Raw genomic sequence first — 72,089 nt, 5'->3', positions numbered from 1 at the left:
GTGTGTGTTTAGGATGATAGAGTTCAGGCATACTGCTCTATCACTTTCTGCCTAACTCATCTGAGACGAGGTATCTCATTTAACTTTAAGCTTGACAGTTTCTGGCTAGGGTGACAGGACAAGAAGCTCTAGCCATTCCTCTGTGTCTCTTCCAGTCAGTCCTGGGATTACTGATATTAGGAAAGCCTTGGCTTCCACATGTGTGCTTGGTTCCCTTGGGTCCTTGAACTTGAGTAGCAAGCTCTCTTATCCTATAGGCCATCTTTCTAACACACTAAATAGAATTTCATTACGTATGCTGGTCAGCTCTTATTTTCAATTTAATTATTTAACATTGTTTTCCATCAAGTTTAAGTAAAATGTGCTTCCCGAATACCTGCTTTTCAGACTTACTGCTGTCAAAAAAAACTTCTTTCCTCTCTGTGCTTATTTTAGCTTTCTTTCTTCTGAACAAGACAGATCTGGGAAAACTGTGCTGCAGTTTGAAATATTCCTTTATTATAGATCACCCCCAGGATCTTGTTGGGCGTATACATTGTTTTCTGAAAATGACCCAAGCCAGTATGGCTCAAGAGAGGAATATTGGCTCACTATGGTGCCAGATACACAATATCATTCACTCTGTGTTTGATTCCAATGAGGCAGATTGGCAGCTCCTGCTCTCAGTGGACAAATGACTGGCTTTACACATTATGTCACACTTTAAGGCGATGCTCCAATTGCTGGGAAACTTATGATGTAAAGAATGAGTAGAGCCTGAAGCTTTAGTTTCAGCAAAATATTTCAGTAAGAAGCCAAAGATTTATGTTCTCTTCTGAGAGATAGAATGAGGTATGAGGATTTTAAAATATAAGACAAAGAGCATAAAAAATTAGGTCCCATACTGGTAATTGCAAGATATGTGAGCTTCACTAGAAAATATGATCATATTTAAGAGAACTGAAAATGAAATTCTGGCTGTGTTGCTAGGGTTCTTAGGGAGGTGAGGGCAGAGGTTGTTTTAGTTGTTCCACAGGGGAAATTTTTTAAGTAGAAATCGTGAAGGCACCAAGAGACTCTTGAAAATGTAATCGTGGCAATACAGGAAACCTTCTCTGTTGCGAAAGCCATTAAGTTAATGGGAGTCCTTGTGGCAATCAACAATGGTGCCTAGTGGATCAGTGCTGTGGTGCTCCTCAGTTGCTGTGATAAGAGGCCCTGATGACTCAGGAAAAGGTTTATTTTGGCTCACAAGTCCCTAGTAGTCTAACGTGGACACAAGAGTTTGAGGCAGCTGTTCATGTTGTGCTTGTGATTAGGAAGTAGAGTGGGCGGAGGTAGATGCTTCATGTTTCTCCTTTCCAGGAAGCTCAGGCTTGGTCTTCTCACCCCAGCTAACCTAAAAGGAGCTCATCCCCCAGAGGTGTGCCAGGAGTCTTTCCTAGATCATACCAGATCCTGCGAAGTTGACAATCAACACGGTCACAATTTGAATTATCAACACCAGCTGAGCTGTGAAGCAATGTGCCTAAAAATTATGGGCTATTGTTTTGTCATAAAGAAATGAATCTTGTTATTTGCAGCCCCATGGCCAGAACTGGCAGGCATGATAAGAGGAATGATTTGGACACAAAGATAAATGTCCTATCTTCTAACTCAAATATGGATGCCTACAGGTTCAATGCCATGCGAGCAGAGTTTGGAATGGTGATGTCATGTGGATAATGTGGCAGAGAAGGGGGGAGGAGGAAGGATGAAGGGAGATTAGTTGATAGATGTCACAATTAAGCTTCCTGGAAGATTTAAATTTTAAGTCTCTACCACACAGTAAGATCACTATATTTGTGTATTTGAGACTAGAAGGGTAGGAATAGATTGAGCAAAATGAAGTAATAAAACCTTAGGGAGTCAAATATACTAGCTACCACAAATAATATGAACCATTGCATATAGTTGATCACAAGTATGTGCATTTGTTTGGTTTCAATGAAGATAAAACAAAACTACAAGACGAAGCTGCATAGACTTTACTGAGTTCTTCACAAGCATGATATCATTAAACCATTCGCCAATGTCACAGCCAGAATATCGATGTAGAAAGTCAGGATGCATAAAATTCCCTTCTGTGCAAGGATTTCGCGCAATGCCTATGGACAGCCTTGTTCACTCTGCCTTTTCCTATCCATAAACACTTGGTTGTTTTCAACTTTTTCTTTCGGCGATGTTAAACAGATGGAACGTTGAATTAAAAACACGCTGGTTATGTTTTATAGGGGGGCAGTGTAGCATGTTATAGAACGTTATGTCAACTGCAAGTGAACTCGCTGGGGCGGGAAGGTGGCTCAGCGTGGGGTTCACACCTAAGAATCTGAGTCAGGATCCCAAGAATCCACAGAAAGTCACAAAGAGTGGCACACACGTGTAATGCCAGCATACCTGTTACAAGCAGGGAGGTGGAGACTAGGGTTTGGGGCTGAGGGATCTCTGGAAGCTGCCAGAAGAGCTGGACTGATTAACATACTGCCCTATAAGAGATCTTGTTTTACAAACAAAGTCAAGACCAACACCTGAATTTCTCCTCTGATCTACACACACACACACACACACACACACACACACACACACACACAACACACACACTTTAACATGGGCATCCCTATACACATACAGACAGGAGAAAACAAAACAAAACAAATAACAAATGAGCTTGTTTAAACTGATAAATCCGAGTTCATTCCTTAGGTTTCCATAGCAATAGCACAATGGCATGACCGCTTCCTTTCCATCAATTCAGATTGCTTGCAAGAGTCTCGCCTCTGTGGAATTGTGGGTGCGTGTGTCTTTAAATCAGACAACCCTTAATGTAACTGAGTAGCAAAGGTTTGTGGGCATAGAGTAAGACAAAATAAATAAAGCAGAAGAGAAACAACCCTGGTCAGGATTGACTTATGGCCCAGAAGATCCCTTTGGCTATTTCTGCCGTTGACACATGATGGATGGTAACACACTGGTAGAGTTCTGGTCCGGACAAGTAGCTGCTTGTGACAAAGAGCCCGCACCCATCGTATGTATATTAATTGATTCATTAAAACGAGCTACATAGTTTTTTTCTTCTTGCCGTGTTTAGACTTGTTACTAACAGAAATAAAAACACCTTGTTTTTAACTCTGGGTAGAATTGCCTTAAGCAAATGCAAGGAGTCTCGGGAAACTTCGCCCCAACTTTTTCATATTTTCAAATAAGCCACCTTGAGCATTTCTTCACCCTTTTCCTTGTACATAACGTAATGAACGAAAAGGGATTACTGGATTTAGTTGGTTTTCTTGGAACTTTTTCTATGTAAATGACATCATTATTCTAAGAATTAAATGATCAAAATACAATTATCTTGTAAATCTCCCAATGATAAATATTCTGCTTATTTGATATATTATATGCATACCATGGGTTAAACCAACTCAGTAATACACGAGGAGTGAAGGAGAGGCTTTTACCACGAAAAACTATTTATATTGGCAGACAAAACAAACGTATGAGACAATGGCAGACAGGAGAATAGATCAATAAATTATGTAGTGTGCTAAGGGAAGAGTTAAGGCAATTATGAGCCTATCCCTGAATAAAATATTGTGCCAGTGTTAGAGGTTCAACATGAGTAGACAAAGAAATATATATGAGAGAATTGAAGTGTTAGAATCTCTCTCCCCAACTAAACCAGCCTGTTTGTATTGGACCGAGTGAGCTTCAAGGTGGTCCAGTGTAAATGAAGACTACCTTCTTCCTATACTCTGAATGTTGGTGAATCCCCAAAATTCTAATCTAAAGTCTGATATCTTGTATAACAGGTAGTTTTGTTAAAGAAGAGAAAAAATGACTTGGCTTAGCATAAATATAGCTGTCTTAATGTGTACCCCATAATAATTAATTGAACCTTGACATAGATAGGATCTGAAGCATTTACATACCATTATCATTGGATGAATAAAACATTTCCAAAATTTCATACGTGACATATGATCCATGGAAAGGAAATTTCTTTGAGTTGTTTGGAATGGTTATTGTTTTTAAAATGGAAATCCTGATCACAAAAATCAAGAAAATGGGAGAAAAGTAGCAGAGAAAGAAAGAACGATAAAGAAGAAAGGATAAGTAATAGCTGGGGAGAAAGGACTGGACCCAGGTAGCTGACACTTGAGTCATGAGAAAGGATGAAAAGCTAACCAAGATTCTAGGTTTAACTCTCTCATAGATTTTCCTTTTTTTAATGGTATGGTGGATAAATACATAAAATGTTTATTTGTTAGTGAAGGCATAAAACCCAGGGTGAAGCTGGAAACTATGCAGGAAATCCTTCCAACCACATAGAAATTCATTGAGATGTGTAGACTTTGAGTTTGATCAATTTTGCTGCGTGATTATTTTTAATTTGGAAGGCCCTTATAATAAAGTTTTAAATAATTTAAAAAGGAACAAGGCTCTGAAGTCAGACATGGCAGCATAGGACTTCTTGGGAGGCAGAGGTAAGTGGATCTCTAAATTTGAGGCCAGCCTGGTCTACAAAGCAAGTTCCAGGACAGTCAGGGCTGTGTGACGAAACCTTGTTGAAAAGTAAGCACAAGACACTCAATGTGATTTTTCTGGCCTCCACTGGGAAAAAGAATAACTCTAGGAAATTGGACCAACTTTCTTTCTCTTAGTTATGGTGAATCTGAGTACATATATTGAAACCAAGAAGATTTCAGTGTACGAGAATTCGTTTTGGCACTTATGAACTGGGTAGTGGTATATTTGTTGAAATTCGCTCAAAGAAACTAAATTGTAGCAATTATATTCATGCTACACATCATCTGACACACATAGTAAAATACATTAACAAGGCTATTTTAACAATTATCTTCATTTTGAAGTATTTACTATAAGATTAAGGTGAATTAGTTGGTCTTGATAATTGGCTTGGATGGACACAACTCCAAATAAAGAACAAGGTTGTACTGGGCTAAGGAAGAACACCTTGGCTTCAGGATCATGGCAGAGAAGCTAACTCTAAAAAGGACGTTAGGCAGTCAACTCCAAAATTGCCTTTGGATGAGCCTCACATTGGCCAAGCATCTATGAAATTCTTTCGAACATCAAAGCATGTAAAATGTTGTTTTCGGATAAGTCTAATTATTGAAATGATGGTGAGCCAAGGGCTGATCCCTGGGGCGGTGTTCATATCTGAAATATTAAGATTTGGATAAGATAATCGGTTTTACCCTCATGCTTATGGTTATTAAGAGTTTAGACTAAACATATTTCCCAGATTGTAAGGATGTGGCAGCAAAGGGTTCACCAAGAATGGGCACGCTTTCTTTATCAGTGTCGGTTTTTCACGTTAGTTAGTGTAGCATGCCATGGAAGGATGCACCGGCCACTGGGGATGAGGTGAAGACTTGAATATCTTGGCGTCAAACTTCCTACAATTCATAGGCAAAACATTAATGTTTATTTCCTTGGCAGTGCCACATAGATGCTTTCCAACTGTGCTTATTATGCATTCTCATAAAAAGTAACTAAAACTTAAATTCAGAATTCTTTACAAGATGACTTACTGAAAGTAGAAAGGGGCCTGATTCAGGAAGAGGAAGAAGACCAGTGAAGGAGTGTGGAGTAGAAGAGTGGTAACCTGAGTATAAATATGAGGAAAGCATTCAGTCTAAGCACATGAAAATGTTCCACCAATAAACAGTAACAAAAAGGAAGTTTTTAATATGGAAAGGTTTTGAAGTTTGCAACTGTTAAGAAATGTCTCCAAATTTATAAACATCACAGTGGCCACATCGGGGTTATTTCTCCTGTGTTTTTCCCACTACATCTTGTTTGTAGTACAATTCTGAGGGATATATAAAGTCAACCAGGCAATGCTCAAAATGGGAAGTTTATCTGTATTACCATGAAGAGTTACATTGAGGATCATTGCACAATGGCACCAGGCTTTCTAATTAGTATATGCTAGTGTAGACACCAAACTTCACTCCTCATCCATTCATTAGCAACATAGCGTTGTGTCAGTGAACCGCGGACAGAACTGCATTTTAGTATTTTCTTGTTTTCCTTTGTAGCGTATTACTAAACAATTTATCACATAGGAAGTAATTACAAGCATGTTGTGTCTCGGACATATTACTTTATGGAAGACCGTGTTGCTTAAAATATGGCTGCCCTTCATAAACACTTGAGAGTTTATCTCTTTCCTTTGCTAATGTGATTTCCAGTCAACTTTCAAGGATGTCAAACCCCTTGAGCTATGCCGAGTCTACTGTGTCTGACTGGTAGCGGGCCTCCTAAGAGCGTACTGTTTACCTCCTGCTGAATATCAAATCAATCATCATGGAGTGTGGAGGGACAGCTACTCATAAACATTTCTAGGCATATTGCTAGCATTTATTTTGGATACATACATAAAAATTAAATTTAGTTGTTGCCAGTATTTGGATAAATATACTGATTTATTATTGTAGGCTATTATACAGATTATTCTTAAGTATGAATATTTTCCAGAACTGTATGATTTCAAAGATAAAAGAAATTTAAACTTTTACTCTTTTTACAATTTACCATGGGCTCGAGTGAATCCGTCCTGACTGCACCACCGAACGTGACTGAAATAGTTGCTAATCAGAGCCCTTTGGTCAGTGGGCAAAAAATAAAATCACTATACCTTTTGTGTGTGTGGATGGCCTCGCTGCCACAGCATCCTGCAGATTTTGATGTCTACTTTCAGTCGAGAAGGGCTTTCGCCTCTGCTAGTGGACTCTGCTAATGGCCTGGTAATTGTGCCCTGGCTGCAGGAGGAATGATGTTTACATGAAGGCCTGGTTCTTACTCCCCACTTGAACATGGAGATGAATAGGCACCCCCAGAAACTACCAAGAAGAACCGAGCGATTTTTCCTGTTCAGATTTCACTCCCAATCTGCAGTTGGTCCTCCCATGAATTGTGAGGGAGGAATGCTGCATCCTCAGAAATGAATTTGATTCTTTAACTAGTACCTGCAGACTTTTATCTCAACCTTCCCTGTAAGCTTTGTCCAGCGAGATTACCTGTTGGTGAGGCTTGACAAAACACCGTTACTGAGACTGAACCTAGGGCACAGAAAGGATTTCCTGTGTAGTTTCCAGCAGTGTGAGTAGGGCGGAGCAATGCCGTAGCAAAAATTATATTTCTGTCACCGGCTAATTCAGAAAAACAATTGCTTTTGCGTGATGAAATATTTCTATTTCCTCAGAGCAAATTGAGAAACTGCGTTGAAGCCAATATTGTTCATGTTAACCCTATGGGCTTAGAAGGTGGCTGAAGTAGGAAATTATTCTGTTTAAGAAAGGCAGGTCAGAGAATCACGACTTCTAGACAGAAGTTGGTTCTTTTAGCGTTTCTCCACAGGCCTATGTCTCAAATGCGTACTAAGGAGAGTTCACACATGAGCTGCTGTAAGTCACCGTCTGTGGAAGTCAGTGAAGTTGTGAGAACCAATGTTTTGGATTGCAAAGCCCATACAGTGTAATAAAATTGAAATCTAGAGTAAAATACCTCAATTTTTCAGTTTTTTCCAATGAGAGACAAATTTACAACTACCTTAATTCTTCATAAATGTAAACAAATGAACTCTTTAACAAGTAAGCTACCGTTCTGTAATTTTTGGGAAGATGCTTTTATTACTTGCAGAATTTGGCATCATATATAGAACTAGGTATTTCTTCTCAGCTGACTCTAGTTTTATACCTAGAAAACCTAAATGCTTAAGTTATTGGAGATTGTTTATTTTAATTCTTGTTTTATTTAAAAAGAGAGTTTCTGTGATAACAGTCTTCCCAAGGTGACCCAAGTACTTGATAACACAGGGTATACAGAAGCAAATTGTTCTCCCACTTTCTGTTTATAAGGTCATCATTTCTCTGTTTATTTTGTGCAATGCACGTGTATATGTACATATGTGCATATGTACACATGTATATTTTGACATATTTATGTAGTCATATGACTGCCCGGTATTTACCTTTATTTCCCTCCATCTTATCTTTTGAGACAAGATCTCTCACTGAAACTGAAGATCATATTTAAGCTACATTGCTTAACCTTCCAGAAATTTATCTGTTTCTACTTTCTCAAGGTTGACGTCAAGGTCTCTTGCACGGTAAGTAAGGACTCTACCAATAAGCCACATCTCTAACCCTCATTTAAACAACTCTAAAATATTGTTATATTTTTTTTAAAAACTTTCATGAGTACCAAAAAGTACGTTCTCTGCCTTTCACTCACTGTGCTTTATTAGACACATTCATCATTTAACTATTATGAAGAAACTCTTATTCACAAATTCCTGTCCCTCACTTTTGGTGCATGTGATGGGAAATTTATACTGTGTAAGACTTTCTTGGTCTTCTAGCCCTTTCTAATAAACTTGAGATCTTGTGTTACAGAATGGTACACTGATGGCAAAACTTAGAGCTTGGTCTAGAGTTTATTTTGTTTTTCTTCTCTAACTGCTTTTTTTTTTTTTTTTTTTTGGTTTTTTTTTTTGGGGCTGGGGCCCGAACCCAGGGCCTTGCGCTTCCTAGGCAAGCGCTGTACCACTGAGCTAAATCCCCAACCCCCTTCTCTAACTGCTCTTAAGACACAAAACAACATTTTAATCAATTTCTTAATGTTGGGTCAATAAACTCATTATTGGAGAATTTATCATGTTATGACTGAACTTTGGGACACAGCTGTGCCATTGTTCTGATCAATGTGATTATGCAAAGAGCTTAGGGGACACACTCACAGGTGAGGACATTTTGGGAAACCATGTAACATGCAAATGCTAATAAGCTTGACCTGCATCTTTGCAGATAGTCCGAAAAAAGGAAATGAAAACACTGAACTTTGGATAGCTACTCTTTTGCCAAACATCCAACTTATGCACAGAAAGATATTTCAATTTTTGAATGATTTGGGAATAGATTCAGGAAAGCAAATAAGCGGAGTTCCAAATTGATACAGAAATGAATGCAGACAATTTGCTATGTCATAACAATGGCTCCTAACATTTTAAAACAGTGAGGCCAAAGCTACTAGCCTGGCATCCAGATAAGCACTGTTAAGCTGAAGTGAACACTGTATGGAATTCAGTTGACAGGGTTCACTGTTTGATTCACAGGTGTATTGACTATGATGCACTTCAAAAAGAATGAATAACTCTGATGACATTGCTTCCTCAGTTTGGTTATTATAGAAAGGAAGTTTTTTTAACTTATAAATTCTCATCTACACAGTCATATTTTTTCATGCCGTTTAAAATCTTAATTTGCCTCTATTTTCTCGTAGCCTTGCCAGTGTTTACAAAATATGGGAGAGATCTGTGAAACACATCCTGTCTCGAATAACTCAGTTGCAGGATGATTCTGTACAGTAAAAGGAAAACGAACATTTAGCGGCTTTAACTCCAATTGCCAATACTGATATTTGAATCATGTGTTCATAAAAGTATAAAAAAAAAGATAAAATCTTCAAGAGTCAAGACTCGCTTTTTTTTAAGACATGAAAATGCTACCCACTAAATTGCTTAAGTCTTCTAATTACAGACATCCCCCATGATTTAATGCAAGGTAATTGAAAAGAAGACCAAGCATGAAATATACAGCTCTCAGCGGCACATCTCTGCCGTGTGCAGTACCCGTCACCCATGCATTAGAAGGGGCCATATTTCCTCATGCACTGTGGGAAAATGTCCATTCCTTTCTTTTGTAAGCTGGATGTCACCAATTAAAGAGCTTCCAATCCAGATCACATTCCCTCCAGAAACAAAGCTGGATTGGGGGACCTTGATTGCTTCGACTCTCCAAAGAGCTGCACGTGTAGAAAAACAGGGGAATGGAGATTCCCATCAAGAGGAAGTCTAGGAAAAACAAGGCTCATGGGTACAATATCTACATCGTTTATATTTTTTTCCATCTTCATAAAGTCTTGAAATTATTGTCCTGGCATTCTGTTTCTGGGTTGACTGAGGTAAAATGTACAGGTGCTTCACTAGGTTAGGATTGTACTCTCTCCTCTTTTACCCCTCCATTTGGGTTATCTGAGTCGCCAATTTGAAATGCATCATTACCACCAAATCACCATTTAGCAGTATACAATCCCACGATTGTGTGAAGAGACCAACACAATGAAGGACTTTGGGGAAACAGGAGCCCTCATTCAGGGCCCATACCCTGCACTGAAATGATGCAGGGTTCTGTAGCTTTTGTAACAAAGTATCCTCTCAACAATTACTTTCAAGTAATGATATGCTAAACTGGACAGGAAACCAGGACTTGGAATGAATAGAGCTATTGGTCCAAGTGATAGAGAGCCCAGGACACTTTTAACATTACCTCAAAAGAGCCAATGTTCTGATTATATAATTATAACCCCACTAAGTTAAAGGACATGAGTGTCCTTTCTGATTTTGCTTTATTGTTAATGCATCCTTAGGTAATGATGTATCTTGTTGCTTATGTATGGGAGGTTAAATATCTAGGATTTCTTTTTTCCTTTCTTATGTTCTTCCCTTTGGTTACTGTCTCTCACTAGGCAATGGGAAACAGACACAAAACTTTTACATAATCATTTTCTATGCAGGCTTATAGAAACCAGCATAGGTATGTCTTACGAGCAGACCCAAGGATCCGGGCAGTGGAAGTACTAAGTAATATTGTTCTAGACGCTCAAGAATTGATATCCAAGACTTTTTTTTTTTAAGCTACTAACGAGTTTAACCAGAGTTAGCCTTTCAGGATGATTTTTTAAATTGTGAGTCAAATTAGACCATTTCTTCTTTATTTTGGGACATGCTCCCTTTCCTGAACATGTACTGGCGTGCCTTGAAATAAAATGAAAATGCTTTATAGTGTAACCCAGAGATCCATCAAAGCATTTTTCTTAATAAACTTGCCATGGTCTAATACAACAGGGTAAAATAAAAGTCAGTCCTGAAAGGGCACTCTATTTTGAATCACTAGGCAGTGTGCAAATATAAAACAATCTATTGATCTCTTCACGTCTTTAAATACTCAGTCCCTCAGCTAGGATGGGGACGCGCTTAAGGACAGACACACAAGTCGATTGAAATCCGCACTGAAATCCGCACATCTGTTGAAGAGTAAAGATTGTGTGAAATCTATAAAGAGAGAAAATAATAAACAAATTTATGAGCAACAGGTCGGCTACATATGCCAGCGAAAAGGGTTTAATAATATTACTTCTTAAACTTTTATAAAACTACCACATGTCTATCAATAAAAGGAACAATAAAATTTTATTGATCCATTTATGGAGTGTCATGAAGTTATTATGAGGAGATGAATTACTTCTGTGTCTAAAAGAATTCTCATATGTCCAATTAAAAAGAATTTATTATACTCTATAAGTAGAGATCAATTAAAGAAATATTAAGTGTATATGTTTGTATATGCTGACACAATTTTATGAAAAAAAATTTAAAAGGCAAAGTTTGATCTCTCCTCAGGCAATACAGTTTTAGAACTTTCAAAAGTACCCTTTAAAGTTATTTAAAATTATTTACTCATCATTGTGTGCGTGTGCTTGCCTGCATGCTGTATACAGTGTGTATGTGGACCACAGTGTGAATGTGCCTGCCCCATGGAGTTGAGGCTATAGGCAGTTGTGAGCCACCATGTGGCTAACCTGTGTCTTTTGCGCTTTTAACTACAAGTCAGTTCTTTAGCCCTGCTCCCAATCCAGTTTTAAAGAATTGCTTAAAACCCCGATTTAAACTTTTTTCTAAGACAGCTACGCGATTATTTGAAAACCTTTTCCTGGGTGACAGTGCCCTCTTCTCAGGGGTTTAGCCAAGTTGGCAGGTTAAAAGAACCCCTCAACATGGTTTCTTCATCTCTCAGTTGAATAATTCTAACCATGCTAATTGATAAAATAATTAATAATGTTGACTAGGACTTCTGCCCAATACACTGAAGTAAATTCATTTCCTGATACTCATATTTGTATTCTGAACACCTAACATTATACCTAAAATATGCTCTTTTAAAAGAACAAGTAAGCATCAAATCCTGATGTTGCTTAATTAAATTTTTCTCCCTAGATTAGAAACAGAATTGCTATATATAAAGTAATTAGAGGGGCTGAAGCCATGGTTTACCAAGGCAGGGTTATTATAATTTGGATATGACATACCTGTTCAAACGGTACAGTCTTTGAAGGCTTGACTCCCTGCCAGCAGTGATATTTCAAGAGGTGATGGGAACTAGCTGTAGTGGGGGCTAGCTGAGGAAGTAGGTCATGGAGTGGGGTAGGGGTGGGGGTGCAAGTTCTTGGGGGTTATTCCCATTCTTTCTTCCTCCATCCCTTCCCTCTCCCTTCTCTCTCTGTCTCTCTTTGTCCTTGTTTCTTTGTGTAAGTCTAGAAGAACAGAATTTATAGAATGGATACACACACACACACACACACACACACACACACACACACACACACAGAGCATTTATTAGGACGGTTTACCAGATGTGGTCCAGCTCCTCTAACAATAGCTGCCTGCTAATAGAAGGTTCAAGAATTCAGTAGCTGTTCAATCCATGAGGCTGGATGTCTTGGCTGCTCTGAAACCTGAAGAGTTAGCCTCGAATGCTCTTGGGGGAATGGATTTCCCAACAGAACAAGAGCAAGTAGACAGACAGTGCAAGCTTCCTTCTTCTATGTCCTTTATATAGACGGTGTGGGCAAGACTAAAGGTGGATCTTTCATCTCGAAAGATCTGAATTAAAAATGGGTCTTACCACTTCAAATGATTTTAATCGTTACTATCCTCCTCCTCATAATCATCATCGCCATCATCACCATCATCACCATCATCACCATCATCCCTTCACAGGTTTACCCAGCCACTCCGGCTTTAGTTAATTCCTGTGGTGGTCAAGTTGACAAGTAAGTCTCTTTCATTCCTGCCCAACCTCAAGGAGCCAAGATGTTTCACCTTGTCTTCTCTCCCAATGTGAACCTCTTACATCTGAAACAGAGGAAATTTCTCCTTCTTTTGTGTGTTTTTGTCAAAATGATACAATGTAGCTGGTGCAGGAGATTGTGTTTGAAGTGCCACTTCCAGGAGGTAATAAAAACTAAGAAAGAGATCTGAGAGTAAATGGAAAGAAGGTAGCTTTGAGTTGAAAGTTACTCTAGGAGAGCAGGGCTAGAAGGAAGCTAAAAACAACTGTTGCCGAAGTATGCAGATTGTGCATGGTCATCGCTGATGCAGACAGAACACAATGTGCTTGTATCAATAAAATGGAATCTTATTACATGCTTATAATGAAAGTAAATTGAAAGTAACATAAGAACACCGAAAACTTATATATTTCAAAGCTAAACAATAGAATACAATACAAGTAGTAAGTTGAAAGTAATTCTCAATGAATCTGTAAAACATTTTTAGCTAAATTACTTAAAATACCCAGGACACATTTATTGGGTAAAATAAAATGAATTTTAAAAATAATTAGCATTTAAGAATTATAGTAAATATGTTAAGTTAGAAATAAGCTAATGAAGTAGAAAACAAGGATATTAGAATACAATATTTGATGATTAAATGTGTACTAGAAATCTCAAAACTCCAAACTGAATATTATAATGGAATATTACGGGTCTCACTTCTAATTCTAACAGAATTCAAAATCATTTAATATACTGAGTAAACTTCTTCATTTTGTAGTAGGTATACACAGAATAGAAATAGAAAAGAAAGAAAAGAAAAAAATGAATATCAAGAATTGCTAAAATATTATTAATAAGTGAAGCGATGTGGTATTGAAGTGGGGATAGGCAAACCAACATAAATACCTAGTAACAAACCCAAATGTATCTAGAAAACCTATGCCCAACACAAAAAGGATCCCGAATGGATTCCTCATTTATATCTATGTCCTTGTGTGTATGGCATGCCATTTCAGATGAAAAACAGCGTAGACTATTACCTGTGCTGTCCTCACAGAATTTGAAAAGATTGCACTGATCTACAGGTTTTTGGACAAAGAGGGAGTTTTTTCTGGAATTTATTCTGGATTTATTGTTTTTTGCCAGATTAGTTCTTATTCTTCCAGAGCACCATGGGAACAGGTTGACAAATCACCTCTATTTACATATGCCTTTCTTTACTTAAATCAATGTTCCTCCACAATCAAGTTAGAACTCACAATCAAGTTAGAAAAACTCAGCAAATCAGTCAAATGCAGGACTGAGAAGATGGGCCAGATGAGTTCCTATCCTAGAACCTCTGTTAAAAATAGAGCCAGGTGAGGAAACCCATGTTGAAGATTCTAGTGCCCACCCTGTCTGCAACAATAGGTAAACACACACACACACACACACACACACACACTAACAAATAGAAAAAAGAACAAATAGAACAGGACTGTTGTTCTTGAAGTTGTCCTCTGGCTTGCTACACAGATGTTCATATATAAGGGCATGCATGTGTGTAAACACACACATACTCACACACTCACATTCTCTCACACACATACTCACAAACACACACTCACACACACATACTCACAAACACACACTCACACTCACACACACATACTCACAAATAACACATCCACACACACACTCAAACTCACACTCTCACATACTCACACTCTCACACACACACACACACACACACACACACACACACACACACACACACACACACACACACAGACACTCATACTCTTACATACACATCCAGTATCAAGGAATGACGTCTTTCCCCTCACATCTTTCCTTTAGCTGGAGCACCTGGGATATTCTAGAAGTGATGGCCTTTAGAAAAGCAACGGAATAACTAATCCTTCTCCCTCCTTGTTGACATGTTTAAGCGTTAGTTTGCACATGTGATAAATTGCCACAAGTTCATCGTGGCTATTACCTAATGTAGAATTTAGACATCAATTTGGACTTTTAGATATCAAAACACAAGAGAAATCTCTTCTAAAACTACTTAAATAAGACATCACTAGAGGTATAGTTCAACCTATGGGCCTAACGCAGTGAATTTTCTCATGGGCTGCCATGTGTTTAAAAGAGCTTATACATTGAAGACACCCATCAAAAGCTCCTTACATGTGTTGCAGGGTGACTAGGTTGCTTCTTAGTGCAGATATGAAAAGAAGGAAGATTCTTCCTAATAAGTGAGTCTCTATACTGCTAAGCCTGGAAACTGATGGATTAGATCATTAGGTAAAATGCCTCTATAAGTAAGATTTGCCAAGTTTCTAATGTTACTAATCTTTAGCGCACCGTAAAACTTGCAGTGGATTTACACGGAGCAATTATTTTGAGTACAGGGAAGAAAACCTCATTACTCAGAGTTATTACTAATAATCACCATCATTAACATTGCTGGCAAGAGGGCAGTAATATGGCAAGTTGTACTAGGTTAGTAGCAGAGACAGAAAACAGAAAAAGCCTCCCCTGAGGGCCTGTAGTCAGTGAACAATTCTCATAGATGGTCTGCAGTAATGAGCTATCTCTTAAAAGTTCCCGCATTGCTACTCTTCACAGGGGAGAATTCCCCGTGAATTTAACTGTTGCTCCTTTAACAACCTCTGAAGTTCAGCTAAGTGTGGATGCAGCCACTGCCTTTATGGTTAAGGTTGCTTAACTTCAATGCAAGTTCATCCTCAGATCAGCATGGAGAAATTTTACGGTTTAGTTAATGGAAGCACGTTGCTGAAAGAGAAACGTAACACATGAGCTAGCTTTGCTTACAAACACACTAAGCCCGTCGCAGTCCAGACAACTGCGCACCAGGTAAATCTTAATGTGAATAGATGCACGAACACAAAGTTCTCTCTGGGAACAACCTGTCTGAAGGAAGGCCATACTAACATTACACCTACACGAACAAAGATTATCCTGTGATTTGATAACATTATCTAATGCAATAGAAACGGACTTTTGTTGTTCACTCTCAATAGATGATATAGCCCATTTAAACGGCAATAAAGCATTTTTTTTCCTGTGGAACCAGCTTTGTCGCTGATTAAGATTTGATAGAGTCATTTATCACGGTGTTGGGATTTCTAGTTTTCTTGAATAAACTGCATGTTTAACCTCAAAGGATTTTACACGCGGTCAGAGAGTGATGGCTCCCATGTAAGGAGACTACAGTTTTGACATGGGAGCGTGTACATGATTATTTGAAAGAAAAGTAATGTACTCAATGCAGAGATTCTGAACCGAGATTAAAACCACCAAAGGCGAGCAGGTTCTCTGCACACGATAAACATCTTTGTAAGCATCCTAAGAGAACAAATGCCTACGTCAGAAAGATGGTTTCGATAACATACAAATATGAGCTAAAACCAAGTTGTGGGTTAATTTCAAAGAATTGTGCTGTAAGCTGATAGAACTGTGTCGAATCTCTTACTTCTTGGGTAATACATTTAGAAATACTGGTGGCAAACAGTTGCTTACTAAAGCTGTGAGTAAGCGAGGCTTTCGGCATTGTATGTTTCCATGCATCTGTATGGATGCGTGTTCATTTTTATTCATGGATACTTGGATTCTCTCCTATTGAGACTGACATTTCTAGACAGCTAATCAGATATTTATAGCAATACTAAAATGTGTGTTATATAAAAATCCATATTTTTAGAAAGTCTTTCAAAAAAACAAGTCTAATAATATGACATATGAGATGAGAAATATTCATTACGTTTTCCTTTACAGATATAATATCCAAAGATCAACACCCACTGTCTCTCTCTTCCCCTTTGGATTTTCATTGTTGATGATGAGCATTGATTAATTATATTATCACTAGTAGTGATATTAGTGATATCGTCCCCAGTGTTTATAATACTGGTGGTACTGTAGTGTTGTTTATGCGTCTTATATTATTTACGTTGTTTTAGAATATCCATTTATATTTCTGTGTTAAAATAGATTAGCAGGTCTTCGTATCTTTTAGAGAGGTTAATGGTTGCCTTCCTGTTTTATTTACAGTTTTTACAAAGCAAAGCATTGGTGAATTTCCATTAAACACTGTTTAAGACACTCTTCTCATAAGTGTATTTAAAGATTAAACTGAGACCATGCATGTAAGTACTGAGCAGATAAGAAACACAATCATTCCCTGCCACCACTGGTTTCTAGAAAGAACTTTCTTCAGTAAGATCACATCCCAGAAGGTGGGTAGGAAAGATTCGCAAGGGCGTTATGCTGAACTAGGCTACAGGTAGGCTTTAGAAAGAATTCCAGCTTGCCCCTGGGAACTAATCACTTGAACTTTCTGTCTGATCATTAACTGCTTAGTGAACTTCATCACAATAAGGACCTGGGCAGTTTTGATCAACCTTAGCTCTCTGTTCTTCCTTTTCTTATTAATGTGATGACTTCAAGATTTTACAAGACAGAGAATCCATTCATGATTTCTCATGCCTTGTAAAAAAAGTGACATCCAGCTATGTGCTTTATCCAGTGATGTTTCGGTTCTCAGAAATGCTTTGAAATACGTAGCTTCTAGTTCTTCTGAGAATTAGATGATATATTTATAGCTGGTGTGTGTGTGTGTGTGTGTGTGTGTATGTGTTTGTGTGTGTGCATGTGTGTTTGTGTGTATGTGTTTGTGTGTGTCTGTATGTGTGTTTGTATGTGTGTATATGTGTGTGTGCATGTGTGTTTGTATGTGTGTTTGTATATGTGTGGGTGTTTGTGTGTGTGTGTGTTTGTGTGTGAAAGAGACAGGGAGAAAAAGAGAGAGAGAGAGAGAGAGAGAGAGAGAGAGAGAGAGACATGGACAGAGAGAGACAGAGACAGAGACAGAGACACAGAGACAGACAGATACAAAGAGACAGAGAGAGACAGAGAGACAGGGGTGGGGGTGGGGTTAGAAAGAACTTAATTCCTGAGTTAGGGCAATTAACATAGGGCACACTATAAACTCTAACATGGGAAATTTGGCAATATTGATTTGTAATAACTAAATGCATACCTTGTGTTAAGCTAGATTGAATTTTCCTGGATCCTAGTGTGAATATAGTGTACCCATAGGCTAAGAAACATTAGGAGTAAAAAGTTTGAAAATGGGAGAATTATATTTTTTTTTCAAGTAGATGGGAGGTACTGGCTCTCTGATTGGCAGGTTGTCTTGGACCATTAGGTAGAACACGGATATTATTTTGAAGCAGAGACAGGAGTCCTGAGATAGAAATGGGTGAAATGTCATGCATCGTTAAGTCAATTTTCTACAACTATTATTTTTTATGGAAACAATGTCATAGAGTTTGAAATGTAACTACTTACACAATTTTAGTAATTGACATTTCTTCAGTTGCTATGCATCCCCAGATTCAATACTATTTTTCAGGGTCAATGAGCAGTTCGGGCTTGACTGGGATTAGTTACACGAGTACAAAAAGAACTTGAACTCTTTCTTCCTTTCTCCCTGTTGTGCTGGGGTTTACACTCAAATGACAGTGTTTAGGAAGCTTGTGGTAGGCCACCAGGCTACTGCCCTGGACTGCAAAATTGAGAATCTGTACGGGATAAGAATCTCAGACGTATTCAGGCATGTTTGGACATCATAAACAAAATGTCTAAAAGGTACAGAGAGTATTATTTTTTTTCTTGAGGCTGTGTTATTCAAAGTAGGTTTCTAGGATGTATGAATATGTTTTTATGTCAAAGTACACAGACAACATGCTAATTAATAAGTTGTAAGTTGTAATAATCGCAAGAGAGTGAAATATTTTCTGTAAGGACATATGATGTAACAAAACTAAAATTATCCAGGTATATAAATTTGTCTTTCCTTCCATAACCTTAAAACATTATACCTACTCATTAAAGAATAGACTTATTACTTCATCCTTTTCTGTTGACTTTCATTAGAGTCTAAAGTTTTAAGGACCTTCATGTGAATGGTTATCTTTAAGATACGGCCTTGTTTTAATGCTCTATATTACATGTATAGATTATATATACAATATTTAAAGGTACTAGGTACATGTATAAACATGCATTTATGAATAAGTAAAAGACCTTTTTATAGGAATTAAGACATTTAAAATCAAGAATGGAAAACTGCCGTGCTTTTCTTCCAACCACACAAAGTTAAAGACATTCCCAGCTTTGTGTGGCTTGTCTTAATTTTTGCAGAGGTCATAATTATCCTTTGGGGCATTCCTTGGGAGTTTGAAAAGATTCTATGAAGAACAAGGTGGAGCAATAAGATTGGGTGGTTTGGGCAGCAGAGATGAGTCAGACATTAAAGGCTAGGCTCAAACCCAAAACCTGTAAGATTGGGTTGTTCTGTCTTTGTTTGTTCTGTTTCAGATGGACTGAAGTTAAAGATGACCAACACTTAGAATGCATAGTGGTTTTTAAAAATTCTTGCACTGTTGTTGAAATGGCACATGGTTTAGTTTCCCATTAGAAGGTTTTTTATGATTGCTTATCTTGTACAAAGAGTTGTTAAAATAACATTGTCCAGTGATTAAATTCTTCAATAGCCTAAGGATTAGGGTGTAATAGCTTTTTAAAGTAAGGATGAATGTTTCATTATTGTTTATGTGCTCAGTCTATGCAAGTTTATAGTATCCTATCTACTGTGCTAATGTTCCTGACTGTGTGCTTTCAATGGACTTCGAGACAATTTCTTATGTGTCTATTAATATCATAAGCTACCAGCTTTCATAACCTTCTATTTTATCACACAAACGTTTTGATCCTGGAAGCCAAGTTTCCAAGTCTTCAGAAAACTAAAGACACTGATAAAAGCTTTCAGTTATTATGGAACTTAAATGAAAAGAGTTGCCTTTGCACTATTTCCAGTAGTTTAAAAATTAGTCATGGGCAAAGCAGTATTTAACAATACAAATGTACTCTTATGTTGCTAAAGATGAAAGGAGAGAAAAACAGGAGAAAATAAGGAAGAGGGAGACAAATGATGTTTTGTCTTCTATGCCATTCTTTTTGTCTTTTGTTAGCAGGTTTTCCTTTGTGGAAAAGTACTTCCAATTTAAGGGTGTGTGTGTGTGTGTGTGTGTGTGTGTGTGTGTGTGTGTGTGTGTGCGTGTGTCATGTGGAGGGCCAGAGAGTAAGCTAGGATGTCATTCATTTATCAGGATCCATCCACCCTTTTGTGGTTTCGCAGGTTAACAGCAAACCCTGCCAGTCTATCTGTCTCTGACTCTGGTCTGCTGAGATTACTAGCATGTACCACCATGGTCAATTTTGTAATGTGATTTTTTTTCCAGGCTGTGGATGAGGACTTGCGTAATCAAAAGAATTTAGAGTATAATTACTATGACTACTGCTTTTTTATAAAGTAAGCTAAACAGAAAGCTTTATACATGTGAACCTATACATGCTTGAAAACACACACACACACACACACACACACAAATACACACCCTCATACTCGTGTGCCGAGGTGTCATTTCACTTAACATAGTCTTTGGTAACCAAAAACCCAATATCATTTCCTTGGACAAAACAGAGAAAATCTCAAAACTTTCTATGCAGTCATAACAAGCAGAAGCTGGTGTGCACGAGCACCTTGGATAGCTCCTCAGCCAGTCAGGACCATTGATCATCTGGTCTTGTATCTGAAGTTGCAAGGTATTCTCCAAACGCACCTATGTCCGTGTAAGACAACCATTTCTCTAGGTGCATATAATGTTGATAGTCATCTTAGAAGAACCAAAGAGATATTGAGGGTCACAGAGTAGCACATCAAGCTATCTTTCGAGTGTCTTCTCTCCTGTTTTGTAGTGACTTTGTAGTGATCACAGTGTGTGTCTAGATAATGACCTGTCTCTTGATTGTCCTTATTATGCTTTTTTTCACATATAATTTATTGAGAATTTTGAAGAGTTGAAGGAGACTCAAAATGTGTGGAAGAGTGTTCGGTTTCAGTTCGTTCAATGATGAGTTTCACAAGGTTGGAATGAGTATCTGGATTCCCTGAATTCTCATCCCTATTTATGCTCTAAATACATCTGCTAATGCACAGGCACATAGTAATGGCTAAAAATACCCAGAGGTGCTAAGTATATAGTTATTCTTAGATTATTAGACAGGATTTGAAAATATTTTTTCTAGATTTTCTTATTTTTTTTTCCCTTTCATTGCATCTCCCCCTAGAACATCAATGTTTCATATCAGAAAAAAATGAGCTTATTTCATATTAACATTTGGGGAAGTGTCTCTGTAAAGTTCTGAGTAAAGAGTAAGGTTGTGTGTCTGCAATTTAAGCTCCTTTTATCCACATTTTTTGGTTTTAGAGTTCTATTGTATTTTCTTCTGACATTTTTCCTCTTTTTCTCCTGGTTAAGGAAGCACATATTTTCTTTTACTCTAATCAGTATTTCCAAATGGCCTCATGTTTCTGGTTCAGACCCATTATCCTTATACCTGTCCCATTCTTTATTAGTCGTTCTTTCCAACTATCCTGCTGGATATGGGGATGATTAGTGTTTTCTCTGAATAACAAATGCTGCTGTTTATTGGACATCGCCCCCTCACTGAAGTTTAGCATCTGATACACATGAGATGATTTGAGTCTTTCAGAGTTTGATATATTTTTTTAAAGTTAGGTTTAGCAATGAAAAATGTACCCCCTCCAACTTCAAACCACTTAACTTTCCTTTATCCAAATGTCATGAATTGAATATGCTTGGCCCAGGAAGTGGTACTATTTGGAGGTGTGGTTTTGTTGGAATAGGTGTGTCACTGTGGGCATGGGCTCAAGACCCTCACCCTAGCTGCCTGGAAGTCAGTATTCTGCTAGCATCCTTCAAATGAAAATGTAGAACTTTCAGTTCCTCCAGCACCATGCCTATCTGGATGCTGCCATGTTCCCACCTTGATGATAGCCTAGACTGAGCCTCTGAGCCTGTAAGCCAGCCCCAATTAAATGTTGTCACTTACAAGACTTGCATTGGTCATGGCATCTGTTCACAGCAGTAAACCCTTAACTAAAGCACCAACTTTGCAAGCTTGGAGTAATTCCTGAAAACTCCCCAGCACCATACAGAAGACAGGTGTCAAGAATACTTATCCTAATTAATTGCAATTAGCCCCAAACAAAGGTCGCACTAGCAAGCTCAAGAAGGGATCTTGACTGTACCAGACTTTCAATAAAGAAAAGTAGTGGCCTTTGGTAATGTTTTCATTCCTCAGGCTACTCACATGGAGGAATGCAATTGGGCTGCTTTGGAAACAATTCACTGTGCTGCATGGGTTGCTCTTGAATTCATTGTACAGCCCAGGTTGGTATTAAACTTTTCATTTTTCTACCTAAACTTTATTAGTGATGGAGGCACAGACATGTGCCACTCTCTTTGACAGTAACCATAGAAATCATTTTCAGCCAAAAATTCACCTTGGAAAATGCACTAAAATCCTTGAAATTTGGTGTTATATGTTTTTAATTTCCTTAAAGTTATGTGCTGGCTTGATATAAATGACATATTTTAGCTTTGAAGTACTTATGTGATTATGCAAAAGAATCATTTTTATTTGTCTTTAAGGATGTTTATTGTCAGCATCCCAGTAAAAATTTTCTGTTTTTAGACATTTCCACAAAAGGCACTTTGTGAATTCTTGGGACTCACATAGTATGTACTTTATGCTCAGGGCAAGATTGGTGGCACGATGGTCCTATGTTGGTCTCTGTTTTGTTCTGTGGAACAGATAGAAAATTCTCTTCTCTTTGATTCAGTGTAGCAATATAATAGTAGAAATAAAGCAGAATGGTTGCTTTATCATAGGCTTAATTGGAAATAGGAAGTGGATGCAGATTATTGGCTATCATGGTAAAAAGCAATTGAAAAGAAATTATAATCACATTAACATATTTCTATAGCAATGGACCTTGATTATTCTTAAATTGTTTGTTATTCTTAATGAGACTTTAACTATACATCTGTGATATAAGTAACAATTGTAATCTCCCACAGTTTGTTTCCATTATCTTCTTAACCACTACAGCTTCTGCTAATTAAACTTTCATTGCATTTTTATTTCCAAGGTATAAAAATAATTTCATATTATTATACTATATATTTAATTATAAAAGGAAGTCCAACGATGAGGGCGGTAAAACACCTTTCCAACCTACCTTTTTAATCTCTGTGCATAGCTGTAGAGGCTAATTTGAATACAAAGCCATAGAAATACTAATTGCTTTATTTTTTCCTAAAACGATTGGTTTTTCCACTATATTCTTTTCAATTGGGGAGAAAGAAAAAAAGACATATTAGGTGCCAAATTAGTACTTTTATTCTGGAATTAAAAGATCATCAATGCATCTGGTCACCAGAAATGAGATCCAGCTGGGTTTTAACAGCAATGAGGTGGTACAACTTAAGAAGAAGTAAATAGATGTAAGTAACTGGCTTCTCCTTTTTGGGGGTGGGGTCTTATTGATACTATCTTACTCGATTCAGATTATCAGACAATTCTGCTGTGACATATGAACTTCTGAGCATATAAATATTAAGCAGAAAATCTATTTATTTACAGGTCTGAATAAAATGATTTGACGTATCCATCTCAACCACCTCTATAATTATGGAGTGCCTTGCGTTCCGATGGCTCGAGGATCTGCAGTGTCATCAGTGGCTCAACTCTCTATATAGTAAGAGCTCCAGACAGGGGCTGTTTTGTTCGCTTTGCCCTCACCTGAACGAAGAAAACTGCAAAATCCATTTCTTTCATGAGTTACATGTGTTTTATTGTACACTTTTTATAATTAGCATATATTCAAATAAAACGATTTGCACAGAAGCATAGTTCAGTCAAAAGATATGCCTAAAATCCTCACATATATAACATCAAACAAATGGAAGATGTCAGTAACGTTATGCCCCAAAGTAAAGGATGCAATTAGAATAACAGACGTTAATGAAAATCAAAATTCGCATTGTAAGAAATAATTAGCAAAGAAAGAATATTTTAGTAACCAAACCATCTGCAACTTGAAAGAATGTAACATAACACTAATATATACAACGTAAAAACAGGTCAATAAAAATTGGGAAACTACAGCACAGTGGATATAAAATTAACTTACCTTTTTAGGTAATTCTCCTCTCCGAGACTTACTGCCTCCATCTGCTAACCCAAGCCTAGTCCTGGAATCTTTTAGCCTCTGTAATATCTAATCAAGGCCTAGAATGTTTTCAGACTCTGGAACTTACTTCTGAATAAGTTCACCCTTTTTAGCTCTTGGTGAACTCTGGCTGGCTGGTTCAACTCAGCTGTTCTAGCTCAAACCCCTTTCCAAGCTGACTTGTTTAATCTGGCTTCTCTCTTGGCTTCCACTTTTCACTCTTCCTAGCCTCAAAGCAACTCTGGCAATCTGTTTTAATCTTCTTGCTCCTTCTCATTCTCTAGCTTGTTCTTGTGTCTTCACCTGTGTATAGCTTGTTTTCTCTCTGCAACCTATCTCTCTATAACTTTCATGGTAAAACTGCCTCCCCTCTCTCTGCACTGTTCTTAAGTAACTTCCCTTTCCTCTCTCTCCTTGTGAGAGTTTGGCATAACCTATTCTGTCAAATATTTCTCTGAGTCCTCACTTTAACATTCAATTAAACGTCACTTTCAAACATGGGTTCTTCATTGTACAAAGTAGCTTTATGTTCATTGTTTGGGATAACAAGTGTGTACAAAGAGTTTGCCTGTATTCCACCCAGAGGGAGTAAAGGACTGTGCTATGGGCTAAGCCGCATCACAACTAGAAACAGGTTTCTTCAGTATACAATCTGGGGGTTCACAGTGTTATTAGATATTCTGCAGTTGTAGAATGATTCTATCGATCTATCTATCTATCTATCTATCTATCTATCTATCTATCTATCTATCATCTATCTTCCATCTCAAAAGCTAGTAGATAGAAAAACTAAAACTGATTGAAGAAAATAAAAATTATTTTGAGAGTTACTGACCACAAAAATTAACTATAGTACACAAAAAGGAATTTTTAAGCTACAAATAACTTATTAGAACAACAATTTTTGAACAAAAGACAATCTTCTTTTACATTAGCTATTGTTTGGTTGATGATGAGAACCGAAAGGAGTTTAGAAAACTTTATGTTGGCGTGACATTGAAAATAATCCTAGCTGACACTGTGAAATGAAGTCATATTATACTTAAAGAGTGATTCATAACTTTAATTACACTCATGGTAAAATTCATGAGGAGAATATCATGAGTATGTTAGATTCTGAAGACTGTGGTAGAGAAAAAAAAAAGCCAAACAATAGAATCAAAATTAGAGTGGAAATAAAATAAGTAAAACCGTTAAAAAAAAACATCATGGAAACTAAAAAGAATACAAAGAACTACCTTGGGAAAATGTGATGAGTAAAGTGCAAAGAGCAAAGGAAGAAGCTACAAAAGATTCAATATTTATTAAGCACAAAACCAAAGAGAATTCTATGATGAAAACAGTGCTATAGGCTATAGAGTAGCTGATAGAGAATTAACCTTAATCTGGGAGATAAAGAGCTAAGTTTCTCAGCTCTAACTAGCTATTGAAATTGCTATTGCAGAACTGGGTCAGTGGGTAAGAAGGCTTGCAGCTCTTGCTCACTGGACGAGTTCTTTCTCAGCACCTACATCAGGGAGCTCATACCTGCAACTATTGCTCTGGGGTACCTGACCCACTGGTACTTGCTGCGGGTACTTGCTCTTATGCCACCTCAGAATGTTAGCATTATCTTAAGCTCCTTTATCTATAGAATCTGTCAACTTATATGCTTGATGCTGAATTTCTATAGCTTCCTTATGAACTCATCTTCCATAGCATTCATTTTTCCATTAATGACTATAGTGGTATTAACAGAATCTAACAGATTAAATAATATGATTGGGAGACACACGCACTGCCCAGGCACTCATTCTTGTATTGGAAGTTATTATTGAACCTTCTATCTTTTGTGCTAGGGTCATCCATGACTGAAGGTATAATAATTTCTCCCTCTTCTCCTCTTTTTCTTAATTCTAATGGAAACAAACCAAGAAAAATAGGGAGTTGATGAGTTAAAAATGGAGATCAATTCTGTTCATCCTCTCATGACAAACTTTTGTCTTCATTACTCCATATTCAGCCCCGAAGAACCCTAGTAAACCTCTTATTTACATATGTGACACTTTATCCCCAAGTCTGTTATTTCTGGAGATTTCCTTTATTGCTTCACAACTACATGATTTCTTTTCATGCGTTTACAACTGCACATTAATTCAGTCATGTTAGTGGGTGTTCATGGAACAGTACTGTCCACACTCATGCATTCTACATGTGCTTCTTTTGACCCTCTTTTTGCTTTGATTTTAATAATCAGTGACTCTTTCAACTACATTATGTTGTCTGAGGAAGAACTCAAATGGGAACCTTCTTCTCTTAGTTTCATGGGTACTATTTCCAGTTGGCCTCAAAACATTGAAAGACAATCACTAAGACTGAAGGTTATGGTTCTATGTCTCCGTGAGGATGAACTAGGAGGAAATCCTGTTTAGCAGAATAAACATAGAAGAACAAATGCTGCATAGTCTCTCATATCTGAAATCTAAACACACACACACACACACACACACACACACACACACACACACACACACACCAGTATTTGAAGTGATGTCTGTTAATTCAGTTGAGTTACTCATTACAACATATATGTAACAGAATCGTCTCACTATTATGTACCATGAGTAAATATAATCTCAATTATAACTTTACAAAGTTGGATAAGTAGGAAAAAAAATCTTTTAATTTCAGACTATAAAACTATTATGGCAGCCCTTTGATTTACCATTCTAGCAATATGTGGAACTTGGGTAATTTTGCTAGTTTACTTATGCATATTCCCAGTGGTCAGTTTGTGGCTACTTTAGATTCTGAATTCTCGATGTGAGCTGAGATGCCCGTCAATTTGGCTGAGTTATCTAATACATTAAATCCAGAATGAGATTGTTGGGTTGTTTAAATTGACTTTACACTGTCCAGATGATCACCCAAGCCTCAGAATTATTGACAGTTTAGATCCGAGTTTATGATAATAATACACTTTATTGCCTATTTCTGAGAGAGATTAAAGTTTTGACTTATCTACATAGATATGCATCAAATGTTATCTTGTTTACTCATCTCTCGGGTCAACTCTATGCAATCTGCATTGATCATGAGCTTTAAGGAAATAAAAAAGATTAGGAAAAGAACCCATTCCATTATTATCTCCTAAATTGTACAGAAATATTTATGAACAAAAATTTTCTCATGCATCTCTTACGAAGATTACATGAATCTCAATTCAACCCTTCTGGACTGTGAAATATTTGAAAACCCCAATATTTGCAATATATGTCCAGTTTAAAAAAAAAAACAACTCAACCTTACATAAAATATGTTGTCCCCATTCAATAATCAAGGTTTCAACTTAGGAGGTCCCTTTTATTATCCAAAACCTTTAAAAACTGGGAGAAAAACACTACTCCAATATAGAACAATACACACTTTACTCATCCTCCTCTTAGGAATACACAGCAGCCTTCACAACTGCTAAACAGCCAATCACACACACACACACACACACACACACACACACACACACACACACACACACAAAAGAACTACCCTCTTTTTCCATCTTCAAATAAACCCTCTCCCACCCAGGGCTCAGGCTTCTGAGTAACCAATTAGTCTCATTAACCACGTCAGTCACTTTCTGCCAAAAATTAATATTGCAGGCTGCTACGTCTCTCTGAGCACACTGCTAAAGGATAGGTTCTAAATGTTCCGACATTTGGATTTCAGAAAGACATTTGCCCAGACAAAAATCTGTTTTGATCTTCAATCACAGAGCACAGCAGCCAGCTCCCACCTACAGTTCTCATCTCCTGTCGGATGCCAGCCCTCTCCGGTCCTAGGAGGTTCTAGAAGAAACCTGCCTCTCCCTGCATGTTTGCAGGCCTACAGAATCTCAGGTCAGGAGACCCGATTCACCCTTTCAGCTCACCTCCAACCACAAACAAAAAGCTCTGGCAGACCAGAGCAAACACACCTCTTTCTGTGCCTTCCTCTCTAGTTTGTGACTTCTAAAAGTTGTCCTCTGCAAGCGTTCATAATACGTTGTGAATGTAAGATGTCCTAAAACAGTTCTTCTTAGACTATCACTGGTAGTCATGTTTAGCTGAACTCAGGTTGAACAACAAAAAGAATAGATTCCTTGTCATTTCTTTCATTACTAAGTACTCTTAAGAAATGGATGCTTGCAGGGGTCCTCGTTTGTTTACCAGAATCCCTCTTCATTTTACTTACAGAAACATATATGTGACCTTGGGCTAATTGCTCATGGAACATACAAAAGACAGCACATTTTAAAATCTATTGCCCTACTGGAAATGAACCTCTGACTTTTGGCCACATAGCTCTAGCAGAGAATTTGTTTAAATCTCATGGTATTTGGTAGAATCATATTTGTTCCCATGTCTAACACATTTTCTGTTTTATTGGCCTGTTTGTTATCCACTCTTTTTCTCTCCAGAGAGACTAGCACCAAACTGGTTTGGTCTGGGAATATTATCATATACTAATAATGTGTTTAAGTTTTTCTCACATGATTTAAGAAGGTAATTATAACATATCATCGAGGGTAATAAAAATGTACAATGCACATTAAGTCAAGTTTTATTCAAGCCTTTAGCAGCCTTGAATTTCTTCCAGGTCTTTTTAGGGGAAATTTTTACCCCCAGGGGCTACGTAACTTGGCATGGAACAGCCATTAAGTGACGAGGGCTTGATTCCCAGTACAGAGCAAGGAGATCTTACTCTTCAAAATTCTCTTTGATTTTGCTTCAACAAATGAAGAAGGAAAAAAAAAACAGACTTTGTGTTTTTGTCATTAATTTATGATTGAATGAGTCACAGAATATCTATGTTTCTTAGATCTTTGATATTAAATTATTTTGTCTTTATGGAATGCTGTGCTGCTGTCGAATTTGGGTTGTGGTGCTACAAAATCGTCAGTGTATATAGGTACAGCAGGAATGAGAAAAGAAAAGAACTTGTGAACGAAGCAACTTTATGTGCCTCCTGCTGGGTCTTGTAGTGCTTTCTGGTCCATGAAGATGCCACTGTAATGCCACTATGTGGAGGTTGAAGATGACCTAGTGAGCAGAGGTGAGAGAATCTAGGGAGCTGCTGGCTTTCTACTCATTGATGTGAAGACCATCATCCCATCGACCTCATTTATGGCCTTTAAATACATAAATTGATATTCTCCTGACCAGTTTTAGCTATCAATTTTCTTACAACCTAGTATAACCTGGGAGGAGAACACTAATAAAAAAAATTATCTAGATCAAGTTGCCTTGTGGGCATGTCCGTGGGAGAGCATCCTGGTTGCTAACTGAATTGGGAAGACTTGGACTGGATGTAGGCAGCATCATTTCATGAGCTTGGGGTGAACAACAGGAGAGTGAAAACCTTAACCGAATATGAGCAATGGACAAGGAAAGATCCATTAATCTCCTGATGCTTTTGCCTGCTTTGGGATGATGGAACCAGCCATGTTCGTCCCTGCTTTTACTTACCCAAAAGAATGGACTGTGCCTGGAGTTTTAATCAAATAAATCCTTTGCTCACTCATGATGCTTTTGTCAAGATTTGGCCCAGCTACAGAAATGTAACTAGAAACCTTATGTTCTAGAATCATAGTGTCAACAGGATGTTTGTATGTAATTGTATGAAGGCAGTGTGAGTGTATCTCTTGGAGACCATGACATTGAGATGAACTCTGGAGGAGACCTTGAGAACTTGATCAAGTTGGTCTTCTTCTTGATTCCTGGTAAAGCCCTAAGGATCTCTCTACCTGAGCATGCATTGCTTCTGTGCTGACTTCCCTGACTGAATTATTTAATGATACTCATTGATACCAAGATTGGGAGTTAGCATGGCTGGTATAACAGAACCTTTTAATATATATGATCATGTTTATATTTTTGAAAATAAAAGGATAATACTATCCATCTGATGAATATCATTTGGAAGTTTACCAAATATTTTTAGATATACTATAATATTCAAAACATAATGAACAAGAAATAATGATGGGAGGGAAGAATGGAGAGAAAGAGAGAGACTGTTTTCTAACTTTCAGCATTCTTTCCTATTAAGCATTTTCTAAAATAAAAATACCTAAATAGCCAGTTGAAGATTCAAGAAAGCTGATCCAATAGTAATATTTTAAAATTTATCCATATTGAGAAGCAAAAATGGTGTTAAATTTTTACATATTGAAAATATTTCCTCTGTACTAATTAAAACTATTCCAAAGCATTTCCCTCCTTGACTCAGATATCTTGTTTTAAGTCCACAGGTAAACATACCTGCTATAGGCTCAAAGGTATTATACATATGCCTTTAACCATAAAGGAATATGCTTATGTTCCCTTTATTTCAAGTACATTAAGACTAAAGTCTGTCAGTACAAAAATGGCAAATGTAAGGCACAGAGGCATGAAAGTGCCTTGGTTGGGGTGATTGGCATCAGGAGGTCTGTAAGGTAGCTGTTGATACAGAGAGGCAGAAGGTGACAGTATCTGACACATTAAGATCTAAATGGCCTTGTTCCTCAAGTTTGCTCAGATATGATTGCTGTCCTTACTCCATGTTCTGGTTCAAGGATGTGCTCTGTGATCACCACCGAGCTTGGCACCAGCAATTTGGTTAGGGAAACCAGAGCATCCAAGGTTAAATGCCTGAGGCTCACTGAACCTTTCAGTCACACTAGTATTGCCTTAGAGAAAATCGGGATGTCAACTTGATTGATTCAGATCTAGGGACACCTAGATAAAGCACATGTGCACACTTCTGCGTAGGTCTATGAGGATGTTTCTAGAGAGGAACAGCTTAGGAGAAAACAATCTATAGCACATATGGGTGACATTAAGCTGCAACTGGGAACCCATGTGGAGTCAAGAGAGAGAAAAGAGTAAACCAGCCAGCACAGGTGTCCTGTTTCCTGGATGATGTTGTGCGAGCCACCTACCTTTACCACAGCTCTTTCCACTGCTCTACCATGGCCATGCACTGAAATCTGCAGAGGAGGAAGCTAAACTAGAGGCTCCCTTGCAGGTTTTATTTGTACTTTGGGATGGTGATAAAAATCTGATTACATAGCTGGGGATGCAGGAAGGAACCGCCCGACAATCCAAGCAAGATGCTCTAAGTTGTATCATTTGTCTGAGTGGGGAAGATAGGATGAAGTGGAGAATTGAATATGACCCCCAGAGTTCAGGAGATGAAATAGTGGGGCAAGAGCTGTACACGTATGAGGACCTCAGTTCACCTCTCAGCATCTTTGTGAAACTCTCGGGGAGGCAATGTGTGCCAGTATTCCCAGCAGAGGAAGGTGGTGGGAGCAGGTAGTAAAGAGGACTGCTGAGACTTGTTAGATGCTAGCTAAGCCAAAAAAGAGTGAGCTCCACATTAGTAAAAGAATCAAAGAATGACTCCTCGAAGGAGTAAGGTAGACAGTGTTGGAGGGGGACACCCCAAATCCCTCCTCCACCATTTAATCACAGAGATGAATATACATATCTGCACATATATGCACACACACACACACACACACACACACACACACAGAGAGAGAGAGAGAGAGAGAGAGAGAGAGAGAGTCTAGCTCAATACCACTTACAAATATTACCAATTTGATGTAGGTGGTGAGGGAAGAGTGGACCAGAAGGATTTCTTGAGTTCTAGATGACAATGTAGAACACTATGACTATGAGGAGATTTTGGTAACATTCTTGTGTCTGGTGGAAATGTTTCATTTTCATAGACAGATGAAGTTACTAGACAGCTGCATAAGAGTCTTGAAAGCAGCTAGAGACCTGGAATGGAAAAATCCAGGTGGAAATCATCAGGGTATCTATTTGTAGTAGAAACCAGGAGTGTAAGGACCACCCTGTGAGAAGACAGAAGGAAGAACCTCCTTATTCAATTCAGAAGAGTCACTTCAAAGAAAGGTGGAGGGGTGGTGCTTTATCAGGGTCCCATTGTCTTTGACTTGATTAAAATGCAGATCTGAGGAGTCAAGCACAATTCAGCAATTCAGTCTAGAGAATGGGCATCTCTGTTTTCAGTAAACCCATCTAGTACACACTGTTTGGAGTTACAAAACAAATCTTTCTCTTTTCATATATGTTGGCTGGGTTCTGCACTCTAGCAGGAGTGCCATCTGAGAAATTCTGGAGACTCAAAGGTCCTTGCCTAGGATCTGGGTCAGTGGCACATTCAAAACAGCTACCAGCTACCAGGTGATGCTAAAATCTACCACCCTCAATCGGTGCCCCACCTCATACCCTTTCTCCTTTGCCATCTGGGGATTGAGTTTATTTTGCTAAAGCACGGCCTTGAATGAAGTGCAGTTTGTAGCAGGGCCAACAAAAAGAAACAAGATGCAGGAACGCGTAACAGTCTTGTAGGAAGAACATTCTTTGTTTCCTGTGTGACCAGGGAAGTCACCTAATATCTCTGAGCCTTAATCGAACTGTATAAAACAGAAGGTAGCCCTTATCTTATTATTTGTCATGAGGAATACGCCAAATCACGAGTGTAAGATTCGAGCGTCTGCAAAGCATGTAACAGTAAGATTAGGTACTATTAAGAGTTGTATCGAGAAATTCAGGAGGAGCAGGGGCTCACAGAGCTCCGTGAAGTTTGTCACACATAACTTAAGGTTTGAAAAATCTATGTAGATCCTCCGTTTCCCTTAGGAGTATCTGGGCAATTATCTTTCTCCTTATTCTAGTTTTTTTTTTTTTTTTTTAAGAATCATTTTCAAGGAATGCAAAAGCCTAAAACCCTTTGTAGCTTTCAACCTCTAAAAATCAATTATCCCTGACATATTTTTGCAATGAAAATGTGCAAGTGCATTTCCACTCTCTTATCCACGACGGGTCATCCCGGTACAGTAGGGTTCACATCACACCGATGGCGGTTCATCAAGCAGGCTCACAGTGCTAAGCCTGAGCAATGCTATCCTGAAACCAGGAACCTTTGTCATATGGCCTTAACATTTTTCTCCTCTTAATATATGCATGGAGGGCTACATGCTAATGTGGAATTCAAATGGAAGGGTTTGTCTGTAATCATTTGTGCGAAGAAAAGCCTTAAAATTCAGACCTGCTGGTCCCAAATATTGTTCATTTCCACAACGCGTAAAGAGACAAGACCTTGGGACAGAGGTGGGATCATGATGTAGTTTTCCTCATTCATTACATAGCATATCTCTGCTCTGGCCTTTAGATTTCCTCATGCACCTTAGCAAATCATGCAAGTACAGGCTTGAACCAGCGCCTAGAGAGAAATAATGCTTCATTCTGTTACCTGACTCACCATCTCTCCAATAGCTGCCCCCCCACTCACCCACACACTTCTCATCCCCCCCTTCCCTAAAGAGTATATCTTTGGAAATTGAGAATATTCAGTGAACAGAACTCATAAATCAAATCATTATCATTAATAATCAAAGTGAGACATTGTAAGAAATAGCAAATTAATCACCAGTGGCAGGTGGAGCCAATTCTAAGCTCATGCTTTCTGAATACTAAAGGGGAAAGCAGTCTTTTCCCCAATGAATTTATATTTTATTTTTGAATGTATTTTCTTAGTGTGCATAGTAGCTTTTTAGTTGATTGGGAACCATATACAAGTTTTCATACAAGACTTATAGAGACAAGTAAAAATGATTTTGTTCCATGGATAAGAAGACGTGTCGTGGTTTTATTTTGGCATCAACACCGTACATGTTAGATTGAAGGCACTTTTTTTCCTTTCTAAAAGAGAGAAAGCATGGATGGTGCAGCAAATTTGGATATAGACTCATTTTCTACATCTTGTGTCCTATTTGACGGAATGTACTCTTAGTTTAGATGCAGGGAAAAATTCTGATTATGGTATGTTTATTGTTTTTTTTTAATAGTTTTTGTTGGAAGGAAAATAAGTCATAAGCTTTAATGTGCTTTATGTCTCCGGGTAAGAAATCTGCTATATCGCAATTGGCTTTCTCAGCCCTCCTGTGGAAGAAGAAAAACATTCTTAATAGAGAAAGTATATGACAGGGAGAGTTGTATCCAAAAACAGTGTTGACTGACATGATAAGGAAAATCTGGGTGAAGTTGAAAACAGACCTCTGTTCCAGATATAGCATTAAAAACAATCTCAGAATGTTTGCTTGGGTTTGTTTATGAATGGCCATGCAGATTTTAAAGGACAAGAGAAAATTAATGCTAATACTGGACTATACACTTATCTCTCTACTTAAAATCAAGATGTATACAAATACATCAAATATTTTAGCAATCCTACATCAATTGGACAAGTAACATATATGTTGACTGGGAGAGTTTGAAAACCCTAAAGCAAGACACATTTTCAAAATGACAAATGGGGTGGCTCAGATGCTAAAGTACTTGAGAAGCAAGTCTGGGGACCGGAGTTCAGATCCGCAGCACCCACATGAAAGCTAAACATAGAGCTGAACCTCTATAATAACCCCAGTGCTGGGTGGGAAAAGAGACATCTGACATTGATCTCTGACCTCCACCCACATGAACATATGCATTCCTCCTCCTCATCATCATCTTCCTCTTTCCTTCTCCCTCTCCCTCTCCCTTCCTCCCTCCCTTTCCCCATCTCCCACCAACACCTACATTAACAATTGAGAGATGAAATGTTTCAGCAGACCCTCTGTAATCTCAAGAACCTGGGCCTCTATGATGGAGAACTTATTTCCAAAATGGGCACGAGGGAGTGAGGCTGTCACTGTTTCCTGAAGATCATTGTCTCTTCCATGGCTACTATCATTTACCTTAGTGTCAATTCAAAGTCTTCAAAGGTTCTCCAGGGGGTTAACTAGGAACTGATACTCAGGTTCCTGGGCTGGAGCTCTGTGACTACAGACTTCTTAATATGTTCTCAACAGACTTTTGAGTTATCCAGAAATGTCAATGTCTTTATTATTTTCATGAGAACAGTCTTGACAAAATTAAGCATCATCGAAGAGTTCCTACTCTATAAGTTTCATTGAGAACAAACTCTGAAGGAGAGTGGCCTGAAAATATTGTCAGCTAGTCACTGCCCAAGTTTCGGACATGTTTTCTTTTTTTCTTTTTGCTGTTTGTCATATGATTTTTTATTCTTCATTTCTTTTCCTATTAATCTTTCTTTCACTGGGAAAGTCAGTCATAGGACACGAGGATGTGGAGCCCTGATCCAGTGGGCTCTTTATATGGGTATCACTTCTGCCCCTAATCCCAGCTGTTCTCATACTTTTGAAGGTCTACTGAGTCAGCAAACAGGTATCTCCAGATGAGGTAAACAGTTTTCTATTTTAATGGTCTGTCATGTTAGTTAGTTCTGCATCCATCACTGGTATGTTTGGGGAAGAAATGTACAACTTTAATCATTTAATATTGAGCTGAAGGAAAAAATGTACAGAAAAACATGGCATAAAGTTATCTTTTATGATTTTTTCCCAATATTCAGGGCACCCCAATAGAAGGGATTTGGAATACTCCACTGGCTTGGCATGAAGACAATGCTTGACAGTAGCCTTTTTGTAAATATACTATGTAGTCATATCTTGTGGTTTCCAGAATCCAAAGAATTTATGGCAGCTGGTTCAAGGACTCAAAGATCATAGTATCTAAGTATTTCATAGGTATGTCTATTGACTCTTGGGTATTATATTTATTGTATTTCTTTTTACTGTTTCTGACATGTGAATACGATTACACGGAACACTGCACACTATAGGCAAACAAGAAATTAAAAGGCTTGATCTCCTACATCCCTTCCCTTCTCTCTATTTTTGGAGGTACTTTTTCTTTCGCTTGCTCTCATGTACTTCCTCAAACCCTGCTTTCTGTGACTCACACAGGACTGGAGAATCAAGTGATTTCACTGTGCAGATGTGAAAAAAAAAAAGAGCCTGAGAAATAATGCACACGAGGTTATCCAATAACACAAGGAATGTAAAGCGATTTCATATCTCCTCAAATCAGGAACATTAATTAATCATACGATGTGAATGCAACGTTTTATTTACCAGCGCAAGAGGCTGCCAAGATCTTTCTGACTTTAATAATTGCACATGCTGTTGAGGGAGGAAAAATTAATTTAGTTATTAAACTGGAGGGTGATTTTTTTTTCTTTTTTTTCTATCATGGTGGAGCTGGAGAGTAGCCAGGCCATAATGCTCATGTTATGAGAGTTGGGCTGTGGATTACTTGTGCTAAAAGCTTTTCCCACCTTTATGGAAGGGAAAATAGAGAAGAAAAGGGTTGGGAATGGTATACCACATTTGTTTCTCACAAGCATGTAATTTTTTTTAATATAATAAATTTAAAGGTTCTTTTTCCTCCTTGCTCATAAGTGGATTGCAGTGCGGTGGCAGACAAAGAGGATGCCCAAGAATGCAGATGTGTGGACCTGAAGATGTGCCTGACAGTGTGTCAGCTGCAGCGATCAGACAATAACAGAGATGTAGTTGTCTGTATGCCATGTCCAGCAAAGGGAGCTGGGGGTGGGGGGTGACCTGCTGTTCCCTTACCATGTTTCCTCATCATTGTGCTTCTTTATTCCCTGATAGAAATGCTGTTTGATCCCTTCCAAGTCTCTGCTTTAAGCTTTACAAAGGACATTTTTAAGGAGCTCTAGAGACCTTTCCATGAGTCTTTCATTCCTTGTCCCGACTGAAAGAGATTTTGCTTTACCTTTTTATTTTAAACTGTGTCTCTTCTAATGTTTATTTATTATTGTTGGCTGGAGGGATGTACACAGGCCATGGGGTTTGTGAGAGCAAGAAGACCTCCTCCAGGCATAGGTCCTCTCCTCCCACTGAGGAGAATGGAACTTGTCAACAAGCACCTTCGCTGTCTGAGGCATCGCTGAGGTCCTTAGCTGGACAATATCTCTATTTTATTGCCCCCTCATATCTTCCTCCTACCTCCTTCTTTCCTGGGGTCTTACCCTTGATGTCCTTTGATTATAAGGTAGGCATCTATTGTTTTCAATTCACCTTCCCAAGAGTTGATCATAGTTGCTGCAAGCCAAGGAGTGGGGAGTCCTATGTGGAGAAAGCTGGGCATATTGGAGTTTGGGGGAGTTGAAGACAAGTGTTTAGATGTGGCTTCGATCAATGGGAGATGAGTAACACAGAGTCATTACCTCTATTCAGTCACCAAAGCATTGGGTGGAGGTGTGTCTATCAGACCTGCAACTTACAATAGAGGGTGTATGTATCATTCATCAAGTCAATTTATCATTCCCAGTCCACACTGATTTCATCTCTGAAGTATATCACTTCCAAATAGCTTTTGACTATTGTCCTGGTTGATAATGTGTGCTCGTTTTTCCAGGTGTTTCGTGTTATGTGCAATATTTTTATTGGATACTTAGAAGCTTTTATAGTTTCACACAAAATAGGAAAGGCTTGGCCAAAGGGAGGTGTGCACTTGTATTATCACTTACTCTGCAATTTTGAACTTCTCTTTTGTGCTGCATGTATTATTTTTCTAGATCATTATGCTTAACCATTCATAAGCAAAGCTAACTTGAGGGTTGGTATGGGTTATATAGGCCGACACGCTGAGTTTAATAGGTGAGCAACAAGTCCCATGAATGCAAATGTCTGTAGTTATGAGAAGAAGATTCCTGGGGTGTCACAGGTATCCACTGGGATTGGCCTTGCACAATATGTCTTCACGGCACCATTGCAGATGATTTCTCAGAGCCAGCTCATCCCTAAGTGCTAATAATCAACAGTGTTGCTTCTGAAAAAATCTCTTTCCAGCTCAAGTCCTTTGGAAAGCCTGTCCTAATTTCTGGATGATCTGAAAAGGAATTAAAGGAAGAGAAGCATTTCCTTCAGTTGATTTCTCCAGTTCCTCTAGGGATTCACGTGCCAGTTGGAAGTTGTTGCCCTGTACAAACACTTGAAGGACAAGTAAGAAGGAGGTATACCATGCTTCATAAGGGGATCACTGCAACAGTGATACTAAGCATGGAATATATAAATAACTTAAAAATGCAGACCATGAGGCTAAAAATCAAAGACTATGCTTCAAACATTTCTGGGAGGAATGTGTGAGAAAAGAATCACAGCTTAGAACTTATACAGCGCTAGTCTAGTGATTAAAAATTAACCTTGCTCTCACACTTCTGCTGTGTTGACAGGATGCTACGTCACAGACGATGTGCCCATCAAGTAGAGCCCCAAATCCTAGGACAATTGACCATTTTACAACCTTGTGAAGGTCCATTCAATATACAGGGAAGAATTTGTCAGTAAAAGATCTGAGAACAATTAGCTACTTGGGCACAAAGAAGTGAACTTTGACACATACCATACCTTTGTCACAAGTGTTGACAGCAAATTTATTAAGCCTCTTGGGGGGAAAGTCCTTCTCCCGTCTTTTTTTTTTTCAGACTCTTTTGCGTTACAAAGGTGCAGCAAGGCGAAGACACATGTGAGGGAAAGTGGGAAGCTACAGAATTTGGAAAGATGAAAAGCAGAGTGTGATCACGAATTAGCCAATGCAGAGAGGGAGATTTTATAAAGGTGGCGAGGACTTGGCTGGTGTATTATTAGCAGTCAAGACATGTGAGAATGAAGCACACATGTGAAGGAGTATGCATTAGTAACAGTAGCATTAACTTAGATAGCAATACCACAATACGTGACACAGAACAATTTTAATGTTACAGTAGAGACTACTGAAGGAGATGCATTAGTATTAATATTAATTGGGCTAGTAATAGCACAGTACATGACACCGAACAATTTTTTTTTATCTCGATACAGTAGAGACTAGTATTTTTTCACACACATGGAATTCCACAAGAATGGTGGTCATGCACACTTTGGCCCATCTACATCAAAACTATCATCCAACTGACCTTTTTTTTTTTTTTTTTTTTACTTTTTACACTGTCAAGGTGTCTTTTCCTTCCTTTCTTCCTTTCTTCTCTCTCTCTCTCTCTCTCTCTCTCTCTCTCTCTCTCTCTTTCTTTCTTTCTTTATTTTAAACTTTCATCATTACCTCCCTCCCAGGTCAGACCACTGACAGTTCCTCATCCCACTCCTCCTGTCCCCTGACATGAAGAGGATGTTCCCACCCCCTAACTGCCACCATATCACCTCACCCCCCCCCCGCCCCTCACCAGACCTCTCCACTCCCTGGGGCCTCCACGTCTCTCAAGGGCTAAGTGAGTCTTCTTTCACTGAGGCCAGATCAGGCAGTCCTCTGCTGTATATTCAACCTTGTCTTTGCTTGGATTTTTTCCTTAGTGGCAGGGTTTGATACAGCATAGACTGGGTTGAACATTTTTATGCAACAGAATATGGCATTTATCTTCTAATATTCACCATCATGGGACACAGAGATGACACATTGGGTCAAAATTGGCCACCAGCAATCAGTGAAACTCACACAGACTGAAGATCACATATTAAAAGAAAGTCTTTGGGTTTCAGGGCCTCGGTGAGCATATTTTACACAAAATTCCAGTAGACTGGTCACACTGACTGCATTTCTGATGTGATTATTGAGGTAGCAAAACAGAGGTGAATACTGACATTTCAGTTCATGGGAAGAAATGGAAGAAAAGATAAATAACACCAAAGACAGAGTGTGTGGATGCCAATGTTAAGGCTCAGTTCTCTTCATTATTATCTGTTAGATGATCAGGAAGGTTTGATACATCTGATTTTTCCCTTATTTTTGACAATTTCATGCATGTATACAATGAAATATAATAATATGATCTTCCAATTTTCCCTTCTTTTCCCCCATAAACGCCCCTGCCCATTACACCCATCATGCTTCTTTCAACTTCTTTCTCTCTAGTTTTTGTAATAACCCAAGCAGTGGTTAGCTACAGAAGATCAAGTCAGTCAAAATTTCACAGTAGATGCTGTAGTTTATGGTCAGGCCCCAGCCAACTCTTAGTAAGAAGCTATAGAGAGTGGATAGTTATTGTAGAACAATTCTTTACTGAGGATCTTTAAATACTTTAATTAAGGTTGTTTTCTATGAACTCTCAATCCTAAATATCTATGTTCCAATTACAAGGGCACTTACATACATAAAAGAAACCTTACTAAAGCTCAAAGCAAACATTGCACCTCACACAATAATAGTAGGAGATTTCGACACCCCACTCTCATCAATGGACAGATCATGGAAACAGGAATTAAACAGAGACATAGATAGACTAGCAGAAGTTATGAACCAAATGGACTTAACAGATATTTATAGAACATTCCATCCTAAAACAAAAGGATATACCTTCTTCTCACCAACTCACGATACTTTTTCCAAAATTGACAATATAATCGGGCACAAAACAGGCCTTGACAGATACAGAAAGATAGAAATAATCCCATGCGTCCTATCAGATAACCACAGGCTAAAGCTGGTCTTTAAAAACAATAAGGAAAGAATGCCTACATATACATGGAAGTTGAATAATGCTCTACTCAATTATAACCTGGTCAAAGAAGAAATAAAGAAAGAAATTAAAGACTTCTTAGAATTTAATGAAAATGAAGGTACAACATACCCAAACTTATGGGACACAATGAAAGCGGTGGTAAGACTAAAACTCATAGCTCTGAGTGCCTGCAGAAAGAAATAGGAGAGAGCATATATCAGCCGCTTCACAGCACACCTAAAAGCTCTAGAACAAAAGGAAGCAAATACACCCAGGAGGAGTAGAAGGCAGGAAATAATCAAACTCAGAGCTGAAATCAAGTAGAAATAAAAAGGACTATACAAAGATTCAACAGAACCAAAAGCTGGTTCTTTGAGAAAATCAACAAGATAGATAAACCCTTAGCCAGACAAACCAGAAGAGACAGAGAGTTTGTCCAAATTAACAAAATCAGAAATGAAAAGGGAGACATAACAACAGAATCAGAGGAAATTAAAAAAATCATCAGATCCCACTACAAAAGCCTATATTCAACAGAACTTGAAAATCTGGAAGAAATGGACAATTTCCTAGACAGATACCAGGTACTGAACCTAAATTAGGAATAGATAAACCATTTAAACAACCGCATAACTCCTAACGAAATAGAAGCAGTCATTAAAGGTCTCCCAACCAAAAAGAGCCCAGGTCCAGATGGGTTCAGTGCAGATTTCTATCAGACCTTCATAGAAGACCTCATACCAATACTATCCAAACTATTTCACAAAATTGAAACAGATGGAGCGCTACCGAATTCCTTCTATGAAGCCACAATTACTCTTATACCTAAACCACACAAAGACCCAACAAAGAAAGAGAACTTCAGACCGATTTCCCTTATGATTATCGACGCAAAAATACTCAATAAAATTCTTGCAAACCAAATCTAAAAACACATCAAAATAATCATCCATCATGATCAAGTAGGCTTCATTCCAGGGATGGTTTAATATACAGAAAACCATCAGCGTAATCCACTATATAACCAAACTGAAAGATAAAAACCACATGATCATTTCATTAGATGCTGAGAAAGCATTTGACAAAATTCAACACCCCTTCATGATAAAAATCCTGGAAAGAACAGGAATTCAAGGCCCTTACCTAAACATAGTAAAAGCCATGTACAGCAAACCAGTAGACAATATTAAACTAAATGGAGAGAAACTTGAAGCAACCCCACTAAAGTCAGAGACTAGACAAGGCTGCCCACTCTCTCACTACTTATTCAATATACTACTCGAAGTTCTACCCAGAGCAATCACACAGTGAAAGGAGGTCAAAGGGTACGAATTGGAAAGGAAGAAGTCAAAATATCACTATTTGCTGATGATATGATAGTATATTTAAGTGATCCCAAAAGTTCCATCAGAGAACTACTAAAACTGATAAACACCTTCAGCAAAGTGGCTGGGTATAAAATTAACTCAAATAAATCAGTAGCCTTCATGTACACAAAAGAGAAACAAGCTGGGAAAGAAATTAGGGATACCACACTCTTCATAATAGTCCCAAATAATATAAAATACCTTGGTGTGACTTTAACCAAGCAAGTGAAAGATCTGTATGATAAGAACTTCAAGCCTCTGAAGAAAGAAATTGAAGATCTCAGAAGATGGAAAGATCTCCCATGCTCATGGATTGGCAGGAATAATATAGTAAAAATGTCCATTTTACCTAAAGTGATCTATAGATTCAATGCAATCCCCATCAAAATTCCAATTCAATTCTTCATAGAGCTAGGCAGAACAATTTGCAAATTCATCTGGAATAACAAAAAACCCAGGATAGCTAAAATTATCCTCAACAATAAAAGGACTTCCAGGGGAATCACTATCCCTGAACTCAAGCAGTATTACAAAGCAATAGTGATAAAAACTGTATGGTATTGGTACAGAGACAGATAGATAGACCAGTGGAATAGAATTGAAGACCCAGAAATGAACCCACACACCTATGGTCACTTCATTTTTGACAAAGGAGCCAAAACCATCCAATAGAAAAAAGATAGCATTTTCAGCAAATGGTGCTGGTTCAACTGGAGGTCAACATGTAGAAGAATGCAGATCGATCCATGCTTATCACCCTGTACAAAGCTTAAGTCCAAGTGGATAAAGGACCTCCACATCAAACCAGATACACTCAAACTAATAAAAGAAAGGGTGGGAAAGAATCTCGAACACATGAGCACTGGATAAAATTTCCTGAACAAAACACCAATGGCTTATGCTCTAAGATCAAGGATGAACAAATGGGATCTCATAAAACTGCAAAAGTTCTACAAGGCAAAGGACACTGTTGTTAGGACAAAACAGCAATCATTAGATTGGGAAAAGATCTTTACCAATTCTACAACTGGTAGAATTATATCCAAAATATACAAAGAACTCATGAAGTTAGACTGCAGGGAGACAAATAACCCTATTAAAAATGGGGTTCAGAGTTAAAGAATTCACAGCTGAGGAATGTCAAATGGCTGAGAAACACGTAAAGAAATATTCAACATCTTTAGTCATAGGGGAAATGCAGATGAAAACAACCCTGAGATTCTACCTTACACCAGTGAGAATGGCTAAGATCAAAAACTCTGGCAACAGCAGATGCTGGTGAGAATGTGGAGAAAGAGAAACACTCCTCCATTATTGGTGGGATTGCAGACTGGTACAACCATTCTAGAACTCAGTCTGGAGGTTCCTCAGAAAATTGGACATTGCACTACCTGAGGACCCAGCTATACCTCTCTTGGGCATATACCCAAAAGATGCTCCAATATATAACAAAGACACGTGCTCCACTATGTTCATAGCAGCCTTATTTATAATAGCCAGAAGCTGGAAAGAACCCAGATGCCCTTCAACAGAGGAATGGATACAGAACATGTGGTCCATCTACACAATGGAGTACTACTCAGCTATCAAAAACAATGACTTTATGAAATTCATAAGCAAATGGATGGAACTGGAAAATATCCTGAGTGAGGTAATCCAATTACAGAAAAACACACATGGCATGCACTCAGTGATAAGTGGATATTAGCCCAAATGCTCAAATTACCCTAGATGCACAGAACACATGAAACTCAAGAAGGATGACCAAAATGCGAATGCTTCACTCCTTCTTAAAAAGGGGAACAAGAATACACTTAGGAGGGGATAGGGAAGCAAAGTTTAGAACAGAGACTAAAGGAACACCCATTCAGAGCCTGCCCCACATGTGGCCCATACATATACAGCCACCCAATTAGACAAGATGGATGAAACAAAGAAGTGCAGGCTGACAGGAACCGGATGTAGGTCTCTCCTGAGAGACACAGCCAGAATATGGCAAATACATAGGCGAATGCCAGCAGCAAACCATTGAACTGAGAACAGGACCCCCGTCGAAGCAATCAGAGAAAGGACTGAAAGAGCTTGAAGGGGCTTGAGACCCCATGTGAACAACAATGCCAACCAACCAGAGCTTCCAGGGACTAAGCCACTACCTAAAGACTATACATGGACTTACCCTGGGCTCCAACCTCATAGGTAGCAATGAATAGCCTAGTAACAGCATCAGTGGAAGGGGAAGCCCTTGGTCGTGCCAAGGCTGGACCCCCACTGAATGGGATTCTTAGGGAAAGTTGGTAACGTGGGGAGGATGGGGAAGGGAACACCCATATAGAACGGGAGGGAAGGGGTTAGGGGGATGTTGGCCTGGAAACCGGGAAAGGGAATAACATTTGAAATGTAAATAAGAAATACCCAATTTAATAAAGATGGGGAAAAAAATAAAAAAAAGATTATTTTCTAATATGTTACTAAATGGTGAACTTTGTTATTTAGAAAGTTGACTCTAAAATATTCTCTGAGAACTCCAGAAAGCCAGCATTGTACCTGAAGCCGTTTATTTTCCGAGTTTCCATTGTTTCTTTCCCACTGTAATGGCAAAGTCAATTACTGAAGAATAAAAAACCATATACAAATAAGCAAAAATATTTTTTTGCAAGTGACATCACAAAAAATAAGTTATGGGATTTCATTTAATTCTTTAAAAAAATTTTATATCTCATGGGATTTTTGATCCAAACCTTTTTGAGAACTCATTGCCATTCTAAATTCAGTGTTATGTAATTTATTTCTATTAATATAGTAAATAAATCCCATTTTAAATATCTTTATGCACACAGTACTTCATCCATCATTGATGGTAATCACATTGCTTTCATCAATTTTCCTAAGGCCAAAAATCTCTTATCCTGTTTTGAAAGGCAGGTAGTCATAAAATAACTAATTAAAAGCAGACAGTTTACTGATAGAATAGAAAATATATGTGTATAAATTATGATAATAATTATACTGAGACATAGAACTCAATGTTAAACCAGGCCAGCTCTGTCCAGAATGCTGCCTTTTAGAGGCACAAACTCTGTCACTAATTTCTGTGTTTAATGGGAAATTGCCCAATGGAGGTCAAGGGACCTTGGATATATTTTTTGGTGTATGTATCTTCTGACACATTTTTGACCTTAAATTCAAGAGAAATCAGTGACTATTTTACATTAGAGATATGTACTTAATATTCATTTATATAATTCATTTATTGTGGGGTGTGTTATGTCTTGCATGGTGCATGCATGGGTGTGAGTATCCCCGTGGACACTGGGACATTAGTTGTCTGCCTCTAATGGTGGTATTCTTCCTTCATTGCCTTGAAAGCTTGCCCTTGGTTGTTGGTACACAATCTCTTAATATCTGTTTGCCCTCAAGCCCCTCTACCCCATCTCCAGTACGGGGATTAGATGCACATGCAGCCATAGCATGTGGCTTTTAAAATGAATGCCAAAGAGCCATTGTCAGTTCCTTTGTTTGTAGCGTAAGTGCTTTTGCCCAGGGTCTATCTTTCCAGCCTCAGATATATACTTTATCCAAGTGACTTGCTTATAGACAACACACTTCTTTTTATCCACAGGAATCAGTTTACCATCAGAAGCTTGTTGTCTGGAGACCTTATTAAATCCTCTGTTATACATGGCATCTTGGTTATAATATGTTAATATAGATACACAGTTACTATATGGACTAAATCTAGAAGCTCTTCTGACAGGGTCAGAACCTACCTTGGACTATCAAAATCAGTAATCTTGTGAATGCATTCATACACACACATACACACACACACACACACACACACACACACAAGCTTGCTGTTCTGATGTGTGAAACAGAAAAACACACTCTCAAATGATTTCTAAAAAGTTACTTTTCTGGTGTTTGATATCATTTACTCCTTTAATTTTGACAGAAAACAAGAAAATATTGACTGATATCTCAAAAAAATGGATGGAGTGGGCAATATATGTGGAGTGAGCATGTAATTACCTAGATCTAAAATAGCTTGCCTCTCATAGTTTTTCTCTGCTCTCCAGCCCTCCTCCATTGCTCTTTCCACATCTGTACTCTCCCCTTTCTTTTCTTTCTTCTTGTCTTGAGTTTCTTTTTCCACTGTAGTTGCTCAATAAGTGTTTGATAAGTTGCCCTGAAAGAATCTACATGCTAAAAGAAATCGGATTATGAAACCCCTTCACATTTATGAGATAACCAAAGGCGAGATTGAAAGAATTGTTAATATTGCCAAGACCGTTACTGCTAGACTTTATACTACATACGTACATAAAATATAGCATAGCAGTTTTATAAATCAATGACCAATTGAAATGTAGTAGTTCTGGAAAGATTAAAAAGCCATATTGCTAACGCATTTGGAAAATTGTTAAACATGGAAAACATTAACTTTCTTGGTTTTTTTTTTTATTTTGTTTTTGTTTTTTTACAAAAATGTAGACTAAGAATAATGTATTTGTGGACAGATACACATCTAAGGACTAATAATAAAGCAAAATACAATAAGTTAAAAGAAAAATCAAACAAATCAGAATAGGGCAAAACAAACAGATGGAAAAGAATAAGAAACAGACATAGACGCAGAGACACACATGTATGCACACATAGAAAGATCATAAAAGCACTAAAATGAAAACTATAATATGTATGTAAAGGGTCCACAATGTTTTAAAAAATTCCTGATAGACATTATGAGAAAAAGAACTTGCAATGAACTGTTGAGTTCATTTTGTGTTGTCCATCTACTGCTGAACATGGGGCCTACCCTTAAGAGTGCGTTGTTTCTCTTAGTTGTTCCTCCCTCAGAGAAAACTAAATTCTTATTTAAATTCTCATTTGCAAGTGTTCACCAATTGGAGATCGCTTCTGAATTAGAGATATAGAGCATGCGTCCACCTCTTTTAGTTTTAGGACACCATCTGGTGCAGAATCATTCAAGCTCTGTGCATGTGACCTCAGTTTCTGCGAGTTTGCATGTACATCAACCCTGTTGATTGAGAAAGCCTTCTTTCTTTGGTGTCTTCCATCACCCCTGACTCCTAACTCTTTTTATGGCAACTTCCCCAGAATTCCCTGAGCCCCGAGTAGAGGGATTGGATGGAGACATTCTGTTTCGTGCTGAGTGTTCCAAGGTCTCTAACTCTCTGCATAATGTCTGGCTGTGGGTTTCTGTATTTGTCCCCATCTTGCTGGCGTTGAGCAAGCAAGCCCCTTACTTATGAGTTCAGTGGAATGTCATTGAGAGACATTTAATGAATTCATTGGATGAATTTCTACTACTCACAAAATAATGTATTTATAAAATCTAACTTAAATCAAGTGTAAAGGATCCTCTAAAAGGGGGATCGAGTATTAACACTTTTGGGTTAATAAACAGCAGGAAGTATTTTAAAGTCAATATGTAAATCTAGTTGGAAGGTAACCTGAATGGTCTTAAGTGTGTCCTTAAAGAATTTCGCTGTACTTTACTTATCTGTACAGTAGGAAGATGAATCAAGGTAACAGAAAGTATTGTATTTCATAGGCATGAGTCATAGAGACTTCCTGTGATTTCCTCACTATTTAATCCAACTTCTAAAAACCATGAAGCCCTCTGCTTATTACTGTATTCTTAAGTATTAGCCACAGGGTCAGAAAGATAGCTGAGCAAATAAAGATGATTGCCACCAATCTTGATGTCTTGAATTTGATCCCCCAAACCTACCAGGTTGAAGGACAGAATGAATATAACCGAAGGCTGCCTCTAGCATCTTCATGCCCACCTTGGAGCATTTGTCAACCTCCACATATGTTCGAATAATTAATAATAATAATAATAATAATAATAATAATAATAATAATAATAATAATTCAAATAAATAACAGTAATGATTTTTTAAATTTTAGCCAAGAAAATGGAGAGGGTGCCTCCCCTAATTCCACATGTACATTTTACTTCATAGTAGATTGGGAAGAAAAATCAACGTAATCAACTCTTCTACATTTTCATCTATTGTTTGATCTTTATTCCATTTTATTTTTAATCAAAGCAATGCTACATGCATGTGTATGTTTGGAGATCGAACAATGTAGCCTTTCCCCTGACAATTATCTCCATAAGAATTCATTTCTGGAAGGAAACATGTCCTAATATTGCAGAAATAAACCTATGTTCTAAAGTGAGTTAATGTTTGTATTTTTTCCCCCAGTAATTTCATGGCTTACCATACATTTTTCTAAATTCTATGAATACACTACATCAACATGACAGTTTGGAAATGTCCTTGAGGTTATAGATTTGTAAATAATCAAGTGAGAAATTTTTTTTTCTGGAGTGGAGGGAATTTAATTCTAGCATCTGTTCTGCCATTTCCCTTCCCTGCTTTCAGAACAAACCATACATAACATTTTGAGCTACGTATTTTTTCAAGTGAATAATCTAGTCTCATTGGCAATTAAGAACCCCCAAATTTTTTATTTTTTTATTGGATTTTTTATTTACATTTCAAATGTTATCCCCTTTCCCAGTTCCCCATCCATAAATCCCCTATCCCATCCCCCTCCCTCTGCTTCTATGAAGGGGTTCCCCCACCCATCCACCCACCCCTTCCCGTCTTCCCGCCTTCCCGCCATGACATTCCCCTACACTGGGGCATCAAACCTTGGCAGGTCCAAGGGTTTCTCCTCCCATTGGTGCCCAACAAGGCCATCCTCTGCTACATAAGCATCTGGAGCTATGGGTCTTTCCATGTGTACTTTTTGGATGATAGTTTATTCATAGGAGGAAATACAAAGTTGGAGCAGAGACTGAAGGAATGGCCATTCAGAGTCTGCCCCACCAGGGGATCCAGTCCATATATATATACAGCCGCCAAACCCAGACAATATTGCTGATGTCAAGAAGTGCATGCTGATAGGAGTGTGATATAGCTGTCTCCTGAGAGGCTCTGTCAGAGCATGACAAATACAGAAGCAGATACTCACAGCTAACTATTGAACTGAGAACAGGGTCCCCATTGGAGGAGTTAGAGAAAGGATTGAAGGAGCTGAAGGGGTTTGCAACCCTCTAAGAACAGTAAGACCGACCAACCAGAGCTCCCAAGATCCCCAAATTGTAAAGGTGTAGATGTTGTAGACATTCCTTTTTTGATGATTTAATGCAGGTCTCCTTCTCTCCCCTTTTTTCTCCTACACACTCCTATTAACCCATATCTTTTCTATGTGTGTGTTTCCTCATGACTTTTGCTTTAGCAATAGAATCTATTTAGTTTAAACAGGGCAATCTCTGAGCGTGTTGATTGGGACCATCCACTGGAGCCCTTTGGAGTCATCAATGATTTCAATGTAGCTGTAGGCAATGATTTCCTTTCTCTGAATTGATACATGAGGAAGGTGTAGGGAACCTGTGAATCCTTTCCTCCACCCCTATCTTGCTGTTGATTGGTGTGTTCTGGTGTAGACTCAATGCAGCCATCCATTGCTTTTGAAAGTTTGTGATTGCAGCCGTTCAGTGGCCCTAGAAAGTTCTATCTCCTTTTTTTTTTTTTTTTTTGCAATATTTCATGAGTCTTGGAGTAAATGGAACAAAGTGCAAAACCTAGACTTTTAAAGACACCTACAAAAGTAATATAAAATGGACTTCTTTAGCTAGTTCAATCAATAAACTCTGAGTATTTGATGAATTGTAGCTTCAAACTGTCAAGCTTTAGTTCTTCAAGTGACATGTATTAATTCCTTCTCATTTCCATAAAACATAAATTATGAGTTTTTTATAGTTTGTCACTGTATAAGAACCTATAGAAAAATCTCTCTTACGAAATGTTGGTAGTGCTCTGATGTTAACTTTGATGTTAACATTAATTCTTGAATTTCCAAATAATTCATAACATTGATGCTCTATCAAGATGATATTTCCACAGAGTTAGCACAGTAGTTGAGTCAAGTAAACTGCTATTTTTTCTTACTGGAAATCATCTCTTAACAATTCATAGCTCTATTATGCTAAAACAATATTTTTACTTCATTTTTCTTTCTTTTTTTTTTTTTTCAGAGCTGGGGACTGAACCCAGGGCCTTCTAGCAAGCGCTCTACCACTGAGCTAAATCCCCAACCCCTACTTCATTTTTCTTAAATGTATCCCATGCACTCAAGATGAGATGATGCCATCAATTTTCTCCCATGGTAAAATGCTGAAAATGTTCCCCCACTCCACTACATTTAAGCATCCTAACTGGTTACCGGGTAACTCACCAAAACTGACTTCATCTCTTGGTGCTAATCAGGAAGATTAAAGTTGAGATTGCTGGAAACATAGTCGTTTTCATAAGACTGAAATCTCTGTGAAGTAAAGGAACTGATCTGAGAGCAATACATAGTGGCAGACCTTGATGGGTTTCAGGCGTGAAAGCATGAACCCAGGAGTGGGTGATATTTAGGCTGAAGCTGCTGATGAGAGATGATACTGTGTTCCTTGCTCTCCATTCCATCATCTTGAGTGTGGCAGCCCCTTTACCGAGCGATCTGTTTCTGGGAAAGTTTCAATCCCCACTGTGAGAGTCTTTGAAGGCAAACTTGCTCAGTAGCCCCCAATAAAATGAAAGGCATGTTTAAATGCCATTTGTTTCCAAATTGTATTTTTATTAAATTCAGCTGATACACTTGATAAAAGAACTAGGATTTCCTTTTCATTTGGCTCTTCCTAATGCCTATAAACAAAGAAAGAAAAAAATGCCCCTCATGTTCTGTTAGATAATTTATAAAAAAGTGTAACTAACAAAACATAAGGAGCATTTATTTGAGAGCTAAATCTCAGACATAGGAAGACAGGGTAGACATTTGAAGTGTTGTGAAGATATTGCTGTTTTAGGCTGGTTTCTTCTCATCGTTAGATGAAGGCACCACTGTAAACCATTAGCTAAGGTTTAGCCTTTTAATCGTCTTTCCTTAATGCCACACATAGGAAGTTGTGTGCTATAGTTTAGAATAAAGCATTCAGTACAGGTCCTTGCTTTGAATCTTTGGTTTGCAGCTCACGGAGCTCCTTTGAAGGTTGTGTCGTTTGGCGGAAGTAGAGGTTGGTTGATAAGGTAAGTCACTGGGGGCAAGGTTTTGGAACGTTCTAGAGCCTTTGGATCGAATGTATTTTTTTGTGCTCTTTTGGTCCAATGGGCTCAAGACTCCTGTCATGGGCCACACCCCCTTACCACTTGTCCTTCCCACCATGGCAGACCCAAGTATTCTCCAAACTGAACCTTTTCCCTAAATTCATTTTCGTTATTTTTTTGTCAAAAACAATTAATAAAGAATATTATAATGGCTACCCAACTTCTGTAACATATGGGCTTCATGTAATAAATCATGTATACTTTGCCTTCATTATCACGAAATGCAAGCAATGATTGCGTTGAGCGTGAGAGAGTGCTCAAGGTCGTGACCTGATGAATCCTTAAGCTCGTTTCTTTATCTCCCCGCGATCTGTCCGTGAAAACAAGCAAGCAAACCAAAAAGGAAATAAAGCAAATAGAGTAAGAAATGGGTGGGGAAAGGCACAAAGGAGGTGTGGTAAACACCTATAAATTTTAGAGAATCTTGGGTTTATGGTCTGTCTGTTCTCATTCCAAATAAAACAGGACATACAAGCATTTTATAAAGTTGAGAGGATCTCTGGATTAACTGTGCCTGAAAGACTGGCTTGCTGCAAGAGACCACTATCTGACTGAGGATTTTGTTGGGAGGAGTCACATCAAAAGGCAAGGAAAGATCTAGCAAAGAGACTCTTGAGGATCTTCTCCATGTAACAAACACTACCTTGTAGTAAGAAGTTGGGGCGTTCCCAGGATATGCTGTGATTGGCAGCTGTAAATACCCCAAATGACCATTGACACTGAGAAACGAGGTCTAAGTGATTCCATTTGAAATATGACATCGAGCAGCACTTTTCAAAGCCTCAACATTATTTAGAAAAACTTTATAAAAACGCTGCCCCTGACATCGCCCCCCCCCGACCCCCATGCAGCTGTTTGTTTTTTGCACAGGAAAACGCAGGTTTTTCGCTTTTCTGATTCATCTTAAGAACAAATTACTCTAAAATGATTTAGAGAATGTGGTAGATCACTAATCTCTCCATGTTTAATAGGATATTACAAACCGATAGAGCTTCAGTTACCCAATAAGGAAAAGATCTTCTGCCATCATGTGGAATGTTGGAGAATCTTCTGCTTCATCTTTCTGCTCCTTTGCAGGCTACCCTGCGACAGGAATTACAGTTTTAGACAGAGGTGACGCTTGGAGCACAGGGAACAGTGGCTAACCGAGGAAATGTTTTTCTAAAAATTACATCTTGATAGTACAGATTCTTCCTGTTTCACGAGACAGATTCAGGGAAAACAGAACAGAACAAATAAACAAAGTGAAAAGGACGACTTCTAACCTGAAAAACATAGGAAACAGAAGATGAGTTCCTGGGCTCATCTCTTCTTTTTCTACAAGGGATTTTTTTAAAGGGCAAAATACCACTATGTTACATGCCTATTTTTTTATTACTGCTATTAGTATGAGTGCTATTAGTGTCAGAAAATACTAAAACCCTAATCAGGGTTACTGATGCTCTCTTACTTTCTTTTAACAATCCATTCTCATCTCAGCATAGGTATTAAAGATGTTTTTTTTCTGTTTTCCTCTCCCAAATTTCCATTTTTACCGGTTTTCAGGAGAAGATGACCCACTTCTCTGAAATAAAGGTCAGAGAGGAACCTCCTGCCGACAGAGTGAAAAGACTTGATTTTTACCTGCCACACAGGGACCCCATTTCAAAGGAATGTTTTTGACCTGGCTGTCATTCACGCTTAATTTATATGCTAGAGAGGAGCTTCACCAGATGCCACATATTTCTTGCTGAAGTGATTCATCATATTCTACAAGCCACACAATCACCTCTCAAAATGGGAAGAGAGAGTGGAAGAAAGACGATAGAATTGGACAGCGTTCAACGAAAGTAGGAGTGGGTCCAAATTATCCTTTATTATTGGGGTGGGAGGATGTCTGGAGCAGGGAAGACTGTTACCCACTGCTGCTGACTTTGCAAATTCTTTTATAAAAGTAAAATTTCCTGGTTTTCTTCCCCCCCTGGAGGAAAATTATCTATACGTAGTTGGGCTTATAATGCAGTGCAATTTCCCACTGCTTCTGATTTTGCACACAGATTGTATCTCTTTCCTCCTGGAAATGCCTTATGGGAAACTCACTTTTTCTCCCAAATTACACAACTCAAGAAGCAAAGGGGTTAAAGCTATTTCTTTCGGTGAAGGGAAAGTTGTCTCCTGCACATATATCTCAGTCACCAAGGAGAAATGTTCCGCCAGATTAGGTTGATTGAAAAACTCAGCTGATAAGGAAGAGAAGGAGGAAGTACCTGGCTCTGGGCCCCTCATCCCTTGGTCACTCTAATTTTAAACCAGGGCTCCCAACTCCCGTTTCCAATGGGCTCATCTCCAACAGAATTATATATGAGCGGCAATGTAAACACCCAAATCTCCCCATTTTTTTTCCTTAAATATACACAATCTATTTTCAACTCACTTGTGCAGGCGTAGTGTTTGTAAACATGCACATATTTTCCCACGGAGATAATTAGGATAAAAGTGTTGAAATAGAGATAGCAAAGAATATGAGATATCTATTCAAACATCAACTAATAGTTTCTTTTTCCTCTTCCTCTTATTATACATCTTATATATGGGCAGTCGCTAACCTATAATAATATCTAGTATGACAATCAGGCACCAAGAATTTGTAAGACTGTTGGAAATTTATGACGAATGGTCATGAGCTTAGTCAGCTTATGGAAAATTTGTTTAAACATGAATGTGTGTGTGTGTGTGTGTGTGTGTGTGTGTGTGTGTGTGTGTGTGTGTGTGTGTGTAGACCAAAGAACAATCATGGGTATCATTATCTGGTATTCTATCCACCTCTTTTGAACTAGGGTCTCCTGGAACTTGCAAGGTGGGATTGGCTGGTTGGCTGGCAAGTCCCAGAATCCACCTGTCTCCATTTCTTCCTTGTACCATCACACTTTTATATACATAGTTTCCCAGCATCAAACTCAGATCCTCCTGGTTTCAAGGCAAATACTTTAACAACCGATTCATTCCCCCAGCAGGGAGATTCATTCACTTGACATGTATTACATAACCAATCCCAGTGTTGGCTGTGGGATAAATGCAGGAGGACAGCGATATTAAACAGCAAGGAGAGACTTGCTCTTCCGCTGCGGAGTCTTACAATTACATGTCAATCATGGTTGTCTGACCACTGGGTCACTGGTAGCAAGAAGCCAATCTGAGCTGGGAACATATCCCGATGCTTCAGTTTTTATTAATGATTTTTATCTGGAATCTTTAGTTATAAGCTAAGTTCCTAGAAGACAAGGGTGAAATATTCTCTGAGTCATGTTTCAAGCCTTCAATAAAACATTCTGTCCACTGGAGATGCTCAGTCTGTGTTTATCACAATGACTGAGAGATAAAGAGCTGAGAAAAGGTATGGGAATGTTGTTGAGTTGCCTCGGAACAGGGGAGAGAAGCCCAGACAGGAAAAAATAAATACCCAAACCAAACAGAAATTATATCGGAATGGGCAAATTTCTGATATTAGTTGCCATGTCTCCTTTGCTGAGGCCCATTTAAACAGCTTACAGACAGGAATCCATTATTCGGTCAATTCACTCTGTGCTCCCAAAAGTTACTTGTTGAGAATGAAATATTTAAACACACCCTAGGCTTTGCATATATGGCTTTCTGGTTTCGCTTCTAAAGCCAGAGGGCAAAGATCTTACCACTCTTTCTTTAGCTCATGGGAGAGCGGCTCACTCTTCTCTCCCACTATTAATTAAGAGTCACTACGTCAATGGCTACTTGTCATGGATTCTTTGTAGGCTAGCTGAAACTGTATCCAGGATGTTTTGTGTTATTTCATTCAAATATTGACACATAATCAATGCACGTGCTTTAAAGTGAAAATAAGGACCTACGCGTCTCCTTGATGATCCACAACAAATGTAAGGAACAGCTGAGGCCCACAAATATCCCCTCTGGAGATCGTGAAGAACTATATAATACTCTTCAAAACAGGGACTGGGTCTTTAATAGCATGACTCACTTTAAACTGCAGATATTTATAAAACATTTTCTGGTAGTATCAAATTTATCTCCATTGTTATAATAATAGAAAAAACCTAACCTGAGTTATCTGTAGATCTTTATTGATTAAAAAAATCAAATGGGTCTTCATGGATCGTCTTCCGTTATTGTGGCGGGAAGAAGTGAAAGAAAGGCTTCTCTACTTTTACGGGAGAGTGAGTTTAAGTGAATAAAAGTGTAAATTGTTCTGAAAAACAAAGTACAATAACAAATGCCATACAGCCCATGTAACATTTTTTCCTCAATGAACACGATACTTGGGATTCTAGGGATTTTTGTTGCTAAGCGCTGGGAAGGCAATTACAGTAATGGAGAGATTGTTAGATGTGACAGTGATGACAGAGACTTGGCTAACTTCTCTGAGATAAGCCGCGCAAGAAGCAGGTTTGCTCTATTTTTACTTTTCGATACACAACGTAGAAAATTCCTATTGATTTCCATGTTGCTATGTACTTACCTCTGCGAATCTCTGAGAGTCTCTCAGTGTAGCAAATAGCACAGCAATATCAACACACACACATACACACACACACACACACACATACACACACACACACCACATACACACAAACACACAACTTGGCCTATGTCTAAGTAAAAGCAACAAAAAAAATCTAATTTTTTTGTATCTCTCTTTCTGTGTGTGCATGTGTGTGTGTGTGTGTGTGTGTGTGTGTGTGTGTGTGTGCGTGTGTGTGTTTTACTGCCTTGAAGGTCATGCTGTAAAGCCTTGGAGTTCCTAGATTTTCTTCATTATGAGATGAGACACAGAAAGAAAAATTCATTACAAATCAAATCTCCCTCTGGTGTTCTCCGGATATTAAAGAAGAGGGAAGCCCCACGCTTCCTGTGAAAGACATGCGGGTTTCAATGAGAAAGCACCTGCCCTGTTTTCACCATGTAGACTGAGGCACACAAACATTTGCTGTCAATCGAGAATGAGACTGTGCTGTGTCTCCTTCACGAGACAGTGAAATAAGCAGTTGAATGGGAAGCATGTTTATCCAGGGGCATAAATGGCCTCAAGGCTCTCCTCAGTTTTCACAACTGCTCCTCGGATATTTTCAAAAACTTTAGCCTGTGTTGCTGTGGCCAAGTTGAAAGGCAAAGTTTACCAGCAGCCATGAGTTACACAGTGAGCTGGAATCTATACAGGAATGTTTCAGAGTTTATGTTGTAGCAAGTCCTTGGCAATGCAGTGTGCAGTGTGTATGTGTGTTTGGAATGAGTGCTAACGCAGGTGTTTCAAGAACACTATGTGCCTTAACTCAGAATTCAGTAACTGTAGCCTGCTGGCATAGTTCATTTAAATTCTGAGTGATGTTTTAAAATTTAGATGATGATGGCTGTGTGAGGAAAAGAAAAACAATAAACTTGGAGCTTCTATACAAAGACAGCTCTTGGTTCAAAAAGTTAAAAACCAGATCTCAGGGGACAGAGAAGACAAGAAAACATGTGCTGTGTCACTCACCGAGTACATATTTTTTCTTCTTTCATCAAGAAATTTTCGACAACTGTTTCTTGATCCTGTCAGAAAAAAATGATAAATAGTATTTTAAACGTCATAATCAAGTAAGCTGGATGGGATCTGTAAAATAATGTGTGCTATAACTGAACGTGCACTGGTGATACAGGACGAGATGCTACACAGTCAGTTCATTCTGCCTTAGAGTTCACTCAGAGAAGCCATTCTTTCTCTCTGTGTCTCTGTCTCTGTCTCTGTCTCTGTCTCTGTCTCTGTCTCTCTCTCTCTCTCTCTCTCTCTCTGCCCCCCGTATATGTGCGTGTTTGTGTGTATGTGTGTTCTGCTGTGTGTGTGTATATGTGTGTATGTGTGTGTGTGTATGTGTGTTCTGCTGTGTGTGTATATGTGTGTGTGTGTGTGTGTGTGTGTGTGTGTAGTAAGGAACTGGCTTGTCCAGTTGTAATCCACTATTTATTGGAATTCTTGTATTCCTTTAGTGAATTAGGTAATTCTTTACATGTTCTTCATAAAATTTCTTTATCAAATATTCAGTTTTCAAACACATTTCATTGGTCTATAGTGTATCTCTTCATTTATTTCATAGTACCTTAAAAAAAGTTTGCAGGGGAGGGAGTCCCGGTGAGCATCATATTCATTGACGAAGGATGGTGGTTTTTAGTCTAAGCTATCTTTGCTTAAACCCAAAGCCATAAAGAACTTTCTCTGCGAAATTTTGAGTTGATCTTTTTACATTTACTAAAACCTATGTTTTGCAGTAATCCATTATAAAGGTCAAATTTCATATGTAGTGAAATATATAGTCCAATATTTTTCTTCTGTACATTGTTAGTCAGTTTTACCAGGACCATTTAACAGAAGGCTGCCTTGTACTTCACTGCATCTTTTTATGTGGCTGTCAATGCTCCTTCTCTCTGTATTTATCCATCCATTTCTTGACCATCTACTTTTCTTCTATAATGTCTTTTTCCCGATCTCAAGTTTCCCTCTGAATTAGCTACAGTAGCTTAGGTATGTCATGAAGTTGTTCCTAGGAGCTCATTTCAGAACGCTTTGTGGCTTGTTAGTCACTTGCACCTACTTGTCAAGTTCCAAAACAAAGAAATTCCCCGGGAATTTTCACTGACATGGTTCTGAGTAAATAGCTCATATTTTTGAATGATGGTACCATGTAGCATTATATAATTGAATTCATAGCTACAATGATATTTTGTGTGGCTGTTCCCTGAGAGGTTTTACCAGCACCCAACCAATCCAGATGCAGATATTCACAGCCAACCATTGGACTGAGCCCAGGGACCCCAATGGAAGAGCTAGGGGAAAAATTAAAGGAGCTGAGGGTAACCCCATAGGAAGAAAAGTACCAGCTAACCAGACCACCCAGAGCTCCCAGAGACCAAACCACCAATCAAATAGAACACATGGAGGGACCCATGGTTCCAGCTGCATATGTAGCAGAGGAACGCCTTATCTGGCATCAATAGGGGCAGAGGCCCTTGGTTATGGAGAGGCTTGATGCCTCAGCATAGGGGGATGATAGAAGGGTGAGGCAGTAGGGAGTGGGTGAGGAGCACCCTCACAGAAGCAAAGGGGAGGAGGGAGAGGGAGGATGAGATGGTAGGGGGTGGAGGGCTAACTTGGAAGGGAGATATCATTCAAAATGTAAATGAATGAAAGGATTAATGCGGCATAAAAATAAAAGAGATGTTTTGAAATTACATGATTAAATAAAACTTTATATAAGTTGACAGTAAATGTATCAAGGGTCATGGTAATATCATGATCATCTTTTAACTCCTCGTCTTTAACCAAATGACTAGCTCCTCAACAATGGACCACTAACAAGCATATATTCTGAATTTTTCTGGTTCTTGAGTAAATATTTTGGGGGTAGTGATATATTTCCCTTTTAAATTTAGATCTTTCACTTACATTCCTTAAGAACAAAAGCCTGCCTCTGTAATTGGCTATGCTTTTATTCAAAAATCCTGAAAGTTGTTCAAGGTACAACCCGTTTGACATTAAAACTCACTGCTTTGCTGTTCTTGTCTTCTCTTTTGGCTTCTAATTGGTATTCACTTGATTTATAATTCCCGTTGGCATTATTCTTCTTATAAAGGTACTTTGTCTATCTAAATTAAATCTCATTCACTTGATTTTCTTTTACATCTTAAACTCTCCAGATCCATCTGCAATTTCTCTGTTTATAACTTTCTGTTCCTGAGTATGTAATCTCCTCATTTGCAATCATCTCCAGGGTTCATTCCAGCTTGTTTCCTTCCTCTTAGTATGCATGGGCTAGAAGGATATTGACCACAGGATTAGTTACCTTTTAAAATCTCCTCTTAATTTTTGGTTGCTCCTGAGTGTTCTCATGAGGACTCACAATTCCACTTCAAAACATGGTTAATTCCATGGTTCCAATAAAGTGTAAGTCCCATGTCAGTTTGTGTTCCAGCAAGAAGGTGATTAATTCAGCTCAAGTTTGACAATATCTGAGATAACTTCAGGGGTCATCTCTACCTAGAAGAGACACTTCTTTTCTGTGGGATGATTTAGTGAATTCTGACAATACTAGTTATATATTAACACACTAATAAAGTAATCAAATCATAGAAGTATACACAGTCCTGAGTGATTTCTTTGCATATGTACAGTTTGAAATTATTTCTATTACAAGATCAATGAGTTCTAAAGTTGTTCTTGGGTTACATCACATCTGCTCCTGACATTGTGACTTAGCTATAGAAATAGATGAACTCTGTTCATAGAGATTATAGCCTTTTGTAACTAGACAGATAATGATAGTTGTAAACAGATACTCACTGCACGATCTGGTGATATGGTTTTCTCATTTAGCAGACTCACTCCTGAATCATAAAATAATTATTGAGCACGAACAGAATGTTGGGTCTCTCAGACACTATAGAAATTCAGCATTAAACATAAAGCCAAGGTTTGCTATCTAAAAATATATAAAATATGTGGCAGTCCCTGGGCAGTGCAATGGCTTTATGGGTTTCAGGTAGCCATCTGTTAACCCAAAGGTAAAAGTCATAAAGGGAATCATAAACACCAACCTAACCACAAACGCTTCATCTACAATGGTGTCCTGCTTGTAAGATATGCTATTGCAATGGTGGCGCAAAGCTTGTGGGAGTGACCAACCAATAACTGATTTGACTTAATAACCACTCCATAAGGTACAAACCATACCCAACCAACACTGCTTGGATAATCAGTAGCATAAAAGTAGATAGCCCAGGAACCTAGGGTAAAAATTCTCCCTGTGAAGCATCAGTTAATTGTTAAAAAGTTGGGATTAGATAGTGAAATTAATATACTTGTAATTAATCTACTGAAGACTACAATGGATCTTCCACCCGACCGGTCTGTAGGCACGTCGGTTGGATTTTTCTTGAATTATGATTGACATGGGAGGGCTCAGGCCACTGTGGGTAGTGCCCCCTCTGGAGAGGTGGGCCCTAGTTATAGAAGAATGCAGGCTGAGGATGTCAGACAAGCAAGCCAGTGAGCAGCTTTCCCCCATGGTTTCTGCTTCAATTCATGCCTCTGGGTTTCTGCCTTGAGTTCTGTCCTGGTATCCTTTGAGGCAAGATCGTGGTGTGAAAGTGTGAGTCACATAACCTGTTTATGACATAAGAAAACACTTATTCATGAAACCAGGCTTAACTTCTGGAGAAAAAGGGCACGGACTGACTTTGTGCCTAGGACAAGAAGTAAGTGACTGTTGAACTCACTTTTGCCACCTCACACTGGTGTCTGTCAGCTGCAGGGTAGGAGTGACCCAAAGAGTAGTGCCTGGTTTTCCACACACTTGCGTGCAGCATTTCTGGCTAGTCTTCATGCTATCACTTTAGGCGCAACGAGGATATGCTCCACAAGGAGCTTACTTTCCCCAAAATACACTCATTGCTATGGACCAACCTTCTTCACTGCGCTGGAAATAATTGAGAGGAAGCACAGTGCATATAAGATCAGCTGATTAGACTTTCACTTCTGGTCAATATATTATTGTGGGCCCAGCTAGTCATGTTGTCTTACATGACTCCATGATTGTGAACAGAACTAACAGAAGTTTTCAGTTTACACTATATTTTCTGTGAGCTCTGTGGATGCTATTCCTTGTACCCCTCAGAGCATAGACTAAAAGGTTACAGGTTCATTTTAGATGCCACAACTTATTACTGGGACGTTAAAATTTGAAGTATCTTGAGGTCCTGCCATTGGCAAAGAGAAAATGCAAAATTTTTTAATCTAGATTGTTTCTTTTTCTAAATTGACAATTGGTCTGTCCATTTCCTCTCTTTCATGAGAAACCTCCATCACTGAGACACTCATGAATGACAACCTTGATATCAGACAGATGGTGCATCTGTGGTGAAATACGTAAGTGGGTGACTTCTTTCCGTCTAGACTGTTGCTGGTGAAATTTGTAGAACATTTTGCCAATTGATCCCACAATCACAGTTGTTGTCTATGCCAATAGCCTCCTTTTACTTTCTCTTCCTCTTTTAGTCTTTGTTAATTCTCAACTACACATATTTTCATTTTCAGAAAACCTCAGGGTTAAATCTTTCTATTCCATATAGTCATTTCATCATTTCTTCAATGAACACTTATCTAGAAGTCTACTATGTGTAGGCATTCTGCTCCATGTTAGCAACTAGGCAGAGGATACAATTTGGCAATAATCTGATTATTAATCCAGATGTGAATTATCGGTTTTTTATTGCTGATTTTTTATTGGGGAGAGGGCAACTCACCGACCCTATTTAAAATAGAGACAACAGAATTTCACAATATTAGAGACTATTTCTCATCATGACTACCCATGTCTCTTCATGAGACATGTTTCTATGTTAACTCTATCTAATGTTTCCTGTAATTGGAAGGACTCTTTTCTGGATTCTCCATGTATAGGTGTTTCAACTGTTCTGTGCATGTTTTGATCTGAAGAATCCAGATTGTTGAGCTAATTCCAATTCTCTATTGATTAGTTGTATATAACACTTGACCATTTGACCTCTCTGGACCCCAATTTCCTGAGTAATCAATGCAAATTGGAATGCCCAATCATTATTCTTCTTTATCTCAGATATAGGTTTTCATTAGCTCCTTCCTGAGTTTCTCATAAATGCTAAATAAATGGTCCTCCAAATCTGAAACATTGGATGTCTTCACTATTCTTAGTGGGGTAGATTACTGTTGTAGACTGTTTTTCTACACATGGAATTAGAAGATTATACTATTTTTTGCATTGCACTATTTCTTCTTGATTCGTTTAATAACTTTGGCCAGTTTCTTCTTTTTTGAATAAGACAAAAAAAACCGAAAATAGTCCAGATTTCAAAATTCAGTTATTCAAGTTTGTTACTAACTTGATTCATTAAAAGTACTTAACAGCGAACCAGCTGAGGTTTATTCTTTCTGTCAAAAATGACACAGCTACTTCTGTGTTTGGACAGCTCTGCTATGACATTAGGATAGCGTGGAACTCTTGGCCTCAACATCCAAAGATCTGGGATTATAAGCAAGAGGCACCACTTTTTACTCAACCCCTTTTGTTGTTTTGAGAAAATTACATGACAGTAAGCACGGGCAAGTATTTTTGTTCCTGCTGCTGCATCCTCAATTAATTTTCTTAATTTTCCTGAAGTGTTTCTAGAAGAATAGAGGGGAATTAAATATATCAACATGACTATATTTAAGTAAATCTAAGCCTGGCAAAAAATATAATATTATTTAAAATACACATCACCAAAATGTTTGTTATGTTTAATGAAAACTCCTAGGTTCATACAGCTATGTTTGAAACAGAAAATACACTGTAAGGCAAATAAATAAATTAATAAATAAGTTGGTCTTGGGTAACTTTCCTGCATCGTATTGAAGATTTGTGAAAATATATCACAGCTTGTTTAAAAGATTAGAGGAGTGTCTCCTTCACCTGCATGTATCTGTAGACAGAGGTGTTGTACAGCAACTGGTGCAGGGCAACATTAGTAAGACAAGCACATTCTGAGCGATGCCAACTCTCCGATCCACAAAACTCTATGTGCGTCCTGTCTGTAGCATGATGTATTCTCATGCTTTTTATTCCCCGCTCTTAGCTCTTAGATCTCCACTCATTCAGTAATACTGTTAAACCTTCACCAGAGTTTCCTGAGGGAAATGAAAGAGGAATAGATCTGGAGGAGAGGTAAGGTGTGTTTATGGGGAACTGGGAGAAATGGAGGGAGGAGAAATGTAGCCAGAATGTATTAAGATTATGTTAAAGAAAAAATAATATATATATACACATACATATATATATATTTAAATAAAGTTTTGGGAACTTTTTTTCTAGGTTACAGCAACTTAAGAGCCTTACCACACTCAAGAGATTTGCATGTTAACAGGAATCAAATGCTTTGGGCTAAGAAATGACTCTTTTTTCCTGTGCAATTTCAGGCATCAGTAAGCAGATGGGACATTTACTTGGGTGGCCTAAGGGACTTTTCTAAGCCTTTGGTCTCTCTCATGTGATATTTTGCTAAACCAATCTAAAAGATTATTTCAAACATTGTTAATAATACCATCATTCCTATCACATTTTTGACAGTAACATGTCAGTAGGTCCAGTAATTCATTCTCCAGTATTATCTTTGATTGCCTCAAATATCCAGGAAAATGTAAACTGAAGACTAACTATTTTCTGTGTCTCTTCCCCAGATCTATGCAGGCACTGCAGAGCTGGATAATTGTATAGTTTCTCCATATGAACTAAAGTGGAAACATCCATGTTGTACAGAAGGAAACAACTTGGGAAGACAGAGGAAGTACAGGATTAATTTATAAAAATAAATGTCAAAGGCATGCCAGGTTTCAAAGACCTCAACTTGATTCTTCATGTGGATTTACAGGTTCATTTGGACTACATCACTTATGGTCCTGGCTTCCTTGAATCAGATAATAGTCTCATCTGTCACTTCCCTCTGACTTGTGTAGATAATAACTCTGAGTCATCCTCCCTAAAGCATAGTTAATTGATAACACGGAAGGTGTTATTAGGACAGTCTTCCACTTCACGCCAAGCTACAGAACATCTGAGGACACGCTGCAAAGGGAGTGAGAGTGAGAAAATGAATGATGTCAAGGCAGCCTCGTGGAACATAGAAGCTTAACTTGTAGCTGCAGGACAGCAGTCACGAGACTGATCATTGGTAAGAACAATCATTGCGGTTATCTGACCACAGTCCATTCTATGGTGCAGCCAGGAGAGATCATGTGATTATAACTGCTAACATAGGGACATGAAGTCTGCACTCAGCCTTTAGATAACGATAATTTGTTTGGGGTTATTACTAATTCTCTCAGTAAAAAGGAAAACCTTATTCAGAGTTGTAGTCTAGATTACACTCCCCCTTGGCGTTTATAACCAGTGGTACTAGGTTCTATCCAATACCTTCCAGTTTGACCTTTCACGACGCCATTGTATTCCTTGTGTTCCCCTGTTCAAAATTTGATTAAAAATTTAATTTTAAAAGATGCATTTTTTCCACGATCACCCAGTACTTTGCAGGTCCAAATTTGATACATTTCAACCACATCCACCATGCACATTGTGTGTTCATCTTCCTCCACTCGAGCTTTTCCACTTAGTCTTTTCCAAATTCCTTTGGTATTATTTTTTTTAACCTCTTTTCCCTTTGTTATTGTTCTCGAAATGTCTGCTCATATACTTTAATTATTCCATGTGTCATTCAAGTTACACCCCTTCTAGGAAGTCTCCTAAGATTACCCAACTTTTAAAGAGTTCCGTTTCTTTGGAAGTCGATAGTACTGTGTTTAGTCAGAGAGCTACTCTGTGTTGGCATATTATTTTATTGCAAGTGATTTCTGCTTTATTTAAATTGTGCCTCCTGAATTATGCATATTTTCCCAAAGGGCACAATGCACAGGTTCATGCAAAAGAGATGTTGAATGAATGTTTGAAAACACATGACACTTTAAATGGCTAGAGTATAGCCATTTGATTTTGGAGGGATACTGTTATGTATTAGAATGTGCTAATATTTTATTCTACTATTTTACAGACTCAATATTATTTCTTCAATTTAGAGTAGTAGACCTTTGCTATCTGTACAATAGTATCATTAATGTTTTTGTTATAGAAAATATTTGTGAAAAGTCTTATTGTATATATAATATATCCTTAAAAACCTATAATATATAAGTTGTATAAATATATGTATACTTGAAATCCTTTAATACCTACAGTGATTAACTAGAATGTTTTACTTTTTCCAAAACATAAAAACTAGAGGATAAAATCACATTATTGGAAATTTGTCTAGTTTAATAATGATCAGAATTTCTTAAGAAAAAAATTTTTGGCTATCTGGAGATTATTTTTGGTTTTAATTTGTCTGAGAGATACTCCAGACGACTGTACAGGAAAAGGCTTGAGACACTGGTATATATTCCAAACTGCATTGCATTGTTGTCCTCTTGTATTATTTCACAATGCTATATTTGATCTCTGCTATCAAACTGTAAAACATTAGCTTTTTAAAAAATATATTATTCTCAGGTGTCTGTATATCTCCAGGACCTTCTATGTCATGGCATTCCACTTATAATTTCCAAATAGACAGCAAGGAATCATACTTGAAAAAAGAAAATTTAAGAGCTTTTCGTACACTTGAACTTGGGAAACATTTTAATCAGTGGAAAATTGAGTATTGAGGGATAATATGAGTGAGTTCTATTCTTTACATAATACATGTGTACATTCGGTTCTCTTGTTGACATGTTTTTCTTCAGCCTGTAGTCCTTTCACAAAGCTTTTGTGGATGCCTGTGGATTATATTTTATATCAGCACCATTCAAATATGTTTCAGGTAATCCTTGTAAGCCAGAGAATTCATTTAAAACAGCATCAGAATTGCTACTGTATTATTTCCATTAGCAAGAAGATATGCTATTTCTTTCTTTTCTTCCATTAAAAATAAATATTCTCTCATCTCTCCTTTGTCCTGGTAGTTGCCATTCCATTTATCTCCTTTTGAATCATAATAATTCATAGAAATACTACCTAAATTCACAGTAACCAACTTTGTGATTTCTCTACACATATTTTATAATAACTTTCACTCACCCCATTGCACTTTCTTGCCAAAGTCATGGTTGGCAGTGATGCACATGGCTTCAGAAACAGTGTTTACCTCTCACCTTCCATCTGTCTTGTTCTTTCAATAACATTTACCCAACTGGTGATCCTTCTTCCCAAATGCACTTACACAGTGCTTCAATTCCCGGGTTCTACTCTTGTTTTGATGATCGTTTCGATACTACTGCTAGTCCTCCTCCTTTTCTTCCTCTTTATATATGTGTGTATATTGAACTGAGAGCTTCCTATTTGGCTAAACTGGCTGGACACTAAAGTCCAGATAACCTCTGTCTCTGCCTCTCTATGTTGAGATTAAAGGCGATCTATATTCTTTTTCTTACAGGGCAAACTTTTTCCAGGTGAACCATCTTTCCTGCCCTCCAAGTTCCAATTTCTTGATGACTGTTCCATACTGGGCTACACACTGTCCTACTACTTTTCATATATCCTCACTACTTTGAAAGGTTCATTCATTCTCATTTTTAAGGCAATTGTGTTGCTGTTCTGTAGTATGCACTTCCAGTTCAGACTTCCTTCCTGGGTGTTCTATGAACTATAATATTGGCCTTATGTTTGCTGGCGATTCTCTCAGTGATCCACCATTCTTCAGATCATATCTCACAACTCAGGTTTGCTTTGCTTTGTGATGGTTCTCTGGTCTTTGTGACTTCTTTTGAGAGAACTTTCCTTGAGCTTCTGGAGCCTTTCTTGCAACACTGAGGGTTATAAGTACTTCACATTTACACAGATGGTAGCTTTGTCTTCATAGTCAACCCGGAATCTAAGTATGATTTGCTATGTACACACTTGTTGTTCAGGCTGGAGTAATGTCTCAAGTCCAAACCACCATTACCTGTTAACTGGATAGCTTCTTCATTGTCCTACTTTCTACTCTCATTTCCAAAGGACAGCCAGAGAAAAAGGAGTAATAAAGCTAAAATCTCAAAGAGGAAATCCATATCATTCAGATTGACACTAGAAGGCTATTCATTATCTGCGAGACCTGCAGGTTAAGCCTTACTGATAATGTTTGTTAATTCTATCAATTACTTTGTGTTTCTCTTCTTCATCTTTCCTATTCTTTGTATTCTAGCACCAGGAACAAAGGCATTCTTGCTATTTCTCAGTAGGCCAGGCACACACACCTATCTTAGTGTCTTTACCTCAATGCCTTCTGCTGTTCAGAACATGTTTATCAGAGACTTACCTCTCCAGAGGAGAGGCTTACCTCTCCAGAGATAAGTCTGCACCCCTTCAGATTTCTAAAAGACATCTACCTGTCATTGAAACATTCATCCTATGGCTGTTACTGCCAGTTGCTATCACTCTTTTATTTGTTATTTCATGGAACTTAATCATTTTTTAAAATACTATATAATTTCTTTGTTTAGTTGAAATTGCTCATTAATACTTCAGGACTTTGCACCGAACTTTAAGACACAAGGTAAGAATTGAATAAGTAAATACTCACTATCATAAATTTTATAAATAGAATTTGTAGATTATACTAAATTGAGGTCATATTTTTCCTGTCATTTCTACTTCATTCAGACCACATATCTCTTGAGAGTTAAAACACTTGCCACCCAGTTGTTGTCGATCTCCTGGGCAAATCCACCTCTCATTCATGTTGTAAGAAACAGATAATTAGTGGGGAGAGTCTGAGTAGATTTAACTTGATAAGCCCTTCATTATTTTTGTAGATTTATAGATAAGATTGATTATACAACCATTAAGCAATAATGAATGTGATGCATAACCTGTTATTATCATGTCAGGATTTTCAGAGAATGTACACTACAGTGATTAACAGTATTTACAATATACTTTCTTTCCTGAGAGCTATTCGTCTTCATTGTTCTGAGAAATTCTCTTTCATAGGCTGAGTTGGCTGAAAAGAGGGGAACAACCTGCATAAGCAGTGACCTGTTCTTCAGCATTTGAAAGCCATGCACCTCATTCAACAAACGTTATTAGAAAACAAACTATCAATATGAATTGAATTTTCATTTAACTAGACTAAGAACTCACAACCATATCCTGTCTTCACACCAGTACTCAGATGGTAGATTCCTATTAACATTTCAAGTTTTACAACTTGAAGTTTTCCTCCATAATGATTTCTATGCTATCTGGTTCTGCTCACTGGAATAATTAATAGCATTCTTTATCCAATAATCACTCTTATCACCACTAATTGAATCATTGTTTCTTTCTTTATCTTTAACTGATGTCTACATACATCCCCACTAAAAACCTCAACATCTACTGGCACCTTGAATTTGCTAGTAATAGTAGCTTCATCCTCTTGCACAAATAGTTCATTATATTTACTTTATGACAGAATGACTGTCTGTGACATGTTGATTCCAAACTGTTAGGAGATAATATTATGCCTCAAAATGATTAAGTTTCTTGTGTTTGCTCCAGTTGTTTTCTGTCATGTCTTTCTGTAATCTTCCTTCTTTGGGACTGTTTTCTAGTCCGTGGTTGTTCTCAATCTCAGAGATAAAGGCAGTGGCTCTAACAAGCACATCTTTGATCATTACCACGAAAATGAGGGGAGTAGAAGGGGAGGCAAAAACCTAACCAACTAACCAAGCAAAAAACAAAACAAAACAAAAAAACCCAACAACAAAGAATGAGTGATGTAAATAAAGGGGGAAAGTGAAGGAGAGAGAGAGAGAGAGAGAGAGAGAGAGAGAGAGAGAGAGAGAGAGAGAGAGAGAGGCTCTATGATGAGGATCAGAACTAGGCATCACATAGGTTTGATTACCTGACTCAGTGGTGAGTCAAGATGAGTAAAATCTTCAGGAAGCTCAGTGTTCCTTCCCAGAAAAGATTTAACTCTTTGAAGTACCAGGGATAATATTGTACTTACATTTTTTGAGGATGAGCTCACAAATTAAGAAATAATAAAATCTATAATCTAGGACAATCCCAGTCATAAATAATTGTTCCATGTATTTAAATTCTGTATAAGTTGCCTTCATATGATACATTTATTTGTGAGACAAAAAAACCCTCTGAGAAGTACTATCCAGACCATAGGACTACAAACCACGAAAGCCTGTGAAGCAAGAATTAAAGAGGATTATGAGACAGAGCAAACACATTTAAAGGTTAATACAACACAGAGGAGCTTCATGTGTGAGTTGTCCCCACTGAAGACAACATTTGGTTTTGCTTTCGTTCATTGACTAAGTTGTGACTATCAAGCATCATTGATTTGCACAGCATGCAACTATTCCTACTCGTGTTCCATTTCACCAATATTCAAGGCAATTTAAGAGTAGTGGGAAAATTGACCAAGGATACAATCTCAGTCCTAGTATTTGCAAAACTTTGTGTTTCTGGATATATGACTTGCTTTTTACCACTTGAAATTTTACTGAAATTCATACATAGATCAGGATATTAATGCGATCCTTTGAGCCTTGAAAATGAGATAAGATACACAAAGTGCTGAATAGTATGCTCGAAAACATCTTTTAATGAACACGCATGCTGCTGTGCATGCTGCTCTCACCAAGGATAACAGAGATCGTGTCACAGGACCATCACTGTGTGAGACAATACCGCACAGCAATTGCAAGACTTGCTGGAACTTCTGATATCACTACTAGCCTGTGCCCTTGGGAAACTGACTCCACCCTCTGTCCCTCACATTAATCATCTCTAACATGAAAATAGTCAATTTCACATTTCTTCAAAATTTTATCTTAAATCTGAAAAATTATGATAGAATTTGTGAGTATAGTATAGTATAGTATTATTGTATTATAGAATAATATAGACTAGTAATGTATTAGTAAGAGTTTATTATTAATTCCACGAAAGTTTCAAAAATAGAGCTTTTAACCAAGACTCCTCATGGCCTCTATAGAATAGAGAGCTTAGAAAGAATAATGCCTTTGTAGGTTATACGTTTTTTTCATTTAAAATTATTTTGAGACTTATTTTTATTTTATATGTATAGTGTTTTGGCTGCATGTATGTTTGTGCAACATGAGTATGCCTCATTCCCATGGAAGTGAGAAAAGGGTGTTAAATCTTATGGAACTGGAGTCCCTTGACCATTATTAGCCCCCATTTGGGAGCTGTGAATCAAACGCTGGCCCCCGGGAGACATGTCAATGTTCTTGCCTACTGACCCATCTCTAGTCCAGTTTTCTCACTCTTAAAATTATTCAGAAATTAAAATCCATTAGTCACATGTCAAGAAGCAATAGAGTTGGGTCATGTGGTAAATCTATTTCCAGCTTTTGGGGGAATTGCTCAAGGCCTGCCCCTAGATGTAGAGCAGCAGAAATTAATGTCTTCCACGGGAAGGAAACTGTCCTCTCTGGGGGATATCCAATCCCAAGCGTCAGCCCTAAAGATGTATAACACGTGTAACACTAAATAGATTCAGCATATATTATATACATAAGTGTATATAATACATACATGTGCATATACATACATACATACATACACCAATGTGTATAAAACAATATAAGAAAGGGGAAAAATAATTTGAGAGACAGTGGATGAGGAGGGAAGAGCGAAAGGGGAGAAAGTGATACTAAAAATAGTATGTGAGTATGCAATTTTCATTAAACTACATAAAGTTATTTGAGAAATCACAAGTACTATAAATTATGTGCAACTGTATGGACCACGGGATGGAAGTGCATCCGTATGTGTATATACTCTGTTCCCTCAGGGTCTTTACAATGGAAGATATGATAGAAAGGGTGGCCAAATGACTCTTACAAACTCTAGCACTAAACTCTCCATACTGACCAGAGACAATAGAAGACACTCACTGGGAAAGGAGAAGCCCAGACAAGGAGAGACGCGGCCATCCAGGCATCTTACATTCTGTCAGTTCAGTTTCTTAGCTTTCTTGGGAAGTTTGATAAACAAATGCATTGACTTCCAGAAAGAGGACTCTGGATTCTGATCTACTTCATACTTTACTTCAATGGAGAATCTCACACTAGGGATATCCTGAAGACACAGCAAATCCTCTGACTCCCCCAACAGTAACTTATCTATCAGGTTGGTTAGTTTCTTCGCAACATACAGAGAACATCTTTGGACACATAACAGGGAGCTATCAATGATGTGTTGACTGTGTCAGACTTTCAAGGATTTCCTAGCTGACACCTGTATCTATTTATCAGTTACTCACGTACTGTTTCGTTTGTTTTAGTATCCAGTATCTTTTTATAGGAAGCACTTAAGAGAAAAACAAACATGTCGTCATCAGTTTTCATTGTTAAATGATTCACTGCATTATTAAACAAATAATGTCTAGTATATCCATGGGATGATTAGTAACCTCAGATAATAATATTAATTAAATGTATTATTCAGTCCAGATTCAAATTGCATTGTAGGACTAACATTTACTTTTACATTATTTACCATTACGGGGTGTGTGTGTGTGTTTGTGTGTGTGTGTGTGTGTGTGTGTGTGTGTGTGTGTGGTGCAGTCCTCTAGAGGAGGTGAGGGGACCACACCATGGAGCTAGTTCTCTCCTCTCACTTTTATGTTTATTCTGAGCATCAAGGTATGCCGTCCAAGTGTGCATGTAAAGCGACTTTACCCAAGGAGCCATCTTCCTGGCCCTCCCAGTAATGTTTCCATAGGATTACTTACTCCATTTAGTTCCATAAAACTAGTCTTCTCAATCTATCCACATTGGTCTTCCTGAGGCTCATCCTGACCCTGGCATTTTGAGGAATGAAAGCTCGTTGTTCTACAAACTCACATTTACTTGAGTTCATCTGTGTCTCCTCATGATAACGTTGAAGGTATGTATCCTAAAGGAGTGACAGCATTCACCATAGATGCCATGTGATGTCCTACACAGTACAATATTTAATAGGTGCTTGAGGCAGGTTTGCTCTGCTCCTGACAAGTTTATTTCAATGACTTATTAAGGTAGAATCCACCTGTTTCTCCATTATACCGTGTTTTCTCTCTTTGAAAATAGAATACAATATTTGAGAAGATACTCCAATGCTACTAATGAGTGTGTGTGTATGTATATTTGTAAGTACATGTGTGTGTGTGTGTGTGTGTGTGTGTGGGTGTGTGTGTGTGTGTGTGTGCGTGTGCATGTGCATGTAGAAACCAGGGCTTGAGGTTGATAGCAGATATTGTCCTTTATGACTTCTCCACATTACTTTATTTATGTATTTCTGGGTCAGAGCCTCTCACTCAACCTGAAGTTCAGTGGTTCAGTTAGGATGGCTGTTCTCAAAGGCCCTGGGACTTCTGTCTCTAATGCTGGAGAACCAAACATGGATCCTCGTGCTAATGCAACAAGCACTTGAC

This window comes from Rattus rattus, chromosome 14 (assembly GCF_011064425.1).
Source record: "Rattus rattus isolate New Zealand chromosome 14, Rrattus_CSIRO_v1, whole genome shotgun sequence".
In the NCBI taxonomy this organism is placed as follows: Eukaryota; Metazoa; Chordata; class Mammalia; order Rodentia; family Muridae; genus Rattus; species Rattus rattus.
This window is presented reverse-complemented; position numbering follows the sequence as displayed.